Genomic DNA, 72,089 nt, shown 5'->3' on the forward strand with positions numbered 1-72,089 from the left:
ATAAGGATCCCAATTCTTCATTGCCCAAGTATTTCCTTTAACTCTGCCTATTAAGACTTCTTATCATATTTATGATTGAAATGTGGAAAAGTTCTTGTAATATTTCAGCTATTTTTTACAAGGAAACTTTTACCCCAAGTTCTTGTAATATTTCAGCTATTTTTTACAAGGAAACTTTTACCCCTATGAGTGACCTCATTGGAGGATTTTATTCAAAATCTATTATACTTTAATGTTTTATTTCCATACACCTATTATTATTGACTATGTGGTTGTCTAGAGACACTATTTATAATTCCAAAATCATTTTAAATCGCCACTTATGTCCTAGGATTATACCTCTATCAATCAATCTATTTCCATGTTTTCGGTTTATATTAGTACATATTTTGCCAAAATTTTGGTAGTATTTCCTTTGAATTTCGACTAAATTTTTAAAAACAAAAACCCATATACTTCTTTACAAAAATTATCTAACAGGAGGAATTTTCAATTTTAGCATTACTTGGTGCTTTTTAATCCCACTTTTACACAAAACTTATTGTGTTTGGGTATCAAGATCTTAGGCTTATGTTCTTGTTGTGTGTGTGTCTAGTGCATTTTGATACGTATGATCACCATGCATGTGTGTGTGTGTACGTTATGTATGCATATGTGTGCCTACCTTTTATGTGTAATTAGTGTGTATTGTTTGTGATCTGCTCAATATGTATTTCCTCATGCAAGTAAACAAAATCCCCTAGTGGCTGTGTATCACGTGTGATTGTATTGCAGAGTAAGCTATTTAAAAAAAAAAAAAAACCTCAACCACAATTTATCAATTGTGTAGGCATATGAGAGACACGATTCAAAAGCGGCGAAGACTTTTATGTACGCCCATGTGTGTATGTGTGTGTGTGAGAGAGAGAGAGAGAGAGAGAGAGAGAGAGAGAGACGTAGCACTAGCAAGAAGTGTTTGCAGACTTGCATTTGCTTTGGTCTTGCACTCACCCTGAGCTTTTTAACGCTCAAGCCAGCTATGTGTGCCTCAACCCATTTGCGTTGAATTAAATGCATTCGATGGTTCATTTCGCTGTATTATTTTGTCGTATATAGCCTATCAAGCGATTGCTTGCCAATTATAGACATATTTTTTGTTTGTGCTCACAGGATGCTTTGCACTGGTCGGTATGATGTGTATTACTTTCCCTCCAAAGTAATCCTTAAAAACAACCTTTAATAAAATGTATATGCATTCCTTCACCATTTATTCCATACAAAACCCCAGATACATGAGGTTTTGTTCAACCTTTTATATGAGAGTTTTTATTGATGAACAACCCGTTTTCCATTATTATTGACGAAGAAGCGACACCTCATATAAAATCTAACAAACCATGTTTCATTATTATACAAAATACATCGGTTATTGTATGGGACCAATATAGTTTTTGCTTAGACATCGAGTGAAAACTTGTAAAAATATGGCTACTCATAATTGCAAAACCATTACAAAAATCCTTGAAGTACAAATAAAACTATGACAAAAAATTCTTGGAGTACACTTAAAAGGTTTCTTTTATTTCAAAAACAAGACTGGGGGAGTTTCCATTGTCCACCATATTGAGGCTATAGCTTTTGTTCTGTCTGGTCTGTACCAATAGAAGTGGTTGTCTGCATTTGGCATAAAAAGTTGTCAGATATGTAAATATGTGGGTGCGTGTTTTGTTGTAAGTGGCATACCATGGTGTGTACATATGTGTGCTCTTTCCTACTTGTCTTACAATGTGGTATCTGTCCCAATTTATGGGCTATTGTCTGCAGCTTTAGTCATCTTCTACACCATTCGTATATATGGCTTGTGTGTGTGTGTGTGTGTGTGTGTGTGTGTAGCATCCTGTGAGAGCGAGGGGCATCCGGGCAACAATGAGAAGATAACGCTATGTGCATGTTTGTCTTGTATGTGGTGCACTCATCATCGGGGTGATTATGATTCAAGGAGTCTACTTCATGTGATAGGTTCAATCATCCTTCATATGTGTATCTGTGTGTGTGTACGGGCTTGCGTGTCCAAGAGTGTATGTGTGTCAGTGATGGATGTGCACAACAGAGAGACTTAAGAGTGAGCTACCTTTGTGTATGCATGTGTGTAGGTAGGGCTGGTAGGCAAGAGAAATTGGCACTGAAAGTGCATGTACAAGCAATAGAGGAAAAATATGCAAGAAGATATAGGTATGCTTTTTTCTTTTTTGGGGCCAAAGAGAGCCAACCTGATAAACCACATCAAGGTGAAGGGGATTAGCATAGGGTGCTTGAGACGGTATCTTTGAAGATGTGGGGCTACCACATGTGAATATATATAAAGCGTTCTCATTCAATTGCGGCTCACCAAGTGATGCCAAAAATGGAGAGGGAATAAGGAAGACCAAAATTTTTTTGGTCATCTCGTAAACATTCCTAAAAGTGTCAAGCTCAAGTGGATGTTGTCTTGATAACCATGTTTCCCTAGACCATATATTAGGTCCGACCGAGAAAAAGAAACAAGGAGCAAAAACGGGCATGACTTGGGATTCCTTGTTATATGTATATATATATATATATATATATATATATATATATATATATATATATATATATATATATATATATATATATATATATATATATATATATATATATAAGTCAATGATATTCATAATAGAAAGTTAAGAATGGGAGCAGGGAACAAAAGCCTAAAAATGGCCATTCTGTGTAACTATGGTGTTAAATCCAACTATACTTACGTCCCCATCAAGATAAAATGTGTCTTTTACCTTTGGTATGATAACTAGAGTGCTTCGTTAGCCTGCATGACTGCAAGTGGATAACAAACTGGTGTAACGGTTCAAGCCTTCATGGCGATTGCAATTAGAGAAGCACATGCCTCATAGTATTTTTGCCAGTTGTTGTACGATTGGCCCTCTTGTAGTTGTCAATGTCCTTTTGCAACAAGCTCATGTGTGTATTGTTAGCCAACATAAGTGCCTGCTTTAGTTGGTACATTATGAGCAGGTATGGCTTGTACAGGGTGTAAACAGAGAACAGAGTCAATGCACGAATCTTTACATATATACTAAAGTTGATTTTACCATCATACTGGCCTTTCCCAAAAGGGAACAGGAATGGAAACACTATTGTCTCTATTGTGATGTCGTTTGCAGAGCTTGATGGGGCAGGCATGCCGTTTGGCTTGAAAGCAACTGTTATCTCACGCAACTATTGACGGCCACGAAGCTGTAGAGAAGCAAATTTGTAAGTATCGCTAGTAGTGAATGCTCTTCTCCTGGCTGGTTCAACGATGTTTTCGATGATACCAAACATCAAACTTGTGTTAAGCTGCGCCATCAGTGCAAACGGCGCGTTGTCTTGTTGTTGTTGAATGATCTTTCTCACACTATCTTGACTTAGTATGCAGAGGCCAAGCTTCTTATTCGGTCATTCAGCCATCGAGATGTACTTCTGTAGTATGAAGTTGTTCTCGAGATTGAATGCAAGTATGTCTGCCACTTGTGATGTAGCTAGATCTTGCTCTGTGAAGGTTGTTCTATGATCTTTACTCCATGATAGCAGAGGGTTATCTAATATTGAACGTCTGTCTAGTGTATCTCGTGCAATTGTTGTCACTGTTGAGATGGCATGACAGATATTTCAATGACGCTCAATAGCTGTATGTGAAGCTTATTTCCGTTCAATATTCTTCTTGTGTAGTCTAGAAGTAAGAGCACACAATATCTGCGACGTGCACTTGAGTTCTCACAAGTGGAGCATTGCACCCATTGCGTTTATATTTGTGTAGCCTCTAAGCTGGATACCAATAGACTGCTAGCAAACATATTGCAATTGATGTCTCGTCTGGAGCTCGAGTACAATCAAAAGAGGCACTTCTTTGGATGAAAACTACACCACAAATAAAGCATATGCTTAAAGGTCTGAATATCACTGCAACGTCTGAACTCCATCGGTAGACTATATTGACGATATCAATCCATGATTGTGAGCATGGTAGAAATCTAGCCTTCTTCTTGATTGAAGTGCAATGTCTCGCATTCGATATGCTGAGGTGTATCCTGAAGGGGATCGGGGAGCACCATAGACGGAGAGTGAGAGAGAGAGAAGGAGACACACACGATGTGGGTGGGGAGACTCAAAGAGTGAGCAGCCCCCTATACACTTATGCTATGTATAAGGTATACAAGTCAGTGGGCGCCCAGACTCTGGGCGGTCGGGCAAGGCACAGACGCCTATACCCCAACAACCTCCCACTTAAAGGTGACCGTGCCTTTAAGCAAGGGAACCTAGTCTAAAGACTACAAAAGGTGAGAGAAAACCACTCTCAACTGATGCCCACTGGCTGGCTGTGATCGTGTGCATCCGGCTGTCCTGCTCCCGTGTAAGTCCATACACCACCAGACGTACCGCACACGTACTGCAAGTATGTATGCAATACCTGCATATCTCCCTCGTGCACTATGCCATCATCAGTCAACAAACGGCTGACAACCCCAACTGCAAATGCTCCCACTACAGCTGCGATATCCGGTCTCAAGATCAACATCTCATACATGAGACCACCGAATGCCGATGCAATGCTAGCGGGCCCTGCTAGCTCTATGGAGCATGCATCAACATATATATCCCTGGCAATAGGCATCTCTGACTGACAAGGCGTGTCAGCCACATGCATCTCCTGACTGTCCACAAAAGACGCATCAACCTGTCGTGCAACCTCAGAGCAAACCAGCTGCTCTAGATGTCTGCTGGAAGACATATCCTGCACAACTATATCCCCATGCTCACTGTCAAGCATAGAAAGGAATGACTGCATAATCGCTGACATCTCAGTCTCCTCTGCAATCATCCACTGCAAACATGACCACTCAATCTGCTAGGACTCACTAGAGCTCTCATGCTCTAACTCCGTATGCATAGACTCTTGCACAACGTCCTCCTGTCGTGACTCACTAGAGAAAGACCGCTCTACTTGTCTATCGTGCATAGAAGTATCTCGCACAACTGACTCTCTGCTTTGCTCAGTCACTAGCAAAGCATGCATTTCTGACTCTGTCACCTCTCTGTGTGACTGCTCAAGTCATGCCCTAACTGTGTGCACAACGAGCTCACTACTCTGCACTCCATGCAAAGCATCCTGCGACCCACAAGCAAAAGAGACTCGCCTGCTCTCTCGCTCTCTACCTGGCTGCGTGATCACAGAGACAATATCGTCTCTCGCATGATCCACATGCAATGGGTAACCTGTACCACTCCTGGCACCTCTCGCAATCACTAGCGAACCCAAATGCATCACAAAATATTGCTCTCGTAGCGAAATCTGACATCCACTATCCCGTAACTGTCTGACTGAGATCAAATCCCGTCTCAGATCTGGCACATAACGCACATGATGCATGGTAAATCTCATACCACTGGGCAAGGACAAACATACGTCTCCTGTACCCTCAATGGCATACACAGCACCATCAGCCATGTGCACACAACCAAGTCTCCCACTAGAAAACGTGCTAAACCACTCACGATGCGACGTGACATGGAAAGTAGCATCTGAATCTAGTAACCAATGTGAAGACAATGTGCAATCCGATATGCAATCCGTAGACATAAGATCGTCTGAAGACAAGCTAGATGTAAATGTGACATCACCGTCTCAAGCATACTCAGTAACCACCGTACTGATCTCACTAGCATCTGTCATGCCCAAATCTGCATCACGCATCTGTCGCCTCTGTTGTCTCAAACGCCTGAAACATCGATGCCTAATGTGCCCTCTATGTCCACAATGCCAACATGTCAAGTCTCTATGCCGTCGAGACTTGCGTGTGGGACCAATCTCTCCCATGGACATAGAAGTGGGACTAGACTCCCCTGTAGACATGGATGTCGCGTACATAACATGTAAACTCTGCCATAAAGCATGAGTTGTAGTCTCCCTCGAGACCTGCCAGTCAACAGACTCAACCAGATGCAAACGAATCGTAGACATTGCTAACTCATCAAGATCCTGCCAATCATCATCACGCATAGAATTGGGCTTCACCTATAAACCACACAAGGGTTTATCCTGCCCCAAATCCGTCAATGCAACAAGCATATGTTCCTTCCAAGCAACAAAATCTACACCATCAAACTGTGTCAGACCATAACGCTGGAAGTCAAATGAAAAATCAGCCATAATGCTTGCAAAAGAGCAACCAACAATGAGTAGCAAATGTCAACCAAATCAGCCCTAAACTGGCTCGAATCGCATCAACAAAAGTCTACAAATATGGCTGCAAATCAGCCCCAAAACAACCCCAAAATTCAGCTCTTAAACAGCTGCATAAACAAGTCACAAACGTGTCCCAGATCAGCCTACAAACTGAGCCATACATGGACACCTGCAAAGAGGAAACAATGGCTGAAAATTCAGCGCCCAAATAAGACCTCAAACCTGCCTGTAAACTTGTAAACCTGTAGCTGAAACCTGCTGAAAAACCTCAAGCCATTAGTGCTCGAATCCGGCTACCTAGCTCGTAGCCACACAAGCATACATCACAATACTCACTCCTGTGAGTGTGCCAAGATAACTGTACGCTTGTCAAACCCGTGAATCGCCAAGCCCACACTGTGCGGTATCGATGCATACACACGCACAAATCTCCCACCTGCAGAGAACACCGACACAAATGCTGAGTGCAACCCGCAATCTCTACCTAGATCGCATAAATGATGCGCATAAAACTCCTGGGAAAATTTCGCCAGAGTTTCGTCAGTAAAATGGCCACAAAACCAGTAACCAAATTGACTGCACGCTCAAAACCATGAGCAACCAAAGCGCATCAAACCGCACTCCAAATGCATGCACCAATCTCCACACTTTGCATACATCATTGCAAACACCTGCAAATCTAGTACACAAATATCTGCTCTACCTGTGACTGCCAAAAAACATGCTCGAGGCATACATTGCCAAGCTCAAAATGCAATAACATTAGTCTCCCTGAGCATCAAACCACATAAGGCATACATCGTATCCTCCCACCTGTGAGGAAACTTGCAGCAAATATCACTCTCACATCTGAGAGCAAACCATGTGTGGAATCCTCGACACACAATAAACAACTGCTGCTGCAGAAAATTCAGCGTTCCAAATTTTAAAATTTTAATATGACGAGCGCGTCCGGAGCGTGCCAAAACCCCAAGGTAGACTCCTGGATCACATGTATCTGAGTCCGGGTGTGAAAGCTATGCCAAAAACCTCCGTTTCGACCCAAAAACGCAGCATAAACTGACAAAAGAGGGCTGAAAGTTGCATCTCCTCAACCGTATCTTGAATGAGGTTTCTGATGGATCGAATGGCTTCGAAAGGGGGGTAAAACGCCAGGACACCCGGTGGAAACGCTCTCTAAAAGCTGAATTTGCCGATGCCGAAGTCGAAACCCTGTTTGCACTCTTGAAAGTGCGCGCACGCGCGGACGCGATTTCGGGAATGAAACTGGCTCTCGGCTGTCGTCGTGACTGTGCACACACGCGCTCCCTCCGCACCTATGCTTTGATACCAATTGAAGGGGATCGGGGAGCACCACAGACGGAGAGTGAGAGAGAGAGAAGGAGACACACACGATGTGGGTGGGGAGACTCAAAGAGTGAGCAGCCCCCTATACACTTATGCTATGTATAAAGTATACAAGTTAGTGGGCGCCCAGACTCTGGGCGGCCGAGCAAGGCATAGACGCCTATACCCCAACATATCCTACTCTTTCGGTGATGGTCCATTCAAGGCTGAAGTTAGACTCAATCTGAATGATTCAATGCGATGAAAACCTTGTGATATCATACTTACTAGTCACGTCTAAGCAATGAACAATGCAAGCGTTTGAAACAAACATGTACCTGGTGCTAGATTGTGCTGCTATGGACTTTCGGTCTGGGAAGAGGCAAGCGATAACTGATTTCCCGAATGTCCCTTGCAAAGAATAAGTATGAAGCGTTAGAAAAGTAATAGCACAATGTTGAAGGTTCTGAGAGTAATCTCATTATTTGTATGTGTTCTTTCATTCTTATGTTATAGAAAAAAAAAGAAAACATGCTGGTGTCCTTGCACGGGAGAGTTTGCACAGTCCTCCCCAATTTTTAATAATATGAGGGAACGTGCCATTCCCACGGCAACATGCAATTTTCGATGTGTTCTTTTTACTGTGTTCTCAGTGTTCAAGACTAGAATGTGACACTTCTTACTCACTGCACGCTGGAATATGTCGCCGTTGGGAAAGTAGAGGAGATGTGTCCAAGGTTCTCTTGATCTATTTGCAATGAAACACGGTAGAGTTAGACCATAACTAGTTGCACTTGCAAAAATGACATGAGTAAGGTAGTTGAAGCTGGACATACTATTCAACTAGCCACTGGGTCTTGTTACACACAAAGCTACTATGATTGCTACGCGGGGAAGGCGAAGAGGCTTTATTGCAAAAGAAGGTCGATTCCAATATGCCGATGAGGCAAACAGTGACATTGTCGACCTTCTACTGCTGGAATGAATAGGGAGGAGCTTGGCATACAGAATCTATGATATTGAAGAATGCTCTCGCCATGTCGACAAGGCAGTCTTTTCTTCATGGCTCTTTGCTTTCATATGAACAGGTATAAGGTGTTAGTACAACAACTAGCTGGGCGTTGCCACTTCCAACAGCATAGATGGGTGTTGCCACTCCCAACACCATAGATCAGAGAATGAGTGGAAGGCAGAAAGGTGCGATGGTTCCATTAAAGCTCTGCGCGAACAAGTACTTCTAATTTTTGTCTCCATTGCTTTCTCTTATATGACTTCATATGTGAGTTGAAACTGCTAATTAATCTCCTAATAAGTTGCTTAAGCGTAGGGTAAATACGAGCTATTTTGGAGCACATAAGAAAAGCATGGAAAGAGAAGGGTAATCTGTAGACCCACATGCAACAATGCTTGTTTGCTTCCTGTAGTACTAGCTACAAAGAAGTCACAGTCTCGTGTAGCAATTACTACTATGAGTATGTGTGTGCGGAAATTTTAACGTGCTGCGGTGATGTCTTTGGTTGAAAGGAGGAGCGTCAAAAGATGATACTGTGTGTGCAAAAATTTTAACGTGTTGCGATGATGGCTTTGGTTGAAAGGAGGAGCGTCAAAAGATGCTACTAGCTTCATAGCCTTCTCTCTCTCTCTCTCTCTCTCTCTCTCTCTCTCTCTCTCTCTCTCTCTCTCTCTCTCATACAGTGGCCAGAGACAAACTTGTAGACAAAACTCGAAGCTGATTACTCCTGGAACCTGCGAACTGCTTCTGGAGAAGATTGAATTGCTCCTGCAAACTGCTTATTTCTGGAAACTGCGAACTGCTTATGGAGAAGATCGAATTGCTATTGGGAGCAACGAAGTAAAGATTGCTTACTTCTGGGAAAGTGCAAACTGCTTGTGGAGAAGATTGAATTGCTCGTGAGAGAAACCTCAGCATGCCGTTATTCACTTGGTAGCTTCTGACAGCGTAGTTTTTTGTAGAGATTTTCTGCGGTGACGGCGCTGTTTTTTTTGAGCTTTTGAGCGCTGCGTTGGGCTTATGACGGGAGCGTTTTTTCAGAGCTTTTGAGTGCTGCGCTGGGCTTATGACGATGCCATTTTTTAAAGAGATTTTGAGCGCTACGCTGGGCTTTTGAGCGCTGTTTTTTTTAGAGCTTTTGGAGCCATGTGGGCTGTTGACGGGCCAAGGACTGGGAAATGCCCACTACGCTAACGAAGTAACTGTTGGAATTAGGGTTGCAGAGAAACGCACACAGCTTGGAGAAGACAAAGGAAGCTCAAGGCAGACAATAGAGAGTGTGTTACTTAGTGTGCAATGGAAAGATAGATAGCCCTAGAGTGATGGGCGTATATCCAATGCACGGGGGAAAAAACCTCCTAAAGAGGGAAAAAATGCCCCGGCGGTCCTAGTGTGTTCACCCACATCACTACCACATGTATATGGTAACAAATCCCCCCTGGAGTGATGCGGTGAATGAGAGCTGGCACATGAGTAAAGGGAAGTGCCATGCCCTGAGGATAGAATCAGTCCACAAAGGGGAGTAAGCCCAAAGCTTTGCGGAAAGCTTCAAGCTTCTCATGAAACAATGCCTTTGTGAAAAGATCTGCAAGGTTGTCCTGTGTTGGCACATAAGCCAAACTGATCTCTCCTGCTGAGAGCCTCTCCCTAACATAGTGGTAATGCACCTCAATGTGCTTTGTGAGAGCATGAAAAACTGGGTTTCTCGCAACTACCAATGATAGTGTTGGCAGTGTCCTGTCCAACACCCAAATCAGCCGTAAGGCGTCTAAGCCATACACACTCAATCGTAGCTGTGAAGACTACCTTGTACTCAGCCTCACAACTCGAAGTGGCCACAGTAGGTTTCTTCTTGCTCAACCATGATATACATGAACTACCAAGCATGAAACAAAAACCACTTGTGGACACTCGCGTGTCAAAACAACCAGCCCAATCTGACCGAAAAATCATGTAAGTCTGGCGGCAATGATCCCCCCTTCGGATAAAACAAGCCAAGATGTAAAGTGCCACTAAGGTAGCGGAAAATCCTCTTGACAGCCTGCCAATGCTTAGACCCTAGGCTATGCATAAATCTGCTGACCTGTGAGACTGCAAACTGAATATCCGGCCTCGTGTTGCATACATAAATGAGGCAGCCAACATCAGTTTGGTAAAGAGTGACATCAGAGGGATCGCCAACATCATGTAGACTCAACTTCAAACCTGTTTCCATGGGAGTGGCAATAAGTTTGCAATCCTCAAGTCCAAACTTACATAGCAATGTCTCTATGTAACTTTTCTGACACAAGGCAATACCACCATCACACTGCTTAAAGGGTGAAAGCATGTTAACCTGTCGCGCTTTTTGTGCTAGTTAGTAGTTTCAAGTTAGCACATCTTCGAAAAGTTGGGCGTCCGGTAAATTTTTTACAAATAATATCAACATTTAACGGAGGTTGTACATTTGGATTCCTTGTTTCAAGTGCTTTCTATTGATATATCATATGTCATATATCTTGGAGATGTAGCTCAAGTTATTGTACTAGTTAGCATATGTCAAAATTGTGCTAGTTAGCATTGTCCGGGACATGAAAAAGCATGACAGGCTAACATGATTTCACCCTAAACTGTATACCCAAGTAATGATGCAACAGCCCCAAATCTTTCAACTTGAAAGTAGCATTCAAATCAGCCTTAAATTCAACAATATGTCTCTCATTTGGTCCAGTGATCAACAAATCATCAACATAAAGAACCACAATGAGAAGTACATCACCCTCACGCTTTACATACAATGTGCTTTATGTTGGACTGTTACGAAAGCCTTGTTTGACCAAATGAGTGTCAGCTTTCTCATACCAAGCACGAGGAGATTGCTTCAACCCATACAAAGCCTTCTTACATCTGCACACTTTGTCCTCTTGTCCTTTTATGACAAAACTGCGAGGTTGCGTTACATAAACTTCCTCAAATATGTCACCATTCAAGAAAGCAGTAACAATGTCTGATTGATGTACATCCCAACCAAAATGAGCTGCCAATGCACATAGAAAACGCACAGTAGTCATACGACAAGTGGGAGCAAAAGTCTCTTCATAATCAATGCCTTTTTTCTGTGCATAACCCTTTGCAACAAGTCGAGCCTTATGGCGATCGATCTCACCATCCGGCTTGCGTTTTAACTTGTAAACCCACTTCGTACCAATGGCCTTTTTGCCAGGAGGCAAATCGCATAAATTCCATGTGTCATTTTCTATAAGTGCATCATATTCTGATTGCATGGCAGCCATCCAATTTTCTGAATTTTGTGCTTCATCAAAAGACAGAGGCTCCTCAACATCATGTAAGCTAGACACAGCCAAAGCATAACAATCTGATGCATAAGATCCATGGCGAGAGCCTGAACGAGTACGGCTAGACAAAGGTGCATCCAATTTACTATCACGCAAAGTGTGCACCAGCCATTTTGGCATACCTCTAGCCTGCTCATTTTCAGCCCTTTCCTCATCAAGTACATCATGTACATCTGCATCAGTAATAGGCTGATCTAAAACATTTTCAAAAACCCCCATAGGCTGTACATTTGCCTCATTGGAACTTACATTTGTATTTCCACCACTGAAAAGAGGCAACAAAGTGTTGTAAATGTCCTGTGAGCTTACATTACTGTCTCTAGTACATGACAGCAAGGGCTGAACAGAATCTTCCACAAACACTACATCCCGAGAAACCAGAATACGTTTTTTTTGAGGATGATACAACCTGTAACCTTTGCTTTCAGCACTATAACCAACAAAAATACATTTGACTGCCTTATCATCCAATTTTCTGCGCTGCACTTGTGGCACCAAAGCATATGCCAAACAGCCAAAAACACGCATGTGCTCAATAGAAGGTTTTCTATCATGCCATGCTTCATATGGAGTAATAGACTGCAAAGCTTTCGTAGGACACCTGTTAAGTACATAAGTGGCACACATAATGGCCTCAAGCCAAAAAGAATGCGGAAAAGCTTGACTTTTGACCATACATCGTGCCATTTCCGTCAGTGACCTGTTTTTCCTCTCAAAAACACCATTTTGCTGAGGTGTATAAGGCACTGTACATTGGTGTTTAATCCCACGACTAGCCAGAAATGCATTAAATTCATGAGACATATACTCCCCCCCTCGATCGGAACGGAGGGTGCCCATAGTACATTTCGAGACATTTTCAGCCATAGCCAGAAATTGTTTGAAGCACATAAAAACTTTGGACTTCGCTTTAAGCGGAAATACCCATGCATGCCTGGAGTAATCATCAATGAAAGTCACGAAGTACAGGTAATTGCCCAAGGACGGAGTTTGCATGGGCCCACAAACATCACTATGCACAAGCTGCGACTTGCATGTGGCCCAAACTGAACCATCCTTTGGAAATTTAGAACGCTGTATCTTACCCAAAATACAGCCTTCACAAACATGTTTGACAGGTGCTTCAAGAGGCGGCAAAGAAGCAACCATATCAGATTTTTGCAAACGCAGCAAACTGGAAAATTTCAGATGACCAAAACGTGCATGCCAAAGTTTTGCATCTGAAATAGCCCTTGAATCTGCAATAGCATTTGCAAAATTTTGTCCACACTTGTCATACAAAGTGAGCTTATACAGCCCACGGCACAAAAGGCCAGATGCAATAATTTCATCACCAAAACTGAGATCATGAACTGTACATCCGTCATCCACAAATTTGACTACGAGTCCAAGTCTAGCAAGTGCGGATACAGACAAGAGATTCTTCTTGATCCCAGGTACATAAAGTGCATCAACAAGTGTGAAGGAACTGCCATTAGCAGCAGTGAGCACAATTTTTCCAACTCCCTGAACTGGATAAGAGGCGTTGTTGGCACAAGTGACTGAATTCCCATGAGGGACAGACTCAAGAGAGGCAAACAATTCATGATGTGAGGTAATGTGCTTTGTAGCACCACTGTCAAAATACCACACATGTGAATCTGCAGCAACTGACAATCTTGCATCATGGATAATAGGATTGTAAGTGCACTTTGCGCTAAAAGCCCATTTTGCATCAACATCAGCATCACAATCTCCTTTCACAGAAGACTCGACAATGGCTGCATTTGTAGTGGAACCAGCATTTGCAGTGGAACCACCCTCTTTCTTCTTAGCCTCTTTGGCCTTCAACTTAGGAAACGACTTGATCAAGTGATCATTAGCTTTACAATAATGGCAATGCATCTTCTTTTTGCCCTTATCACCAGAATTTCAAGACGAATTGCTGCCAGCAGAAGCATTAGGAACAGAATTTTTCCCACTCGGAGCAGAACCATAAGAAGTGGCTGCATTACTGTTACCACCCTTTCTTTGAGAAGCAATAAAATCCTGTTCAAGTGCACGCTGCCTAGTCCTATTTTTTCTAGAAAGTGACTCTTGCAACAGCAATGTGCATAATGCATCAAACTTGACAACTTCAGGATTTCCTTGGGTCATGAGTCTCCAAGTACTAGCAAAAGTCTGGTAGGAATCTGGTAAGGCATCAAGAACAGTCTGCACAAGGGAACTGTCCGAAATGACTTCACCTACAGAAATGAGTTGCTCATTGATATCCTTGACACTAGCAAGGAAAGTGTCCATATCATCTTCCTCATGCATAATCTTCGACTCTAGCTCTTTACGCAGCAAAGCAATTTTAGCCTCATTGCGGCTTGCATAAAGACCTGCTAGAATATCCCAAGCCTGTTTTGCAGATTTTGCTGAACGGATGTGAGGAATAATGGTGCGCTTCACAGACAACGCAATCAATGCATGAGCCTGCGCATCCTTAACATCCCAATGAGATTGTTATTTCGTAGGCAAAACAACTCTAACAGCTGCAATCCTTGCAGCAAGACCTGCAACATCCTCAACATCGCCTACATCCTCAGAACCAGGATGTACATCAATGCCCTGCACAATGTTCCAGACACCCTTTGACACAAGAAAATGTCGCATCATATAAGCCCACATAGGGTAGTTGTCCCCATCCAACCTGTCCTCAACAGCAAACATCTTGAACACATCTGTGTTGTTGTTGTCAGCCATGGTAAATGCTGCACCTGATGTAAAAACTGCCCGAAAATAGGACAAACGGAGCGGGAACAACTTGTGCTATATAGCACAAACCGTAGAAGACTATAAGGCACATGTTATGCAGAAAACGGCACTGATAGAAATGCTACACAAAATGACGAAATAGCCTGTGCAGTACTGCTTGTAGTGGAAACGGAGGCCGAAATGAGCCCAAATCAAAATTCTGAGCAGATCAACCTCTTCGAGATCCCCCAAAATTTTTGTCGACCTGCAAACGCTCGCCAAAGCTCACTGAAATCGGAGAAAGTGAGCAGGCGTGTGCTAGAGCAGCTGGCGACTAAGCCCGAGAGGGCGTGACCTGCTCTGATACCAATTGTTGGAATTAGGGTTGCAGAGAAACGCACACAGCTTGGAGAAGATGAAGGAAGCTCAAGGCACACAATAGAGAGTGTGTTACTTAGTGTGCAATGGAAAGATAGATAGCCCTAGAGTGATGGGCGTATATACAATGCACGGGGGGAAAAAACTCCTAAAGAGGGGAAAAATGCCCCGACGGTCCTAGTGTGTTCACACACATCACTACCACATGTATATGGTAACAATAACTAGTGTCATTTATCGCATAACTGATCCATCAATAGCCTTAAGTAATTTGTGTCAAGGTGGGGTGGAGATATTAGAGTAAGAATAAAATCTCTTGAGAAATATCAAAATTGTGTGAGAACTGGGAAAATGGTGACGGCGAGGGTTTCACGCTGCAAAGGCGGTGAGGGATAGGAGAGCTTGTCTAGTCCTTCAGCTCAGCCTTGGGCTCATTGGTTTTAGGTTCTGTTGTGGGTCGCTACACTGGTGGATATTCCCTCGCAGCTACCGTGTTGTACCCATTGGGCCCCCGTCAGCGACCGTCTCACTGGCTCTCCTGTACCTTCCTTCCCCCGCCCCACTTGTGATTTTTGTGTGGCTTGCTAGTGGTGCTTCTTCTCTCCTCACTGCGACGCATTATATTAAGAGATTATTGTCTTGCCAAAATCGTGATTATTATATGTTAATAATCGCTTTGCTATCTAGAGTTAGTCTGCATTGCTATAACCGAGATAATACTCACTTTTTGAAAGCGATTATTCTCCACTAGGTGAATTTATCTCCTCGCTTTTTGAAAGGGATTATTCTCCAGTAGGTGAATATACTTTTGTGACTTGGTGTCGGTGAGGCCTTTCACCATGCCATTGTCAGCTCCTCTAAGCCGTCCTACACCGAAGCAGTGGCAGGCAAACAGAAGTCGGTGATCGAGCAGCCCGACGCTCTGAAGGCAGTCCATTTGACATGCGACTTTGCGAAACCGGGCGTCGATGATAGCGGTCAAAGCTCCCTTACTAATATGAGTAAGGAGGAACTGAAACAACAAAAGACGCAGGTGGAAAAAGACCTAGTGACAATAATTTGTGCACTATCATTGAGAAAAATCTCGCGCGAAGATTTGGCGACGCAGGAGGACGCTGTTGAAGTGGCCAAAGGGGACAGAGCTTTCCAAGCACTCAAGAAGGCGCTCCCGCAACATGTCGAGGTGGAAGATGTCATTACGGTGGTTGTTCCCCCTGCCATTGTGAAAAGAAAACTTGCGGAGGTTGCAAATTCCACTCTGGTCTTCAGGTTTATGGGGAGAGTTCCCAATAGAATTGAGCTCAGTAACTAGCTCTGCAGTCAACTGATTCTAATCAGCATGGCTTGGTAATGTTCACCCAATATATAGCGAAAGGATTCGTGTCAGTTCAGTTCAATGACAGTGTAATGGTTGAGAGGGTTTTGGCGAAAAGCCCACTGTTCTTCAATCGCGCGCCGGGGTGTGTGCTCCCTTGGGACCTTTTGTTTGAATCTAATGTGGCATTCAAGGATCTTTGCCCAGTATGGGTGGAGTTTGTCAACCTCCCCGTATGGCTTAGCAAGAACTTGAAGGACCTCACAAATTTTCTTGGTGATCCACTTTTTGTCCCATATGCTAGAGCCTCGGGTGTAGCAGCAAACTAGGTCTGTATCTGGTGGGATCTGCGGAAGCCACAACCAAAGAACTTGGTGGTGAATGTTGGGGCAGGACTAAAGATCATTCCTCTAAACTTTAACACCTTCTTCGGGGCCTGCTTCAAATGCAACAAATCTGGGCATTATGTGAGGGTGTGTCCCGCTAGGTGTTGAAGCCTACATACCAGATGATGGAGGGAAGCAAATTACAGGCTACCCCACAGGGTGGCAGGAATGCAGTAGATCCAACAAAGAAGCCTAATGAAAATCTTGCCAAGGCAGAGGGTGGTCAAAATAAAGTCAACTCGGATAAAGATGTGGAGAAACAAGATCATGGCAACCGGGGCAAGGGCAAGACCACCCAAAGCTATCGCTTTTCATCCACCGCTCAGCAAAGAACAACCACCCCAGTAATGCAGAAGATCGTGATGTATCTAACTCTTAGGTCAAAAGATGAGGGCTGGCAACAAGTATCTCATATATCATTTAAACGGTTCAAAGCGCAGGCTAGGGCCTTGGGACAAATGAAAGGTCTCCCGCTGGATTTCCCAAAGCCTCCTTTCTTATATGACAATTTATTCGAAGTTTTGGGGAAGACAAATCAAGAGGACCTTTTCACTTCCAGGTTGGATACCATGTAGGTTCCAGATGAAAAGGAGCCAATGGAAGAGGACAACCTGAAGGGGAACTCTGTTGAAGAGTTCCTGGAGGCGGAAGAATTGTCCCCCTTTCTCAATGATGGATACTCTCTCTATTTGATCTTGGAACGTGAAGGGATTAAAACCCAGAAGAAGGGCACTCTCTTCTGGGAAGAAGTGAAGAAAGAGAAGGCAGTCAAGTGCTGGGCCATCCAAGAGCACCATTTGGATGCTCGTAGCAAGATAAAACAAGTTGTAGGGAAAAAACTTATCTATTATGGGGAAGGAAGTGACGGTTTCAGTGGTGTCTTGCTTACTGATTACATAGATTTGGAGCCAAAGATGGTTCTAAACCACCCCTCTGCAAGAGTCCTTGTTGTTAGAATTAGATGGGACGATCAACCTATCATCATAGTAAATGTTTACGGCCCTTGCAACGCAAAGGCTAGAGCTAAACTGTGGATACAGCTCAGGGATACTTCGATCGAAGGGGAGTGGTTGATGGTTTGAGATTTCAATATGGTCGAGAAAAGCAAGGAAATAACAGCTCCACCAGTATATTGGCTGGCTCAAAAAAGTCTAAACGGCTGAGCTTATGTGAGAAGTGGGCTATGATTGACTTGTGGGAAGTGGGCCCATGGAACAACATGCCTGGATTCACCTACACAAGCCCTCAGTATGCCCGCATTGCCTCTAGGCTGGACAAATGCTACTGCTCTCATCAAGCTGACTAGATCTCATCAACGTTAGAGATGAAGGTATTCTCAACAAAAAGCCTCTTTGATATGCCATTAAACTTACAACTCAAGAAAGATGAAGGGGGGGGGGGGGCAGAGAGGGGAGAAAAATCTTCTGGTTACAGGGACACACCTGTTCAAAGACCCTCTCTTCAGAAGCATCACCAAGAAAGCATTGGGAAAGCTCAAGAAAGATGTCGGGATGAATAAACCTAGTGCTTGGAATCTATTTGTTCGGAGTGTACAAAAAGCTATCAAAACTTCAGGTCCTCGGGTTAAAAAAGCCAATGAGGCATATATCAAACATCTCACAAAGGAGGTTGTGCAATTAGCCTCTAGGAAGGCTGCCAGACTAGCTACCGAGGATGAGCACAAGCGATGGCTTGAAGCTAAATCTCACCTGGCCAACGAACAGCTGGAGGAAATCAAGAAGGCGAGATTGCTCTCTAGGGAAAATTTCCTTCAACAAGAGCCTTCTAACCAAGCACATTTTTTTAGGGCTCTAAAAGTGAGAAAGAGTTGAGGCTGCGTGCAAGTGCTCAATGATGAGAAAGGGAATACAATTCATAACCAAGATGAGATGGTTGGACTTATGCTCAATTATCTCAGCCAGATTATCGGTCAGCCAGAGACCTAGTCAGAGACCCAATCTTAGGAAGTGGAAGAAGCCCGAGCGTCTTTACTTAGGAGTGTTGAAAAGAAGGTTCCCTAGGAGGAAGCCAACCGCATGGAAATGGCCTTCTCTAAGGAGGAATGCTCAGCGGCACTAAAAGATCTTGGAAATGAAAAGTCCCCTGGTTGGGATGGACTGACGGCTGAATTCTTCAAGGAATTTTGGGATGATCTCAAGGGTCCAGTCACACGGATGGCCAATCAAGCTGTTTCCAAAGAGTCGTTGGATGCAAGTGTTAAGAGAGGGCTTATCAAGCCCATCCCCAAACATATCTGTTGCTCTCAACTTAAACATTGGTGTCCCATTACGATGATGTCAGTAGAATACAAAATTATTTTGAAGGCGATAGCTCTCAAACTTGCCCCCCTCCTGAGTCGGATCATTTCTCCCCATCAACACGGGTTCATTAAAGGGAGATCTATATATGACAATATCTTGGCAGCAATGGTAGGAATAGAGTATGCATCCTTCTCCAAGCAAGAATGCATCTTGCTGCAGTTGGACCTCGACAAAGCCTATGATAGAATAGAATGGTCCTATGAAGAAAAAGTCATGGGAGCTCTAGGCTTTGGGCCTTGCCTTTGTCGCCTCATACGCAGACTAGGCGTTGGTAGCCAATCAGAGCTCCTGTTTAATGACAGAATTGTGGGCTCTTTTGAGGTTAAAAGGTCTACTAAGCAAGGATGTCCCCTGGCCCCCTTGATTTTCGCCATCGGGTCGCATCCTCTCATTAGGATGTTTAAAGCCAGTGCTACGTGGGGAGAGATTCAAGGTCTGGCATTACCGAGCAACGACCAGCTACTGGCCAAAATGTTCGCAGATGATTTGATCCTATTCTTGAAGGCGTGTCCTCAAGTTGTCAGGAGAGCTCTGGAGATTGTGCAAACATTTTTCGTGGCCTCAGGATCCAAGTGCAATATAGAGAAGTCATGACTTATCTCCCTGTCGGAGAACGACTCTTTTGACCCTACAGTCTGTACAGGAGAGATTATCTCAAAAGGGAGTGTATTCAGACACCTGGGAGCCCCCGTAGGGGTGGATGTAACCCCAGGCAAAGATTTCAATGGGTCCTTGAAAAAATAATGAGAAGACGGGAGTTTGTTGTCCTCCCCTTCCAAAGCCAGATTAGAGTGATTAATGGTTTTATGATCTCGTATATTGCTTTCCTCAGCCCCGTGCTCAAGATGGCTAAGTGTAACTGGAAAGGATTCTTAAAACCAATGAAAGGGTTTAAGAACAACACAAAAACCTCCCGGCCATGGCAGTGGGCTAGATGGGAGGTAGTTGCTCGCCTGGTAGACCAAGGAGGGCTCGACATTCTTAACCCTGTGACCCATGCTGAGGCCCTTTGTGCCAAATTTATGGTCTTATTGGCTAAACAGGACCAAGCTTGGGCTTTCATGCAAGGAAATGCTTGATATAGTAAAACTGGGATCGAAAGGGGGAAAGTGGAAGGGGATTGTGATGCACGACAAACTTCTTGCCCCAAAGTGGTCTTATCTTAGATCCTGTGGACTCTCAGGGTAACTGATGAGGAATTCCAAAAGAGTAGCTGAGGTTTTGGAATGGCGGGAAGCAACCAGATACTTTAAGAACTCCATTTTGCATTGGTCTCCTTGGCTCTCTAAAATATTGGGGCCGCTGCAAAGCCCCTATTAGATAGAAATGGCCAGGAATGTGAATAAGAAGGGGCTTGTTCGACTAGAGCAATTCTGGGATGGCAACAATAAGTGTTGGAAACTGCTGACTCTTTAGCCATCCAATTTCAACTGAATGGCTTTGAGATCTTATTAGTCTACAGGGTGATGAAAGAGCTTGATAAGGTGGTGATGCCAATTTGTGAATCCAACTTTGAATAGGACACTTGGAGATGGCCCGGGAGTAGCCTCTTTTGGAAACCACATTCTAAAGGCATTTACCATGCATTAATGCACAAGGCTAATTGGTGTAGCCCCCTCAACAAAGTATGGAAGAGGCACTGGACGGAAAAACAGTGGGAGGGAGTCATGGAGAACATATGGAAGCCAAGGTGGCCTCAATATATGAAGATATTTATGTGGAAAGTGATGTGGGGTGATCTATCGACATGTGTAAATATACAAGAAAGAGGAATCGGGTTGGATCATTGCTCGGGGTGCAGAATAGCTAGCGAAGACCTAGCTCACCTTTTCATGGGATGCCAGGCAATCAGTGGCATGGCTGGGAAAATATGCAAGTGGATTCAAAGAACATGGCAAATTAAGTTTTTTAAGACTAATCCGTTCTTTGGTACTAACAGATTGGGAAGTCCTGCTCTTCTTGTCTGCAGTCAAATAATCAGGTACTACTTCTTTCACCATATTTGGCAAGCAAGGAACCTCCACGTGTTTGAGGGGGATCTCGCTGTGGTAAGCTTTTGTGAAATCATACAAGAGAGCAGAGTGACGATCCACATGATCCGAGGAAAACAAGCCTCAGAGGACTGGTCTAGAACAATACATGCCATGATGACATCTTTGAATAAGTAAAGCCTAGGAGTAGTTGTGGTTTCTCTGTGAAGTAGAAAACCTATAATCCTGTGACCCTCAAGGCTCGTTCTGAGCTCGAGTTTGGTGTATATTTATGATGTTCTTAATACTATCCACTCACAATTGTGAGTTTTGCAAAAAAAAAAAGAATAAAATCTCTTGTCTAGATAAGGGTGCGTGTATGTGTGTGTGTGTGTGTGTGTGTGTGTGTGTGTGTGTGTGAGAGAGAGAGAGAGAGAGAGAGAGAGAGAGAGAGAGAGAGAGAGAGAGAGAGAGAGAGAGAGAGAGAGAGAGAGAGAGATGTTCACCCCGTGCAAGATTTGCGTCGTTAGGGAATGCACTCCAAAGAAAGACGGCTTCAAGATCTTCTCCGGCCCGGAGGCATTATCACTAGATTCATTCACTATTTTCTTGCCCTTAGCTGCAAATACGAAATCCATCCCACCGAGCTTCCTTCTACCATGAAGAATCGCCCTGCATAAGCTGTATCAAGCTGCTAGAGTAACTGATGGCTATATAACAACATGTGCACCCCCACTAACACGGTAAGGACTTAAACTTAAAGCCTTTTGTACCTCATACCCAATGGATCATGATCCATAATCCTTGATGGGCACCACCTCCGACTTCAACTTGCGGCAACCAGAACCCCCACCCAGCTTGCACCTCCCTCGGCTAGTACTACGACCCACATACTTATGAAACTAAGGCAAGGGTTCGCGATCCGATGGGACAGATCTCGACCTGTGAGCTCACCACTGCGCTCAACACCGTTCGCAGCTGAACCCAGAAACCAAAGGGACTCCCAATCTCCGCTGCACAGTAACCACCCTAGAGCCTAGTGCAAGCATAAACCACGCGAGCTTGGCAACTTAGGCAGCTCGAAAAAATTAACGAGGCCAACCTAGGCACAAACCCACAGAACGTGAAGCGGAGGCTCTCCAAGAGTTTTCGAGCCCCTATCACACGCTCACACACTCGAGCTTGCCCAGACCTGCCACTTCCAAATTTGCGTACCGTGCCATTGTTGAAAACCTCACTCCCATATAATAAGATAAGGTTATGTTTAATCTCGGGGGGTTCACTATTCACTACCCCCTATATAACGTGCGTTCATGGGGTTGAAAAAAACCCCTCTTTTAACATGTTTGAATGAATAAAATGACCCCTTATTTTAGAAATTTTTTTCAAAATTGAATATTCAAACCCCTTATTTTAATGTATCTTTGTTAAATTGCCTAAAATTTTTGTATTTTAAAACCCTTCCTTTCTAATTCACGTTATACATTAACATGATTACATAGTACACCCTCGAGTGTTTAATATTCTTAGAACATGCAACCTCCATGTAAATGATAACATAGCTTTATCTTTGTGAATAGTCATTGTGGTGCTATTTTCAATTCATGCAGGTGCATGTATATGCTCATAAAGGTTTATCTTTGTATAGCTCATTTTATGTTATATATCAATATGCAATATGCCTAATGTACGTAGTTATGCGTGATAATCATATTTGTCGATGACTCTCATTAATCATTATCATTTTCCATGACAATTTTGCTTAAGGTTTGAAATTGGTAGAGTTAGGGTTGGTTGGGTGAGTACTTACCTAACTCCGCCATGACTTGGATCATGGGATCAAGTTCAGCCAAGCAACCCTAGTAGTGCTCACGAATGATCTATGACACCTCGCACAAGAAAGTACGATTTGGTAAAAAGAAACAAAGTTTTGAAATGGGTAAAGTTTCTTTAGATAAGAAAGTTTTCTACTTTGATTATGGACCTTCATGTTGCAAGTGACCATTGTTTTTTCATTGTTAGCATGTCTCATATGACAATGTCATGATTATTGGGTGGGAAAGAGCAAAGATGTTCTAGGGTGGAAACACAAGCGAAGATGTGATGGCCAAGGAGATAACAACTTCAAAAGGGATGTGAACATGATTATTGGGTGGGAGAGAATAAAGATGGTCTACGGTGGAGGTGAGGTCTAATATGCTATAATGGATGAGATGTCAAAAAGCAATAGTTGCTATTGATATTGATAAAAAAATTCAAGGCAAATAATAAGAATACAAGGCATGGGCTGTTATGGCTGTGGCCATGATGGACAATGCCAATATGTGCTCGCTAGGTGGGTAGTGGAAAGGGCTTGAGATACATGACAAGTTGCTTGCCCCTTGGTGGTCCAACTTGAAACTTGGGGGTACAATGGGCAAGTTAGTTCAAAAATGCAATAGACTAATAGAGGCCTTTGAATGGGGGAGATAACAAGCTACTTTCACAACTCTATATCTCATTGGTTCCCGTGGCTTTCTAAGGCAGGAAGTGTCCTTTTGAATCTATTCTAAAGGGAGGTAGCCAAAAAGATCTATAATAAAGGACTGCATCGGGCTGGGTAGTTTTGGGATAGTAGCAATGAGAACTGGAAAGGAACATACCAACTAGCCTTCCAGTTCCACCTTAATGGGAGTGAATGACTACTAACTAGTAGAGCTTTGGAACGGCTAGATAGATGTTGGCTCCCTAATGCAAGTCTAGGTTTGAGTGGAAGGCATGGCGATGGCCCATAAACGTGCATTTCTCTAATCCGCAAACCAAGGACATGTACAACTCCCTTATGGTCTCAAAGGACTGGTTTTACCCTACGGGGGTGCATCTTTAAGAAACTATTCATGTAACATACGTTCAAAGGGTATTAAAAAACCCATGCTTAAGTTAATAAAATGACCCTTTTTTCTTCAAAAATTATTGGTTTTTCTCTAAAATCAATTAAAAAAACCCTTTTAATAAAGTCCTATTAAAATGTTAAAATTTTGGCAATTAAAAAACCCATTCATTTGAACTCACGTGGTAACTTACATGTCTAAGAGGTGAACCCCTTGATGTTTTTTCCTCTGAACAAAAAATGGGGCAAGCAATGGCCGCGGAAGCGAGGTGGGCAACAATCACGAAGAATATCTGGAGCCCACAGTGGTCGCTTGAGATGAAGGTCTTTCTTTGGAAGGTTATGTGGGGAGCCCTACCTACTAGAGTAAAGGCCCTTGCCAAAGGGATTGAGTCTGATAGATGCCCGCAATGTAGAAAGAGTGCCCTCCTTGTCGATCTCTGGCCTAGCAAAGAAGATTTGCAAGTGGGTCCAAAAGACTTGGAAAATAGGTTTCTTTAAAAATGACCTCTTCTTGGGTGGGAAGGTAGTTAAGAGCCAAGTGCTTCTTATCAACACACAAATTGTCAGATTATGTTACTTTAAACACATTTGGAAGGCCAGGAACTATCGGGTCTTCAAGAATGCCTTGAAAACAGTTAGGTTCACGGAGATTATATAAGACAGTAGGGAAATAATTGTCACCTTTGGGAAGTGGATCAAGGAAATTGATGCTCTTTTGTCTAGTTAGCACAACAATGTTTAGCCAAGTTCCTACTTGGGGTCCTCCTCAGTGATGCGGGGTGGCTCCCCTGCTAGCTGATGTATCTTGTGTTATCGAGAGACGTCAGCATGACTAGAATTTCTTGTTACTATGATTTACTCACCATTGTGAGTTTGGCAAAAAAAAGACAAGGCAAATAATTATTTAGCACATGCTCAAAGGTAAATGCATGTTTAGGGATGGATGTACCTTTTAAATTTTTGTTGCACGCCTACCTTTTTTTTGCAAAACTCACAATGGTGAGTAGTTATATTAATAAAAGCATAAAATTACAGATATAAACCATGCTTGGAGTAAGACATGACATCATCACAAAAAACCAAAAAGAAATACAACATGATCCATGGCTAATCGAGGAGCCACCCCAAGACTACCATAATTACATCAGACCAGATAAAACAACAAACAAATAAGGGAACCACTTGACAACATAAAGTTCAATCACATACTCGTAGCAGCCGCATACAGGGGGAGCATGCAAGCTCCATTACCTTGCAATAGAAAAACCAAACCAAAGACCCAAACCACAAGCTTTCATGGGGAGAGAGTATCAAGTCCTCAAGGAGAACCAGCACCCGCCATGGATCAACATGCCATATGGGGGAGCCAATCCCCAACCCATGAGACAATTTACTACCACCATGGAGAAGCATCTGCCACACACCATCTCCATGCCAAAACACTACACAGACAACAGAACACCACCCTAAAACACATCTATGGAAAGCCTACGTATTTGAAGCTATGGCCCATTTATGGGAAATTCTATGTGGTGATTTGCTAGTAAAATTTACATTTTGATGAATATTTTGGAAGTGTCTTTGTAATCCAAAGGAAAATTTGAGTGTGTTTATGGAGTGCTCACTATGTAACTCTTCTACTTTGATATTTTGGGCACCTAATACCCTAGATAGAAAACAACACAAAGGCAGAAGTGATTTTCTATTTTACTAGAATCAGACTCATTTTGAATTAATACAATAAGGTCAAGCTCTTCTCTCAAGGTGGCCCATGGAAGGAGCTAGGGATTCACAACAAACTGTTGGCACCTCAGTGGGTGAACCTGAGCTTAGGTGGCATCATAGGAGAGCTGGTCCATAAGTGTAATAGAGCTATAGAGACCCTTGGATGGGGGGAGGCCACCACGTATTTTCAAAATTTCATAACACACTAGTCCTCGTGGCTTTCTAAGGTGGATAAAGATTTATTGAATCCATTTTGTAGAGAGATTGCTAGGAAGATCAATGACCAAGGGCCTCATCATGTAGCTCAATTTTGGGACGGGATCAATACAAGGTGGAATGAAGAAAACCAATTAACCACCTAGTTTTATCTCAATGAAACCAAAATTCTAACAATCAATAGAGCTATCAAAGATCTAGATAATGTTTTGATTCCTATTTTCAAGCTTGAATTTAAGTAGAAAGCCCAAGAGTGGCCAATGGCCATTGAGCAGAAATTTATGTAAATAGAAAACCAAGAAAATCTATTGCACCTTGATGCTTAAAACAAATTGGTTCTCCCCTCTCAATAAACAATGGCATAATGAATGGCCAAATGTAGGTGAGTAACGATGACCAATAACATGTGGAACCCCTAGTGACCCCTTGCAATGAATATTTTTCTATAAAAGGTGTTATGGGGGGATATTTGAACTGACTAAGATTCTCACCAGAGGAATTGGATCAAATAGGTGATTAGGTTGCAAAGCAACAAGTGAAGATTTTTCCTACATGCATACAAAATCTACAAATGGATATAGAAGACATGGAGGCTTACGTCTCACAAGAACGATCGAATCTTGGTAGGAAATATTATAAACCGAGATCTACTAATGCGCACCCAAATTGTTTGCCTTTTCTACCTTAAACAAGTCTGGAAGCTAGGAATCAACACATATTTGAAAATGCCTTCTCAACTATTGGATTTAATGAGGTTATCCAAGAAAGTGGGGAAGTGATAACATAAATTGGGAAAAAGGAGGAGCTCTGATGAGTGGAAAAAAGTAGTACAAGCCATCATTCTTAATTCTAGATAACACCACAAAAGATACTGCAATGTTAAGCTACATCCCCAAACCTGATCGTGGCTACACCCAAATTGCCTGCTACTGCTACTTTAGGCAACTGTGGAAGACCAAGATTGAAGCTTGGAAAAAGACCTCTCAATAGCTAGCTACACAAAGATTGTGCAAGAAAGCAGGGAAGTGCTATTCTCCATTGAAAAACATATGAGCTATAAAGTGTGGAGGCTATCTAAACTAGCTCAAGTTCACTACCCTCTGACCTCCAATGTAACTATTTGAGCAACTCTCTTATTCTTTGTAGTGAGTAGCCCCTTTGTGGGAAGGTTGTCCTCTAAAAGCACAAGTTGTGATTAAGGATTATACATTTTGTGCAAAGTTAATATAACATCTCCACTCATAATTGTGACTATGATTTTTTTTTTTTTGTCAATGTTTCTTATTTTTCCCACATAAAGTGCAGTATTAGCTTTGAGCTAAAGTAAGGACTTCCACAAACACCTAGTTTAAGGAAGGTTTTTTGTAAAATATTGCTAGCAAGTGCACCCTTCCTTTGAAATTATGTTTTATTTGGGAAAGGATGAGAAAGCTTAAGAGTTTAAATCTCCTTAGATTATAGAAAATCTAAGACCAAATTGGTACATGCTTCTAGGGTTTTGGGAGCGCTCCCAGGGGGGTGTCTGTAGGTTGCAAGGCACAGAGGAGTAGGGAGGCTCAAGATGGACATCTTATCTGGAGCTACTAGTGGTTCTTCGCCCCTTGGTGGCCACACATCTATAGAGATGGGTGTCCCTCAGGGGAGGCCCTTGCATCTCCTACCAAGGTTTTGTGGATCACCCTCTCCCTTCCCTTCTTTTTGGATATGAAGGAGGCCGCCCTCCTCACTCCTCCTTGGGGGAAAATGGAGGTTGGTGCTCTTCGTGGTCTTTGGCACTCAGCAAAGGCGGGTTTTATGGCAGGGCTCCTTCCTTTGGTGGCTACATCCATCTCGAGCTTGGATCTCTTGGATGGTTCATGGCTCGCCTTGCTCTAGCTTTCCATGGTGGTATCCTTTGGTTTGGATCTGGCACCATTGCGTGTGTAGTTTGTGGTCTCGTCCTATTGGATGTTGCAATCTCTTTTTTGTGGTTTGGAGCTCTCTCGAGGCATATGTTTGCAGGTGGCAGTGGCAGAGATATGGTGGATCCTCGAGGCTGGTTTTGGTGATGGGGCCTTTGGCCCTGCCACCTTTGGCATTTACAATCATGGGTCTCTTGTTATATGTCTGAATCCCTTGGGAATTATGGAGGATGGTAACAGAACTCTCTAGGGTGGTGGAAACCAAGGTCTAGCTTCTTATTGATTGTATGATTAGCTATGGTTGTCTTTATGTGGATTTGGGGGTCGCTGTAAAACCCCGTGGATGTTTGTTGTGGAAACATATTTGGTTGTGCTTGTAATTCTTTTTGCATCCCTGGATCGTATTGAGCGGAAAGTTTAGATGTATTTGGTTCTAGTTATATAATTTATCTTAAATCTCTTTTTTCGAGAGAAGAATGTTAGAAAAAACGACACAATTGGTAACACGAGTAAGAAAACGATTGGAGACACAAATGCAAACACAAGCACATGAATTTGAGTTTCCTCGATTTATCTTAACTCTTTTTTTTTGAGAGAACAATGTTAGAAAAAAGGACACAAATGGTAACACAAGTAGATAAACTATCATAGGGTTGGGACAAGAAGATATAAGCCACCCTATTAAATCACGAAGCTCTCCACAAATAATTAACATATTAAATCAATATCTAACATGTACTAACCAAAACATGTTAGATGTATTTGCATTTCAATCTAACATGTACATCGGAAAAAATTATGCTTCAAACATAGGGGTAAGACTAGAAGATACATCCCACCAATGTGACTGAAGTTAGCAACTTCCCTTTCCAAGAAGTTTCATTCACCGTCCGCTCATTGCATTGATCAAGCAAGAGCTATTTTTGCAAACGAGATGTCCACCACATTTACTTCTCTTGATTAAAGTTGGATACCTCATTCTAGAATAAACAGGCTTAACCCAACAATGGCCATCATACTTTTGATCCATCCTCAACATTTTGGGGACACCATTCGGCACATATTAATCCAGATCATAAACACAATCTCCATTGTACATCTAGAAACTTTTTCTTAATCAAACACCTAGATATCATTCCGCTCAACTTGGGGTACTTGTGGCTATTTAGCATAATGTACTCCAATGTACTCTGTGTTGTTTATGCTTGGTTGGAACCCGAAGATATTTTGTTGTCTTTCTTTTCTTCTTCTATCCAAACATTTTGGTTGATTCCTAGCGCACAAAAAATGTTTCCTGAAGTTTCTTGGTTGAGTTTCCAGTCACAAAACCTTATTTTTCATTAGTGGAACTGTCAGATAACTCCACCATTGACACATTTCATCTTGAGGACATACCACACCCATATTTGTGGCCAGCATAAACTTTGTGGACAAAGTTGAATCCAATGCAAATTGAAATTGAACACCTAATGTCACACCATCTTTCACCTAAGTTTGAATATTTCCATCTGGAGCAGAAATGATGGCAAACATCTCACTCTTACTACTACCCCCATAATCTCTAGGATTGAAGAGAGAGAGAGAGAGAGAGAGAGAGAGAGAGAGAGAGAGAGAGAGAAGAGAGAGAGATTAAGACTTAATGAAAGTAGCAAATCATAACTAATGTGCAAGTTTATACAAAGTGAATTAAAGTGATGGTAATAAATGGGGATGCAAAGTGGAGATGAGGTTGGATACAAAGTGTAGCTTAGGCTTCTTGTATCAACTTAAGAGAGGGCATTTGATGACCTAATCAATGATGTCAATGTGTAGGCTTCCAAACTAGAGAGGGTTCTCACTGGTGCAAATGTGTCATACACCCCAACAAGACCCCCGTGTGTGTCATAGTAGCACCCAAAAGTACAAAGGTATCCTCCCCATAGAATTTTCAATTGGGTGTAGGACCAAAGTCAAAACATCCTCTCCAAAGAATTATCAAATGGGAGTAGGATCAAAAGTATGCATGTCCCTTGAGAATTTGATAGAAGGGTATAGGCCAAATAGACCCCCCTATGGTAGGCACCAGGTGTTAGGTCAAATCAAAATACAAATGGGACTTTATCAAAGGTGGAGTCCTACTTCAAATTGTCAAAGTATGTCATTATTGCCAATGTTGGCTGCAAATTATCAGTGTCGTTGATGCTCTTCCCCTCCAAATATGTCTTCAAAATGCTTAAAGTGAATGCCAATGTTGGCATGACATGTGTACCAAATATTGTGCAAAAGTGTGTGAGGATGGTTTTACTCAATGCTGGGCAGTGCCTGATCCTTGTACAATAATTGTCATCTTTGTGAAGCCAAAAATGATCGCACTTTGTATCAAATGCAAAGGTGAATGTAAAATGCATATAAAAACTGCAAAATGCAAAAGCAAATTTGTGCATGGCTTGGTGCTTTGTGAAGATTTGATAATCTGATAATTGGTTGACATCTCACGGGGTGTACTTTGTAATCATGTTAATGTATAACGTGAGTTTGAAAGGAGGGTTTTTAGAATGAAAAAAAATTAGGTAATTTAACAGAGACATTAAAATAAGGGTGTTTTATATTCAATTTTGGAAAAAAATCTTAAAATAAGGGGTAATTTTATTCATTCAGACATGTTAAAAGAGGGGTTTTTTTAATACCCCACGAACGCACGTTATATAGGGGGGCATCCATTGGTGAACCCCCCGAGGTTCACATATACATATAATTGAGCTTGTCGTAGAAATGACTTCAACAATGAATTTTCTCCATACAAGAATTTTCCTTGAAATTTGGAGATCCTTTAAGAGGCTTCTCAATGCTTGATCTTCTTTAAAAAAGCATTATATTCAATGTTGGCCTTTTATGTTGCTCTTTGACTCTCTGCAAGTGTGGGAATTCCTACTCGGCAGGGCTCAAGGTTCCGTTGTGGGAAGCTCCTCCAAATGGGGAGGGAGCTCAAAGCTCAAGGGACTCCAACTTTGTAGGTTGTGCCATGGGAAAGACCTCCAATAGGGGGTGTGGCAGACCCAAAAGATATCATTGTATATAAGTGGAAAAATCTTTGAGACTTCCTACTTTAGAATGCAAATAATTGAGGTCAAAGAATAAAAAGAGGATGGGTTTTTTACCAGAAACATTATAGCTGCAACATTTTAGGATATGATCCACAAGCCAGCTAAAGAATTAACCCGCCTCTTCCACCACCATTTCCATTTCTCTTCAAAGAGACCACCCTACTCTACAAGCCCCAATCATGTAATAGCATTGGCATTATTTATGGCTTTGAAGACAAAAATGCCAATGCATATAGATCATGCCACATATGTGTTGAACACCCTAAAGAGAATAAAGAAGTCCAGTGGTATCAGCTCTTTGGGAGCCCCAAAAGTGCTGAAGTGAATAGCCTATCATGTAGTGGGGATAGAAGACAACTTACCATGACCTCTTAACCAAAATGCATGGTTAATAGCCAACATCATATATGAAGAGAGAGAAGAGAAGGAGTAGGATGTAGCACCTCTCATCACAAGAAGATCATAGAGAAAACTGGTTCAACCACTTTCAGACGAAGATGATGAGAGTGACGAAGGCCCATTGAAGGATCCTGACCAACCCTTTGGTGAGAGTACCTCTTATATGGATATAGAGAGAAAGAAATCCACTAAAAGAAAGCAAAAGGTAGGAGAAAGAAGCTCAGACTGAAAATTGCACCACTTCTTATCATTGAGGAACCTGCACAAAGAGCAGTTTGACTTTAATGAGAGAAAGAAGATTTTGAGAGAGAAAGAGGACTTTGAAATGATACAATGGTATCCAAACCCTCAAAAAGTATGCACTAAAAATTTTATGTACAGAGAGAGTGAAGATCCATTGGCTGACCTGGAACATATTTATGGACAAGAGGAGAAACAAAGAACAAAAAGTGGGGATGCCACCGTGGATACAAACACACCTAAGATGGGCACTTCCACAACTATCAAAGCTTAGAAAACCTCCACTAAACCCCTCTCTCCTACCCAAGAAAAAACACAAGAGCAGATGTAAGAAGAGGCCTCTCAATCGCCCAAACCACTGAGATTGTACCAGAGTCCATATACGAAGAACTCGAAACTACAAAGTAAGACCAAGCACCTACCAGACTACTAAAGAAATGGACATGGATGGAAAGAAGATCAAAGAAGTTCTTCCAGAGCAAGAAAAATTGCAAGAAGGAAAACAAATAGAAACAAGAGATGCAAGCACATCTCTACCAGGGGACATGAAGGAGGTAGAGTAATATGCACAATTTTCCCATCATATCATTGAAAAATGAAGACAAAAATATACACTTAAAAGAGCATATTCAAAAAGGTATAAGTAGCTAACCTACACCTCTTTGCTAGAATGGAAGTAGCAAATGCATTTGTGGAGGAATTCAAAAAACTGCAAGCTGTGATCAATAGCTTAGAAGAAACAAACACAAAGAAATTGGTAAAATTGAGAGAGACGATGACACTTGTGAAAAAGATGACCTATGCAAGTGAGAGCTGTAACATTTAACGGTCTAGTAACTTGTGTGTAGCGGAAAATAGCATGAACATAGTGAGCATGTCATTTGAATAGCTTCCTAATGAGAATAACAAGAGTGCTTGGGTGGAGAGACCAACAAAAAGCATAACACCTAGTTAGATAGCATGAACAATACTTCAAAAGTGAGAGAAATTAAGCAATTGATAACAGTTGAGGACCGGATTTGCATGGAGCCGGTCCCCCCTCCAAAAGTCTTTGTATTATGGTTTCTCCCATCAAGAGAGACATTTTACAATACAATTTCTTGTGTTCCTTCAATACTAGCTAGTACAATGAAGATGGAAACTTCATGCACTATGCAAAACACTTATCAAACACAACATCAATTCCCTCACGGTCTCAGACCCAAGACCTCACACACCTTCGAAGATGGTGAGAGCTAGCGGGGTATGAGAGTAGATTGAGAGGAAGAAGGAGTATTCTTACGAAAAAGATGTACATCTCCTCACATAATCACTCATATTAGCATAGCTTAGCTTAGTAATTAGCATGGTAGAGGAGATGAGCATGCATTGAAGCTTGGATCTTGGTTGGATTTGCATCACAAAGCCAAGAGTTGTTGGTGTAGGCCTTCCTTCTCACAAGCTTGGAGAAGGTGATAAGCATTCCATTAAAGCTTGAGAAGGAGAGAGAGTCTTCTTTACTTCACACATGAGCTAGTCTGAGTGTGTAGGTGATAATGCCTTTGAAAAATCAGTACCCTCTCTCTCTTGGTCGACCCCTCTTGCTATTTGCTCTTGCTAGCATCCTATTGGACCTCCCCAGGCTTAGCCAATGGTAATTAAGAAGCATAAGTGACAGCCTTCTCACATGTGTCCCCCTTTCCCCTTTTGTGAGAGGTTTAGGTAATTATTTAATTCAACTAAACTCTCATTGGACCCCTTTGCCTCCTGGCCAATAGGAATCAGGCAAGCCATTGGGCTACTGAATGCTCATTGGTCCCCTTGGGAGAGTACTATCCAATAGTCTTCTAGAGAGCTTAATTCTTATTGGTTCTTTTAGTAAGTGTTTTTAAATTAATTTAACTAGATTTACTCTAGCCTATTCCTCATTGGTCCACCTCCAAGGCAATCCAATAGGAATTGGGTACACCTTGTGGGCATCTGGGCTAGGGATCTGACATGTGTCCCTCATTCCCTTTGTGTAAAGGGAGCTTGTGTGTGTGTGTGTGTGTTTTTTTTTTTTTCTCTCTCATCCCCTACTTGCAAGGCTCGCCCCCTCCTATGTAGGGATTGCTAAAGACTTTTGGGACACACACAAAGCATCCAATTCCCCCAATGTTTGACCTTTGGACACAACCTTTGAATTTTGGAACCTAAGCATTTTGGAAGTCTTAATGGGCTGAACCTTAGGGTCTTTTAAGCCCATTGTTACACATGGCTCTTTTATAGATGGCCCCCCCTTTGGATCCCTATTTTCCCTCCTTTGGATCCCTACTGTGATCGGTCTGCTAGCTTAACCAATATTCTAGCTTTTTCTCCCCTGGCACTTCCCCATATTAAATGATCAGTTTAACATGAGAAAATCATGGCTTTAAGTTTTCTAGTTTAAAGTTATCAATTGAGTCTGAGGATGCATTTAGAGGATGTAAGGAACAGAGCGATGTGTAAGGAACAGAGAGTGGCGTATGAGTGACGTTGTTCTTCTCCGGAGGGCTTGTTTGCTGTGCAGAAGTGATCGCAAGTGGTGGTGAGCCTATGTAAGTATTCCAAGGGTGGCCGTAGGCTTGAAGTCGACAGCCTCGTGTGCCTTTTGGGATTTGGTTAGTGCAGAAGGGAGGAGTTTGAGCATTTAATATTGCTCTCAGTCTATTACCAAGGTCTCCCTCACCTGCCACTGGCTCTCATCGTTGGAGTCTTCAACGCGCGCCTGCTGACTGCAGTGCAGTTTGCCCTTCATCCTTCTCCTAGCATCTCTTGGTTCCATTGAGCAGTTAATAATTGCTTTTCCAGTAAATAATTGCTTCTAGTAAATAATTGCTTCTAGTAAATAATCGTTTGGATGCTAGTGCCCTTATCAAGTAAATAATCGTTTGATCACCCTTGCTTCCATTTTATCTACTTTTTGGCAAAGCAAAGGTGCTGCTTGTGTGAGAAACCTACTTTTTGGTAATTTGGGTTAAGCTTGGAATAGAGGGGGGGTGTTGGTGAGGTCGTTCACCGCGCCACTCGGTAATGGAACCCGACACGTTAGTAATAGGCGAAGAAATTGTAGAAATTTCACAGATGTTAGCGGTGGGCAAATTATCTGAAATGGAGTTTGCAATGCCGATGGATGAAGGCGACGGCTCGGTTTTGAAACCGTAACATGATGCGGAAATGTCAAGCCTCGATTTGCCAAAGGATTTAACCATGAAAGTGGACAAAATTGTACCGATTGGGAAAGTGCCTTCTTAAGAACCAAGAGAGAAAATGGGCTCAGCTCAAGGGTTCAAATTCGAGGTTAAAACCCTCAAAGAGGGGGCTCCTCAGGGTCCCATCTGTATGAACATAAATATGGTGTCTAGTGCATCTGCAGTTCGCACGCCAGGCATCTCTATTGCTAGCATACTCAAGGGGCCTAACTCTAAGGATTGTGGAAAAGGCTCAGCAGAAGGGTTGTCGAGTGAAGGAGATTTTGAAAAAATGCAGAATATAAGAGCTAGACTTCAGCAAGAGCTTAAGGAAGTCAACAAAATGATTGAATCCGGCCCTAACAACAACAAAAGAACTAGCTCCCTAGCAGATTGCCTTGGGCTAGTGGAAGACGGGTTGGCAGATTGGGTCTTTTCCGCGTTAAAAAAGTCTTTGCCCCAGTAGGTGGAGGTTGTCGAGGCTATTACTGTAGCGATACCACCAGTAATTATCAAAAAACAGTTAGCTAGGCAAGCTCAGCTAGCGCTTGTATTTGTGTTCAGTGGAAGAATCCCAAATAGGTTTAAGATGATTCAATGGCTTCAGATTCTTGGCCATGGAGGAGCAGTTGAAAGTACTTTCTACCTAGCTAAAGGATTCTATTCAGTGAGATTCAAAGAGGCCTCATACGTGGAAAAGATCCTTGACAAAGGGCCCCTAGTTTTTAATAGGACTACGGTTTGTGTGGTGCCTTGGCAGCCAGTGTTCGACTCAGCTGAATCTTTACAAGGGTTTCATCCAATCTGGGTTGAGCTTATGGGTGTGCGTAGCTGGCTGTGGGAAAATCTCGGGATGCTTGCTAGCCAATTGGGCACTCCCTTATTTATACCTAGCAAGAGAGGGTTTGACAGGACCTCAAACAAGGTTTGTATAGACTGGGATGTGTCTAAAACACCACCTAAGAGAATGGTTATCAATGTCGGAGCAGGGCTAGTTACTATTCCGCTAAACTTTGGAACATACTTTGGGGGATGTTTTGAATGCAACCACTTTGGACACTTCACCAAGGACTACCCCTTGAAGTCTAATGATACCGCAGCTCTGGCAGCACAGGCCCTTAGTAAAATGGATTCCCTGGTGGAAGGGCCGAAGAAGCAAGGAGGCAGTAACGAAGGGGTAAATGCAGAGAAGGATAAAGCAGGTATGGTTTATGACAAAATGGATATCAAGATACAAGACAAGATTGTGGAGGAATTGATTCCCATACAGAGAATTTTTGAAGGTGCAGGAAGTAATAATAGGAGCAGTACTTCCGCTGCTGCCCCCAAATTTATGAGAGTGACAACGGTGACGGTTGTCCAAGTCCCTGGTCTCAAAAGAGCACGAAGAGTGAAAGTAGTGACAAGAGATTCTCCAGAGTGCTTCAAGTTGTGAGAACACTTGAGGTGAAAGGATCTAATTCATCCTCCACCCCATCGAAAGGAGGGGGGTTCACTGTCCCATTGCACAATCCATTTGCAGCACTGCAAGAAAAGAAATCCTATGACTTGGAACCCCCAGATTTTCCTATGACCAAGGAGAGGGGGGGAGGAATGATTCGGATGATGAAGAATTTGTTACTCTATCCCAATAATGATGGAGTCTCTCACTATCCAATCTTGGAACATAAAGGGGTTGAAAACCCTTAAGAAGAGTACCCTTTTCTGGGAGGAAGTAAAAAAGGAGAAGACAGTCAATTGCTGGACCATCCAAGAACACCACTTAGATGCCCATACCAAGCAAAAATAGGAGCTAGGAAAGAAACTGGTATTCTATGGAGAAGTAAGTAACGATTTCAGTGGCGTCCTCAGCATTGCGGATAAAGAATTGGAGCCGAAGGTGGTTCTTAACCACCCATCCGGCAAAGTCTTGGGGATTAGAATCGGATGGGAAGGGCATCCCTTCACAGTTGTGAATGTGTACGGCCCTTGCAATGCAAAAGAAAGAGCTAAATTGTGGATGCATCTTAGAGATACTCCTATTGAAGGCAAGTGGTTGTTGGTTGGCGACTTCAATATGGTAGAAAAGAGCAGGAATAGAATAGGATCCTCCAGTATGTTGGCTGGCTCGGAAAGGTCTAAATGGAAAATTTTGTGGAAAAAGTGGGCGATGATCGACTTATGGGAAGTCGGCCCATGGAACAACAATCCTGGTTTCACCTACACAAGCCTCCAGTATGCCCGCACTGCCTCAAGGCTGGACAGATGCTATTGCTCACACCAAGCTGACTAGATACCGTCGTTGATGGAGATGAAGGTAGTCCCAACAAAAATTCTTTGGGATCACATTCCTCTGCACATACATTTTAATAAGAATAAAGGGGAGGAGGAGACCCCAAGAGGTGGAAAAAACTGCTAGTAACAGGGGCACACCTATTCAAAGACCCTCTCTTCAGGAATCTAACCAAGAAAGCACTAGGTAAGCTCAAAAAAGATGTCAACCTCAACAAACACAATGCATTGGACCTCTTTGCTCGGAGCATCCATAAAGCAATCAAAACCTCGGGCCCCCGGTTCAAGAAAGCTAGGGAGGTACACCTTCTGCATCTTACAACGGAGGAGCACAAACAATGGCTCGAAGCCAAATCTAACCTTGCTAACGAGCAGTTAGAAGATATCAGAAAGGCAAGGATTGTCTCGAGGGAGACTGTCCTTCAACCTGAAGCTTCCAATCAAACTCAATTTTATAGGGCTTTAAAAATCAAGAAGAGCCGGGGCCACTTCCACTCGCTCTATGATGAGAAAGGGACATTAGTTCATAACCAGGATGAAATGGCTATCTTAGTCAAATCATTGGACGGCCAAAGATCCAGTCCCAAGAAGTGGAAGACACTAGAGGGACCTTACTATAGAGTGTCAAGAAGGAAATTCCCCACTTAGAAGCTAATTGCTTGGAACGGGCATTCTCCGAAGGCGAATGTTCACTAGCATTGCAAGCCCTTGGCAAGGAAAAGTCCTCTGGTTGGGATGGGATGACGGTGGAATTCTATAGAGAGTTTTGGGATGATCTCAAGGCCCCAATCACAAGATTGGCCAATAAAGCCATGGTCGAAGGGTCGTTGGAGGTAAGTGTAAAGAGAGGGCTTATCAAACCCATCCCAAAACAGATCTGTTGTTCTCAACTGAAACATTGGTGCCCTATAACAATGATGTCGGTGGCCTACAAAATTATAGCTAAAGCAGTGGCCCTCAGACTAGCCCCCTTACTAACCAAGATCATCTCTCCCTATCAACATGGGTTCATAAAAGGAAGGTCCATTTATGATAACGTCTTGGTAGCAATGCTGGGCATTGAATATGCAATTGTCACAAAGTAGGAGTGCATTCTGTTGCAGTTGGACCTGGACAAGGCTTATGACAGAATAACATGGAAATATATAGAAGTCGTCATGGAAGCTCTGCGCTTTGGGCCTCACCTATGTCGGTTGGTACGCGTACTGGGGGCTGGAAGCCAGTCAGAGATCCTATTCAAGGATAGAATTGTGGGATCATTTGAGGTCAAAAGTTCTATCAAGCAGGGATGCCTTTTGGCCCCCCTACTTTTCGCCATAGGATCACACCCTTTTAATCACGACGCTCGAAGCTAGTGCGGAACGAGGGGAGTTGCAAGGCCTCGCTTTGCCAAGAAATATCCAACTCCTACCAAAACCTTTTGCAGATGATTCTCTCCTCTTCTTGAAGGTGTGCCCCCAGGTCATCAAAAGAGCTCTAGAGATTGTGCAAATATTCTCAAAAGCTTCGGGTTCCCAGTGTAATATAGAGAAGTCAGGGCTGATCTCCCTATCGAAAAATGACTCATTTGACCCTTCTCTCTCGTTGGGGGAGATTGTCACAAAAGGGAATATATTCAGGCATCTGGGAGCCCCCTTGGGGGTGGACTGACTCACAAGCAAAGATTTGAGTGGGTGCTTGAGAAAATAAAAACCAAAATGAGTAGGTGGGAGTATGCGCTTCTCCCTTTCCCAAGTCGGATAAAAGTGATAAATGCCTTTATGATTCGTTACATTGCCTTCACTAGCCCGCTTCTCAAGATGGCTAAGCGTCACTGGAAAGAGTTCTTAAAACTAGTAAAAAGGTTTTTATGAAAAAACAACACGACATCCTCCAGGCCATGGCAATGGGCCCGGTGGGAATTAGTTGCTCGACTGGTGAATCAAGGAGTCCATTGAATTCTCAACCCTGTGGCCCATGCAGAAGCTTGTTGCACCAAGTTTGTTGTCTCCTTGGCTAAACAGGATCAAGTTTGGGTTGTCATGGTCAGAGATATGATAGAAACATCTAAACTTGGCTCGGATGGTGGAAAGTGGAGAGAGGTGGAGGTTCATGACAAACTGTTAGCCCCAGAGTGGTCTACCTTAAGAATGGAGGCAGCTCAGGATAATTGGTAAGAGCAGCAGGAGTCTTAAAGTGGGGAGAAGAAGTCAGATACTTCAAGAACTCCATTTTGCATTGGTCCCCTGGCTATTCAAAGTTGTAGATCTGCCACAAACTCCCTATTGGATTGAGACAGCCAGGAAACTGAATAATAAGGGTCTGAAGCGGCTTGGACACTTCTGGGACAGTGGCAACAAGAGTTGGAAAACCATTGACCTTCTGGTTACCCAGTACCAACTCGATAGCTTGGAGATATTGCTGGTCCACAAAGTGATGAAGGAGCTTGACAATTTAGTGATGCCGATCTGTGACTCGATGTTTGACTGGAATGCCTAGAAATGGCATTCCAACTCAATAGCTTGGAGGTCTTGCTGGTCCACAAAGTGATGAAGGAGCTTGACAATTTAGTGATGCCGATCTGTGACTCGATGTTTGACTGGAATGCCTAGAAATGGCCCGAAAGCAGTCTCTTAGGGAAACCCCATCCTAAAAGCATTTATCAGACAATGATGCATAAGAAGAATTGGTCTAGCTCCCTAAACAAGCTATGGAAAAGGAAATGGCTGGAGGAAAGGTGGGAGCAAGTATTGGAGTACATATGGAAGCCAAAGGTTCCGCAGCACATGAAGATCTTTCTATGGAAGGTAATTTGGGGTGCTCTACCGATGGGGATGAAGATTCAGGAGAGAGGGATTGGGTCATATCGATTCTTGGGGTGCAGGATGGGCTAGAGAAGATCTGGCCCCTATTCATGGACAACCCAACTATTAAAGGCCTCAAAGGGAAAATATGCAAGTGGGTCCAAAGAACATGGAAAATTAGGTTCTTCGAGACTAACCTATTCCTTGGAGGCAAGAATTCAGGAAGTCCTGCCCTCCTTCTCAGCACTCAAATCCTTAGATATTTCTTTTTACATAATGTATGGTAGATAAGGAACCGCCGTGTGTTTGAAGGAGGTTCTAAGGTGTCAAGCTTCGTAGAAATCACTCAAGAAAGCAAAGTGCTAATATGGACGCTCGGGTGCAAGCATCACTTAGAGGATTGGTCTAGGACTACTTGTGCATTGTTGTCAGCAGATGGAATGCCTAGGATGGCGTAAAGATCTCAAAAGGACAATTTTTTGGACCATGTGTATCGGTGGGGGTGGCTTACCTGATGTAATTACTGTCTCTGGATGATTTCATGGCTCAACAAGAGCATGACCTTGTAATTTTTTTGGCTTGCTCAATATAATTTACTCACAATTGTGAGTTTTGCAAAAAAAAAAAACATGAGAAAATCATTTAGGAGAATTAGATATTGATTATTATGACATTACCTCTCTCTTGAAATCATAGTCGTCCTCGACTATGGGGTAGAGAAGATAAAGCATATTCATTAGTCCTTTTCTTAGCTGGTAGAGGATCCCTATGTTAACCTACGACATCATTCCACAATGGATGACTACTCCATTTGGTGCTTGAGAGCCTGAGGCTGCCGCAAGCATGTCTACACATTAGTCCTATCATCTTCCATAGTAGAGTGACAAGATCTACTTGGTGTTCGGGAGACGTCTCCGCAAACTTGATTTAAGCATGCATACTACTTCATTTTTGTGCACAATAAAGAAAAAGAGAGTCTTATAAGACAAAAATTTTGTTCATTTTTAACATTTGTACATTTGCTTACTCTTGGGAAGCATTGTAAGCATTGACAAGGTTTAGGTTATCCTTTAATTGTATGCCTTGCATCCATCTAGCATCTTCAAAAGGATAATTCTTAAACTTAATAAGATATCGTCGGATAGTCTTATCGCCTCTTAGTACCTTGTCTTCATGTAGGAGAATGGACTCGGGCTGCAGCACCTCTTCTTGGTCCTCGGTCTCCGGTGGGTCTTCAATAGTTGGTTCTTGAGGTGGCTCTCCTTTGTAAGCCTTTAGTAGGCTCACATGGAAAGCATTGTGTATGAGCCAATGACTGGGCAACTTGAGTTGATAGGCCATCTCATTGATTGGCCTAAGAATCTGGAAAGGACCATAGTACCTTTTTGCTAACTTAGCATAGTACTTTTGGTGTCCCGTAGGATTCTTGCCCGTCGTGTGCCTTAATCGAGCCTTGTGAAATTTTAATAAGACCCAATCATGTTCTTAAAAGGATTGGGCTCTTCTGTGCTTGTCAGCAGCAGCCTTTTGCCTTTGCTGTGAGATAGAGATAGCATCCTTAATCTTTTGGAAAGATTCTTGTAGGTCTCGGCTATACTCATCTGCAGCGAAGATCTTCCCGTGTACCTTAAGTAGCAAGGGACTTTTTGATCTTCCCTCAATTACCTCAAAAGGTGCTTTTCCCATGGAAGTATGTACAGTGTTATTGTAGGCATACTCCACTAAGGGTAAGTACTTCTCCCATTGGGATCTTTGATCTACTTCCATTACATAGGCTTTTAGTAGATCGAGAATTGTTAGGTTAGCTATTTCACTTTGGCCATCCGTTTGCGGGTGATAGGCCGAAGAGAAGTTTAGCCTTGTTCCTAAATTCTCAAAGAGACCCTTCCATAAATTACTGGTCATTCTAGGATCTCTATCCGACACTATGGATATTGGCAAGCCATGGTACTTGAAGATTTGTGAAATGAAGAGGGTTGCCATTTGATGGGCTTTGATAGTCTTTTTGACAGGTATACAACGAGTTTGTTTACTAAACCTGTCGATTATCGTCCATATTCCCACATTCCCATGGATAGACTTAGGCAATCCAAAGATAAAACCATGGATATGCTCTCCCATGGTGAATTAGGGCTTGGCAAAGGTTGAAGCAATCCAAGTTTCTTCCCTCTATCAAACTTCGTCTTTTGTCATACCACACATTTAGAAACATACTCTTGTATGTTTGATTTCATGGTAGGCCAATAGAAATATGTTTCAATCCCCTTTAGGGTAGACTGAATCCCTCTATGCCCTACATAAGGAGGATCATGAGATTCATACATTACTTTCTCACGTAGTGAGCTAGTAACGCATAGTCTATTGCCATAGAGAAGATAACCATCTTGTAAAGTAAATGGTTCCTCTTTCTTCCCTAGTGCAAGGGCTGAAATCACATCTCTAAAATCGAGATCAATGGCATACTAATCTATCATAGAAGATAGATCATTGTGAGTTGCTATGGAAACCACATTCACTCTCGGCCGTCTTGAGAGTGCATCGGCTACTTGATTATTCTTGCCAGCAATGTGAGCAATATGAAAATGAAATTGCGAAAGAAAGTTTGCCCACCTCATTTGTTTGTCAGAGAGCTTGGTCTGGATCATGAAGTACTTAAGACTTTGGTGATCCGTTCACAGAATGAAAGGAGTACCCAATAAATAGTGCTTCCATGAGTCTAAGGCATGTAGAACTACAAGGAGTTCCTTTTTATATATGCCTAGATATTTCTCAGCACGGTCGAACCTTCGACTTTCATAGCCTATGGCGTGCCCTTCTTGAAGCAAAACAACTCCAAGGCAATCACCACAAGCATCACATTGGACCTCAAATGGCTTTGAGAGATCCGGTAGTGTAAGCACAGGTTGAGAGATAAGCTTTTCTTTAAGATTTTTGAAAGCATTGTTCTCCTTGGCAGACCATGCGTACTTAACATTTTTCTTTGTTAGGTCATGTAATGGTCCTGCTATTAGTGATAACTTTTCTATGAAGCACCTATAGTATGCGCACATACCTATAAATCTTCTTAATTCATGAAGATTTCTTGGTTTAGGCCATCCTTTTATTACCTCTAACTTTGATGGATCCATTTGGATGCCATCTTGAGAGATAATGTGACATAAATACTGAATCTCTTGTAAGAAAAATTCACTTTTCTTTCGATTAACATAAAGTTTATTCTCTCTTAGAACTTGAAATATTACTTGGAGGTGTCGCTTGTGTTCGTCTAATGAATTAGAGTAGATGATGATATCATCAAAGAACACTCCAGCAAAGGTTTGGTGAGGCCTGAATAGCTCCTCCATCAAGCGGTTGAATGTGGCTGGTGCATTGGTCAAGCCAAAAGGCATGACAATGTATTCATAAAGACCAAACGTAGTGCGAAATGCAGTCTTTACAATGTCTTGATCAACTATCCTTATTTGATGATAGCCACTTTTTAGGTCAATCCTAATGAAGTAGGTGGAGCCTTGTAGCTTATCAACTAGGTCTTCTACCCGTGGAACGGGAAACCTATTTTTGATAGTGATCCTATTTAGTGCTCTATAGTCGACACACATACGATATGTGCCGTCTTTCTTTTGCACTAGTAGCATAAGAGAACAAAATGGAGATGAGCTAGGCCTAACCATGCGCTTCTCAACTAACTCATGCACTGGCCGCATAATCTCCTCTTGTTGAGCTTGAGAAACTCTATAAGGAGGTTTGTTAGGCGATGAACTTCCTGGAAGAAATTCAATTGCATGGTCATCATTGCCTCGTTTAGGAGGTAGTTCACAAGGGATGTCGTCAATAAAGACATCTGGAAACCCCTTGAGACAATTGGATAACTCTAATTCCTTTTGATTGTGTAAAGTTTCTTGTGCTAAAACATTAGGTTCATTTTGAGAATCTTTAACAAAAATCATGTGCATGGAAATAGAGCTCTTTATTGACTTGTTGAAAGCTTGCATATGTACAATGGGTATAGTGTTACCCATTTCCTTAGCATCTATATACAGATATTTTTCCCTGAATTTAAAGGAGATTCTCCTTTCAGGGATTTAACATTGGTAGCCATGCAATCAAACCATGGTGCCCCTAAGAATACATCCTCATGCTTGAGAGGAGGGATAAAGAATTCTTCTTTGTCCACATAGCTTTGGACATGGAGCCTCAATTTTCCGATTAAGGGAGTGATTGAAGCTTCTTGCCCCTTGAAAGCACCGTCTGTGGGTAGGAAATCTCCCATCTTGTAGGTTTGTATGCCTATCTTGGTGGCCAAATCTATAGATATAAAATTATGAGTAGAACCGGGGTCAAAGAGAATAAAAGCATCATGTTCTCTTACCTTTCCCCAAGCATGGCATAGAGGAGATCCTTTGTGGTGAGTTTCCTCCTCTTGGATTTCGACCAAGGTAACTCTAGGAGGATCATGGCAGTTGTTCTTTTGGGGACAAGTGCGGTACGCATGCCCTTGTTCGCCACACTTGAAACATCGGTTATCCTTGCGATAACGCTCAAGCTCTTGAGGAGAGAGTTTATTTTTTCCTTTGTAAACGCCCTTCTCCTTAGCTTTGCTGGAATTTCCCTTAGGAGACTTTTGGACATTGTCCTTCCCCTTAGGCTCATTGAAACCCTTGTTTTTAGGGGGCTTAGAATTCCTCTTAGCCCCTGTTTGGAAATTGATTTGAGAGGCCACCATAGTATGATGCATTAGCCGATATGGTGCGTGGCCTTTGGGAGTTGACATACTCTACCATTTCTTTAGTTAAGCCCGCGCAAAATTGCTGCTTTTGCTCTCCAAAATCCAACTTTTTGAAGACAGTGGCCTTGAGTTGTAGGTCCCAAAACTTGTCTACATATTTGTGGATGGATTCATAGGGAGAGAGCTTCAAGATTCTCCATTCGGTGAGTACTTTGTCTTTGGCATCGGTGGCCAAAAACTGCTTCATACTGGAAGCTCTTAAAGCTTTCCATGTTTGTGGAGCTTCACCATTGGCCCGTAGGCTAGACCACCATTGTCTTGCAGACTATTGAAAGTGCATAGCTACATGGCGTAGCTTAGAGGACTCCGTGAAGCCCTTATCTCCAAACGCCGCATCAAATTGTTGGATAAAGGCCAAGACTTTGTCCGTAGCTCCAAAAGTGCCATCGTAGGTAAGGAAAGAGATTCTCTTCCCTCCCTCTTTGAACTTCTTAAGCTTGGATGACCTCTTCCACGCGGCATAGGATTTCCTATGGCCTCTTCTTTTTGATGGTTCAAAGGTTGCACCATCACTTTCTTCAAAAAATGAAGAATTTGAGGAAGATGGAGAAGAGGGTGACCTCTTTCTCGCCTTTTTCTTGCCTTGATCATTGTTGTCTTGACCATCACTTTCATAAGAGGAAGACGATGAAGAAGATGGAGAAGAGGGTGTCCTCTTTCTTGCATTTTTCTTCTCTTGCTTTTTATCATCCCTCTTTTAAGTATGGTGTGGAGAAGTATGCGATGGTCTTCTCCGTTTTGGAGGTGATGGAGAGTGTTTAGCCCACCGTCTTCGTGGAGCCATCTCCGCCGAGGTGGCGGGAGACTCACTTATTTCTTGTTCCTTCGGTGGAGGCTCTTGAATTCTCCTTTGAGAAGGAGATGCGTCATCAAGAAGAAAATTTATGAGCCCTTCATAGGGATTCTCTTCTTCTTCCCGAATCGGAGAGAGACCTCTTTTGGAAGTCTGACAAGGAGGCTTCCTAGTGTTCTCTCGTCATGGTAAGGAGCTTGGAGAATCCCATGAGTACGAAGCTGCCGTTACACTTCACTTTGGAGAATGGATTGCCCATGGCTTGTTGAAGCCTAGAAACAAGATAGTTAACAAGCATCGGGGCATCATTAGTAGCTTGCTCATTAGCAAAATCAAAGTTATGAACATTAATTTCACTCTCTTTACTATTGTGAACCATTCTAATAACTTTTAGGTGTAAACTTTTTAGGCGTACTTTGGCCCTTCAAAACCTAGTTGCTACTCCTCTTTACCCCTTTAGAAAAAGCACTCAAGCTACTGTACCTGTGGCTCGAATACCATTTATTGCAAGGAATAGAAGAGAGGGTTGTTCAACACCAAAACAACACTGTCTCTTGTCAAGCTTCTAATAGCTCAATAGTGGTTAAGCTATAGGCAAGCCCCGTAGGACTCCACTATTAAGACCATAGCTCTCGACGCTGATGCCCCGTTAACTGCACAAAGGCAAGCACACTGCAAGGCTGAAAAATCCCTATTCTACTTACTCACATGCAATTAATAGTACCAACCATTTATAGCTAGCTTGAGGACCTCCCTTCTTGAGCAAGAAAATAGAAACCTTGTGCTGTGATACCAATGTAACATTTAATGGTCTAGTAACTTGTGTGTAGCGGAAAATAGCATGAACATAGTGAGAATTTCATTAGAATAGCTTCCTAATGAGAATAACAAGAGTGCTTGAGTGGAGATAGCAACAAAAAGCATAACACCTAGTTAGATAGCATGAACAATACTTCAAAAGAGAGAGAAATTAAGCTATTGAAAACAGTTGAGGACCAGATTTGCATGGAGCCGGTTCCCCCTCCAAAAGGCTTTGTATTATGGTTTGTACCATCAAGAGAGACATTTTACAATACAATTTCTTGTGTTCCTTCAATACTAGCTAGTGCAATGAAGATGGAAACTTCATGCACTATTCAAAACACTTATCAAACACAACATCAATTCCCTCACGGTCTCAGACCCAAGACCTCACACACCTTCAAAGATGGTGAGAGCTAGCGGGGTATGAGAGTAGATTGAGAGGAAGAAGGAGTATTCTTACGAGAAATATGTACATCTCCTCACATAATCACTCATATTAGCATAGCTTAGCTTAGTAATTAGCATGGTAGAGGAGATGAGCATGCATTGAATCTTGGATCTTGGTTGGATTCGCGTCACAAATCCAAGAGTTGTTGGTGTAGGCCTTCCTTCTCATAAGCTTGGAGTAGGTGATAAGCTTTCCATTGAATCTTGAGAAGGAGAGAGAGTCTTCTTTACTTCACACATGAGCTAGTGTGAGTGTGCAGGTGATAATGCCTTTGAAAAATCAGCCCCCTGTCTCTCTTGGTCGACTCCTCTTGCTATTTGCTCTTGCTAGCATCCTATTGGACCTCCCCAGGCTTAGCCAATGGTAATTAAGCAACATAAGTGGTAGCCTTCAGACATGTGTCCCCCTTTCCCCTTGAGTGAGAGCTTTAGGTAATTATTTAATTCAACTAAACTCTCATTGGACCCCTTTGCCTCCTGGCCAATAGGAATCAACAAGCCATTGGGCTACTGAATGCTCATTGGTCCCCTTGGGAGACTGTCCAATAGTCTTCTAGAGAGCTTAATTCTTATTGGTTATTTTATTAAGTGTTTTTAAATTAATTATACTAGATTTACTCTAGCCTAATTCTCATTGGTCAACCTCCAAGGACATCCAATAGGAATTGGGTACACCTTGTGGGCATCTGGGCTAGGGAGCTGACATGTGTCCCTCATTTCCTTTGTGTAAAGGGATCTTGTGTGTGTGTCTGTGTGTGTGTGAGTTTTTCTCTCTCATACCCTACTTGCAAGGCTCGCCCCCTCCTATGTAGGGATTGCTAAAGACTTTTGGGACACACACAAAGCATCCAATTCCCCCAATGTTTGACCTTTGGACACAACCTTTGAATTTTGGAACCTTAGCACTTTGGTCTTAATGGGCTGAACCTTAGGGTCTTTTAAGCCCATTGTTGCACATAGATCTTTTAAAGATGGACCCCCCTTTTTATCCCTATTTTCCCTCCTTTGGATCCCTACTCTATGGCCGGTCTACTAGCTTAACCAATATTCTAGCTTTTTCTCCCCTGGCACTTCCCCATATTAAATGATCAGTTTAACATGAGAAAATCATTAGGAGAATTAGTTATTTATTCTTATGACAAGAGCCACAAGAAAAGAATACAAGATATAAATACCACATAGCTTGGCATGAATTCCCATGCTCAGTGGCATCAAGCACAGCTTGAAGTAGCCAACTCCAAGTAGCACAAGCATAGGCTAGTCTCAAGTAGCAAAGAGAGTTGCTAGAAAATCTAAAGGCCAACCCAATCTTTTTAACTCTCCATGGATCAAACCTCTCCTATCAGACCATGGAGAAGCGGAGCAATGATTTATAGGTGGAACTTACGTTGGAACAAATGCAAAGAAGTGAACACTTCCTTACATTCATGAACAAAGAAGATGACTATCAGAAACAAACTGCAAAACTATAAAAAGGCCTCAAGTCGGCCCAAGATAAACTAAAAGGCAAGCAAAATATTACTAAAGACAAAGCTTATTTATGTTTACTGAAGGAAGCAAAAGCTTTGCAATTTAAGCAATATGTAGAAGAGACTAAAGTCATAGCCTCGCTTCATTAGTTAGCTCCACTTGATCTTGAGGTAGAGCAAGGATCCATTGGCAAATTCACTACAAAAGCCAAAAAAGAATTGAAGGTGAATATAGAACAAGAGATAGAGAATATTTGGAAGCAGGCAATAGCCTAAGAGCACCGGATCTTATATTCTTCCAATGTTGCACAGTTGACGTCTCAGCAAATTATAGATATATGCCATCACTAACAACTTCCATATCCTCTTGTCAAATACAAAGTCCTCAAAGTCAAGGAAAGGCTACTTAAAGATCAATCTATAGAAAATGCAGAATTGCACCTTGCATGGAGAAAGTTTTGGTTGAATAGGCATCTGAGATACATGCTTTTGTTCATCCAAGCTCCTCCAGAGATCATAAAGGGTCCTGCAATCTTCCCAGTACCGAGAGTGAGGAGTTGGTTCTGCCACCAACGAGAAAACCCAAATACAGAGCACATTTCTCGAGCAATAGAAAAACCGAGCAAGTAAGGTAGCCAAAAATCATAGAAGAATTGATTTGTGCTTCAATGAATTAAGAAAGCTAAGAGTCAAACTCAAAAATCACTCAAAAGAGTTCCATGGTGACTCTAGAAAACCTTATAATATCTTCAAGATTTATTGACCTACGAAGCAAAATGGTAATTTCAATAGCACTGTCAAGAATCAATTGGTTGAAAATCCTACATCTTTGTAGATAGAGACTATTTACGTTCACAATAACATTAAAAGAAAATAGAGAAGACCTAAATCATGTTCAAATGAATTAAGATACTTGAGGAGTTAGACAAAACACAACAATATCATTGTCAAATATCAATTAGGTATAGATTCCCACATCTTTGCAAACCAGATCTGCTATCTACTCAATGTCAAAATTCAAATTATCTAAAGAGACAACAAAAAGACTTGAATTACTTTCAAGTCAATGAAGGAAGTAGAAAAACACAATAAGAACTCAAGACTGAGTCACATAAACATTATGATACTAATATTACTTCTCAAGGTTGCAATGGTTTCTTAGCTAAATTAAGAACTAGAGAACACACAATAACAATGGCATCAAAAATTCATTCAAGTCTAGACATAAAGCTCTGTAAGATTAAACCAAGACTCAAGTCTAAGATTAAGATGAAAAAAAATTTAAAACCAATAGAGGTTCTCGGAAGCGCGTGAAGGGGCAATACTTAAACTATGCAGCTGCAACTTGTCTTACACCACCCAAAGCCTAAAATAATTCTACCTTTGTGAGAGCATCTTGGTGTATGAATACATGTGCATGGCAATTGAGACCCAGAACCTACAAAAAGATGAAGTACATATGCTTACAAGGAGTATAAGTAAGCCTTTTTGCCTCTCTCTTCTGGAAATATGAAATTGTCATAGAGTATGTGACCCCTTTAAAAGTTGAACCCTTGATGCTGACATAAAAAACATGTGTCTCATTGCACACCACAACCATTTCTTTAACCAATTGTGCTTCCATGCTTCTACCCAACTTCATTCTGATTTGAGAATCTTTTGTCAAGTTTCCTCTCCACTTCACAACCTTACCATCTCTATATCTTGGACAAAATGTGCTTGGAACTCTGTGTGAATTATGGGACCCCTCCATACCTTGTGTAGGATGTACTTTCTCTTCAAAAACAAATCCATTCTCTTGCAGTTGCTTAACTTCATGCTGCAACAAGTTTGTGCCTTCATCAACTACCCGCATCCCAGGCTGGACCAGGTGGACAAACAATCATGTCGTGGATTTTCCACGTGTACATTGTGCTTGTGCTAAAAAACCACACAGATCCTTTAGTAAGTCCTGTAGGGTTATCATTATATGATGGATACTTTCAAAGCCCCCAAAAGCATGGATCTGGGACTCTCATTCTAGTTTTTTATGATCCATCATTGATATACCTACCACACCTTTGTCCTTCATCCAACCAACACAAAGCATGTCACTTTTTATTGCGGTGCAGTCCTCCATATTGCCCAAGTTTTTTTGGAACGGGAGACACTGGCCATATCTGTCCACCTTGTAGAGTTGAAGATGTTGGTAAGCTAGTGCCAATATCAAGTTCGGTGATAGTAACAAATTCAGGTCTATGGTTGTCATCATCAAGTATCACTTCAATATCAACAAGCAATGAACGCTTTTTTTTAACACTTTTCTCTCTTACAGTTTCTTTGTTCATCTCGAGGTTGTCTAATCCCATTTCATGCATTGAAGATTTACTTAAGTCAAGCAACTTTTTTGAAGCAGAAGGAGTTGATCGTTGATTGAGAAACCTTTGTTCTAAATATTTTAGTCCTAGGCCATGTGACATATGCACCCCTTTCAAATAATCATTTTATCTCACACTTTTCAGAATAGCCATTGTCATGTCTACATTAGATGCTTTGTACAAACTAATATGGTCTTTGTAACCAATTGATTCACACATGTGAGCATTTTTCATCTCTAAGAGATTTGTTGTAGGAATAAACATTTCCATCTCATCATGTGTCACAAACCTTCCTTCCCAATGTGAGACTCTTATATGCAACCATGCCACCATGCCAGCCATGTTTCCAAGCAAGAAACCTCTCCTACTATAGCATGGTCAGCTGTCCAAAATTGATGTAGCTCTCCTTTGCAAATAATGGTAGAATTCTCTACTGGTGCATCCCTCCACTTCCTATAGAGTATTTTATGCTCTTCCTGAGAAGAGGGACGAATGAATTTAATTGTATGTCAGACCATTGATTGCTCACAATGAAAGCCACAATATCTCTCTATGTCTTTCATCACCTTTTTAGCACCTCCAATTAAACCATTCTAATGTCTAGCCAAATATCATTGGCCTCACCTTGAACTCGGGCTTGTCAAATCCTTGACCTCCACCACTACATTCAATGTTTTCCAAAATTCAATCTGTGCGTGTTTGTTTTCTACTATAAACTCGTAGGGTTCTATTGTCATGAGTTCTCTCAAAGAAGGATCATACACATGGGTAGACATTGTAGGCCATCTTGAACTCTAAGTATGTGATTGAAGTGAATCCATATATTTTCTAGGTTTCCACTTGGATGCATTTTGTTCACCAAGTCAACTCCACTATCGGGACTCATAATTGGCATTTTAAATATGTGTGGTTGTTGTTGACTCCGTAAATGACCAAGAGATAACACGCTATGAATAAATGGATATCTAGATTTCATTTTAAGAGCCTCCAAACCTTTTGAGGTCATGTTTTTAGATTTTTTAGAAAGCTCAAGGCTCCTTTCAATCCTTCATTTATTTGATAGAGCAGTTATTTTCTCGAAGAACTCTGCAAGGTCTTTGTCATTAATCATGTTTTCTTCATTGTTTTGTTTTGCCATGAGCTCTTTCATAATGAAGTCTTGAGCTATCATTTGCTCAAGTTGCTTTGGTGTAGTGAATGGATCAAAAGAAGATCTACTTGGTAGAGTAGTATCTACTCTTTCATCTACTTGTCTACTTTTTCCAGCTACACACGGATGCTTGTGCTCACACCTTGTGCACGTATACTTTTCTCTAGGCAAGTAGTAGTAGATAACAGCAGGACATGAAGCCACACAAATAGGCATTTGAGAGTAATGCACACATGACAACGTTCCGTAGTCTGGTCCAATGAATCCCTTTGGACAACACTTTGAAAGACGACCATTTGATTGGGTCTCATTATGTGTATTGGTTTGTAAGAAAAAAGAGCTAAATCACTAAAGATGGCCTGAACACCTGCTAAATCGTGACAGCCCCCTAAAAACAATCACTACTACATGTAACATACTCTGTCCACACATGGTTGTCATATTTTTGCTCCATTATCATCCTCTTTGGGTGATATGAAGGTGGTAGTTCAAAGTCAATATAGCCATTCTAGTGTATAGAATCTCCACAACTTTCAAGATGTTTATTGCTTGTCAAAGAGCTATGTACAACTTTCTTTGAGCATATTTTTTATCATGTCAATGACACTAAGGTGGTTTTCTTCTCCATCTTCTAAAGTTAGTGGATTTACTTTGCTTCCTCGTTGGTCTGCAGGAGCAATGTCAACACATTCACGCACCTTGTAAAATTGAAACATATTGTGATCTAGAACATATATATCATCTCCATCAGCACCTTGGACAGGTTCCATCTTAACCTCTTCCATTGACAAGGATAATGGATGAAGGGTGATTGCAGGAGAATTAATGCCGAAGTGCAACTTCAATGTTGAATTTTTCACTTCTATGGTTCTGCTCTCAAACATCAGAAGTAACTTGTTACCAAGCTTAGGGCCATATATAGTAATATGTCTTCCCATATTAGTGGAGAAGAATAGAGAAGTATCAGGAATGGTGCTTCAGCATAGCAGGAATGTGTAGTAGGAGAGCAGCAACCTTGAAGACGATATATATAAACATTTAAAAGATATCAAAAATAGTTTAAAAATTTTATTTTAAAACACCTAAAAAATATTCTATTTGATTGATAGTCCAAGGCCAATCATCCTAAATCATCATTCTAAATCTTAAAAATAAGTGTTTTTTAATTTTCAAGGAGTTTTAAATAGAGAGAGAAACTGTGAGGATATTATTATCATAGTGAGATAGACTGATATGACATTGACAGGGCCTTAAATCACCCACCATTAACTAGATCACGCATCATTAGAGCTTGCGCATTGAGATCATGCATCATTAATGAGATGAGATTAATGCTCTTGAACTTAGATTTTTAATTATATATAAAAGGGATATTTTTTTAGAGTAGTGGAACTGGTTGAATTAACAAAGGAGGAAAAGAAAAATATTGAGCTCGGGCCAAGACTTAGAGCTCTAAATCTAATGAGTTTGACTTCTCTGAAAGAAAAAAGAGAGAATAGCACAGAGTAAACAAGAAAGCCAAAGGCATGGCGAGAAGAGGTGAAACAAAAAGTAGAACGACGTCTTCCTCTGGGGCAAACCAACGTGGGCGACCTCCTTCTAGGTACTACTCGTCCCTCCAACTACTCCCTCTAGCTATGCACGACGACGAGCACATGTTGCTTGAATGTGCTAGTGAGCAATGAAAGCATCCCAACTTTGGTCGTGTGCTTATGTGATGTCCGCGAGCAAAGGGGTTGCAGATGAGCTCACTGGAAGATGAACTCAATTTGGCTCATGACACTGCAAGTTTGTGACAGCTTGCTCATGGGCTCATTGGACTAGAGGTTCGTATGCAATACACAAAGAACTACCCGACATAATTGGGTATGGTCGGACAGCCAATAGAAGAAGTCATTTGAGGTGGTTTTGTTGATGCACAATAGGTGCACATTGGTGAGCAGCACTTTGGAGCAGTTTTCATAAGATATCAAGATGTTCCAGGATATTGTAGCTCTTATTCTTGTTATGCCTGCTTCAGTTTGTGACTATGTACATGATCACTTTTTGTATGAGCCACACACCAAGATGGTTACTAGTGGTGCAAACGAACGTGCTCCACTTCAGGCATAGGTTGGGTAAGATGTACCCAATTGAAGAGGTTGGCAGTTTAGGCAGAGGCTCGATATATTGACGTCTAAACCCAAATAGCCTTTACAAATGAATCTCGCCAACTTAAGCACTAGTTTGGGAAAAAAATTGAGAAATTTGATAAGGAATTTTTTATATTCATTTTTATACATACGTCGGTTGTGAAATGTTCACAACTAGTGCTCGTCGACAAGCACCAATAAGAGATTATTACTAGTGTGTATAGGTGAGAGATTTACATAGAACAAACATGAGCCCAATAGCAGCGCATAGAAGCTCTTCTCACTTGCAATGGAGGGTGTCCTCACTAGAACTTTGAGGCTTGTGTCACATCTACTAGTTTGTGAAATGTCTCATAACCGGTGCTCATTGCCAAGCACTTTTTGTAATAGTGAATATTCTCTTAGTAAAATATCATGTTGCATAGTCCATTGATGCATGTGTGATGTGTAGCATGGGCAATGTGGCAGTTTGGTCACTGCACTGGCTCGTGGGGCAACCTTGAATGTAGGACTGCATCAAAGTTTTGTTTTTGCACAATGGCTCTGCTTTTTTTGGGGATAATGATGAGTCTAGTTCAATGATAACGTCATTGTGAAGCAACCCTCATCATCATCTCTCTCTCTCTCTCTCTCTCTCTCTCTCTCTCTCTCTATATATATATATATATATATATATATATATATATATATATATATGTATGTATAACCCTTAATGGGGGTTGTAGCTGAACGGCGTGTAGAGGCACTGTAACTCCTTGTGGAATGTGCTCTGCACGCTGTTCGGGTACGACCCCCTTAAAGGGATTTATATATATATAAAGAACATATATATACATATAGATACATAGATATGTACACACACACACACACATATTCTACTCCTCCCCACCTCTACTCCTGCTTGTCAGCAAGCACTTGTTTACACATTTGAGGAATAGTAGAAGACTTTGTCTTTGAAATTTCTAATGCCACATATTCTGTAGGTTTGAGCACCACTAAAGGGCATTGTTTTCTTGGTCTTTAATCACCATTTGTTCAAATGTGGAAGTTCTCCTGTGAAGCCTCATTTGTGAATAAGTTTTTTTGTCTACTTGTGGAGAACTACAGTTGGTGCTCATCGGCAAGCACTAGTTTGTGTAAGTCAATTTGGATCATCTCCTAACCTTAATGTCCATCTTTGAAGCACCACAATGGGTGCTCGTTGGCAAGCACCGGTTTATGTAAGTCAATTGGAATAAGTTGTTGACTCTGATGTCAAGGCAAAACTTCAAATGATGCAGTTTGTGGGGGACTTGGGCTCGTCGATGGGTACTAGTTTGTATAGTAATATTAGCATGAATGAGTGCAACAAATGAGTTGGTAAAGTGATGATGATGATCTTTTTTAAGGGTTTCTTTAAAATTTAAGCTTGTTGTCACCTTGATCTGAGAATGAAGTGAAGTAGGTGTTGTCACCTTGTTTGTTACAAATGAATGTTGTCACCTTGTTTGTTGCAATTAAATGTTGTTCATTAGATTGTGGTGATTTCAAGTAGAGTTATAATCCCTTTAATGATTCCATTAATCAGATAAGCCATAACCCTATAATGATGTTCTCTAATTTAACTTTTTGTTATGACTTTCAATCCATCCCTACGTGGTAGAGGAAAAAAAATGCATGAATCTTCAGAACCAATTGAACACAATGATCAAGTGAGCATAGTGTTAGACACTAGGTTGATCAATGAAAAGGATATACTTGACCAAGAGGAAAACACAGAGATCATGGAAGAGGCTACAATCATTGATGAGCCTTGTTATGATATTGTTTCTTATGTTGTGCGAGAGGAAGCTGTTCAAGATCCAAGCCTTGATGAAGAGCACAAGATGTTCATGAATAGAGGAGAGAATATTTTGGAAAGCACTCGAATGTTTACATGTTTTGATTGTCCATTTGTGCCTTTATGTTTCTTGATTCCATATGCCAGGGTAAGAGGTCTACATGATGACATTAGTGGTTTGAAATCTGCTTTCAACATCAACATCAAATATGATGTTTTCACTAAGCATTAGTGGTCAACATCAAATATGATGCTTTCACTAAGCAAGAGTGTATCCTGTTGCAATAATTGGATCTTGATAAGGACCATGATAGGATCACATGGTTGTTCATTAAAGATGTCACGAAGTCACTAGGCTTTTGGCCATGGATGTGCTGGCTATGCAACACCCTTAATGCTAGTAGCCAATCATTAGGAAGAGAATGGACTCTAGGAAGGCCTCTTTATTTGCTATGAGATTATGGAAGTAATTAACATTTTGACAAATAGGTGCATGCCATGTGTGCAAGAATGGTGGGTGTGTAAGAGAGGTGTAAGAGTGGTCAAAGGATGCACTTTTCCCCCAAAAAAGGGGATGGATATATAACTTTACGATTTTTGGCCTTCCATAACTCTTACATACAATCTTTGATGTGAGCGGAGATTATAGATTTGTGATCTACACGTCGAGATCTTTTTGTAGATCTGTTACATGATATGGTTTTGTTTGCTAGATTTTAAATTTCATTTTTGCGGGGGGGGGGGGGGGGGGGGGGGGGGGGAATTTAAATTCAAATAAACTAGATATTTTGCCTGTTTGTAATCAAAATCTGTCCTTTGATTGCTTTCTTAATACTAGAGGTTTGACTCCCTTAAACTGCCAAATAAAGAGGCCCTCCTAGACCCCATTCTCTTCCTTATGTGGATCTCCTTTTCAATGAGAAAATTGTGGGTGCATTTGAGGTCCAAAGATCAATAAAATAGAGATACTCTCTTGCCCCTTTAATGTTTGCCATTGGATCCCATCATGTGCTTTTGATAGCTACTCTCAAACAATATAGAGATGTGTTTGCTTGGTCATATAAGGGTCTTAAGGGAGTGGATCCAAGTGTATGTCAGCATATAATACCCCTTAAGAGTGATGCTAATCCACGTAGACAATGTCCTTATACTTATAATGAGACATTTACAAAGAAAATCAAGGAGGAGATAGATAAGCTTAAAGAGGCAAAGTTTATCTATGAGATCGAACACACAAATTGGGTGTTGCCAATCATGGTAGTGCCCAAAAAGAATGGCAAATTATGAGTGTGTGCAAACCTCAAACAGGTAAATACTGCCACCATAAGAGACAACGATCATGTGAGAGAGAGAGTTGCGGACAAGGAAGCTTACATCTTTCTTGATGGCTTTTTGGGCTATAATCAACTCACTATAAAGCTAGAGGATCAACACAAAATGGTCTTTGCAAGGCTTAGATTGTAATTGATCTATCATCATAATCAATCAAGCATTTCTATTTTCATCGAGTACACTCTCTCAAGCTCATTTCAATATAAATGCTTTGCTTGTTTATCCACCATAGCCTTTCAAACATGGTAGTGGCCTACGAATAGTCATTTCCTAAAACCACAAATTAAGGAAGTGTACTTCATACTTATGGTTTCAAGGGATTGGTTCTCCCCACTTAACAAGTAGTGGGGTAAGCACTGGACAGTGTCAAGATGGAACACAATCATGAAGAACATATGGCGCCTGCAATGGCCGCATGGGATGAAGGTATTCTTATGGAAGTTTTTATGGGGAGCCTTGCCAAGTAAAATGAAGGTTCTCACTAGGGGAATTGTTTCGGATAGATGCTCGCAATCCAGACGGGCTAATGAATACCTCCCTCACCTTTTCAAGGAGTGCCCAATGATATGTGGCCTAGCAGGGGGGATTTGCAAATGGAGTCAAAAGACATAGAAAATAGGATTCTTCAAGAACGATCTCTTCTTGGGAGAAAAGGTGCTCAAGAGCCAAGTGCTGCTCATTGCAATGCAAATCATGAGATTTTACTACTTCAGCATGTTTGGAAGGCAAGGAACTATCAAATGCTCCAAAACACCATGGAAACAGCTAAGTTCACGAAGATAATCCAAGAAAGCAAGGGGGCGATCATCTTCATATAGAAACAAATAAACTTTGATGAGTGGAATGGGGCTATGGGTGCTACAAATACTAACTTGTATGGATAAAGGTGTGGGATCATTCATTATCATGGGGTGGCTTCCGTGTCAGTCGATGTATCTATGACCCTTTGAAGCTATCATGTCTCATCACAAGCATGGCATGAATTTGTAAATTTTTGGTTATGATAATATAATTTGCTCCCATTGTGATTTTTTGGAAAAAAAAAAGATCCACAAGACCAAGAAGAAAATCAACCAGGCTATGAACTTCTAGCACTATTGCGTCCAACAATGAAGAAGACATCTTCAACACTAATGTGTATGTTTTCTATTTCAAGGTGTGAAAGGGACATGTATGTGGCTAGCTAGGGCACAATGCAATAGATACATTCACCAAGAAACCTTGTTGTGAGCTCATTGATTTCCAAGCCTCGCTATCTTATTGTAGGGATAGTGAGAACCACATACATAAATGTCATACCGTGGGACAAAGTTGACTTGACTAGTGCATAGTGTCTACAAGAGGTTTTCAGGCTCTTGGAAAAAACACTCAATCCTTATCTACCCAAAGTTACACTCAATTGCAAGCAACCAAAACTAATCAAGACATACACAAGACAATATCATCGATTCACTAAGAAAATGAAGTCTAAATGTGACGAAGCTTGTAGGACGGATAGGTAATGACTAAAGACACATACCTATGGCCTCAAATCCCCCTTTGGAGCACTTGCCAAAATCATGCTTATTATCTACAAGGCAAATTTGACCTAACTATTTTTTATCCTAAATGCAATGTAGAGCTTAGCAATGCTGTTCTAATTCTCCTCTTATTCAAAAAAATGTGATTTGGATATGTAAAACTTGAGCTATGAGAGCAAATTTAGAAGAGGATTAGCCACAAAAAAATCACAAATTTATCACAAGAAACTTAAAATGTTGCCTAGAGCTTTCACCTACAAACCAAATGGAACAGACGATGCTCCAAATGAACCATTTGTGAGAGAGTTACGAGCTTGATAAAGAACAAGGAGAGTACATAGTGCTCTGTAATCATTTTGTGCACTTATTATGCAAATATAACTTACCAATGTTCTACAGAAATTGGCTTTTATACCTTAGCAATGGAATGTAAACCTGCCTCAATTTTGGGTAAGTAGGGACTAGAGATAGCCTATAAATAAGTACATTGTGCAAGCCCTAGGCCCCGACTACCCACTTTACATTCTCAAAATAATAATCAAGAATACATCTTTGGACATGATAGGATTTCTCTATTAAAAATGATAGGAAGTACAAAAGTGGGCTAAAAAATGTTCAAAATTGTGTTGCGGAGTTAGCCTGCTGCTAACATTCTCCCTCTCCTAGCCTAGGTTGTCTGCGACATATCTTTAGATAAATAGATAGATAGTAAGATAGATAGATAGATAGATAGATAGATAGATAGAGAGAGAGAGAGAGAGAGAGAGAGAGAGAGAGAGAGAGAGAGAGAGAGAGAGAGAGAGAGAGAGAGAGAGAGAGAGAGAGAGAGAGAGAGAGAGAGAGAGAAGGGCATAGGCACTTTTAGTACTAAATTGATGCACATTATAAAGAAACTTTCTTTTCTCATCAAAACAATATAACCAAGGGCATGACTCAATTACATCCATAAAAAGGATAAGTCCATAAGGTTCATCAATAAAAAACAATGAGTAATGCAACTATGCAGTGTCACATTCGTCATCGATGAAATCTGTTGGGTGTCTCCTTGGTCCGTCATGCAATCCGTAATTATATTGAGTGTCTGTCACCATGGAACTCACCACAACTGCCTCAATGTAAACTAGAAATACACTTAACAAGAATGCGTGTCAAAATGACTTTTTTTTTGTTAAAAAAAAAAACATGAACTATGAATAGCAATGCAACTAATATCCAAATACATAAAATGTCTATGTAATATAATCGTCACACAAAAGTGAAGGCAAAACCCAAGCCAAAGAAAGAGTGGGAGTCTCACTAGTCATCATAGGGATTCAATCCCATGTCAATATCAACATCCTCCTGCACATCCCAGGATGTGCTAGCTTCATCTGTGGCATGCTTGTGATATTGACATGAGATTCAATCCCATGTCAATATCAACATCCTCCTGCACATCCCAAGATGTGCTAGCTTCATCTGTGGTGTGCTTGTGAAACTAAAGCAAAGGTTGCACAAAAGTAGATACTAGCTGCTCATCAAGATCAATAGATGCACATGTGTGCCTAATAGCCAAACATGCATGTAGTAGTGGTACAATGCCATCACCAGAATACATATTCCACCATCACAACAAAAATAGATGCACATGTGTGCCTAATAGCCAAACATGCATGTAGCAGTGGTACAATGCCATCACCAGAATACATATTCCACCATCACAACAAAAATACTCCACAAAGCAAGCCATAAAACTATGGCTCCTCTGTAATGGTCCCCTCCATTCATCACCCATGATAAATGTAGAAAAATGATCCTCTAGAATGTAATGCGTCATGAAGAAGTTTGTAGAGTGCATTCCCAAGCTCTCAAATTGACTTTGACTAAAGGTGGGAGGTGGGACACGTCCTTTGTGCACCATGAGCAACATAGAGGAGTTGCAATGTACACAAAAACACTATGATTAAAACACCAAAGTACACAAAAAGAAGATTCACAATGAAAGATAGAAATGAGCATGGCTTATTACCTTTATACATCCACCATGAATCTCCACATAGACATAACTCTCATGGTGGAGAACATAGATACGACGAGCAATGGCCATGTTCAACAATCTACAATATCTCTCAACCCATCCTATCACATCACCTTAATTGCAAAAGAATGCACATGTCATAGACATTGAATGTAGTAATATACATATAATGCGTCATATTAAACATAAAGAGAAAATACCAGATAGAGACGCCATAACAAGAAGCCATCCAGAGTTTGCAAGTGTGGTAGCTTCCATCTAGAAGCCACTACAAACATGACCGTCTGCCAAGGTGTCCCATCTAGGCCTAGCCACAATTCCTAGGTGCAATCCTCCAAATAGAAGATCTAGGAATATAAAATCCGTTGGCCAACCAACAGATCTTCCTACTCGTGTGTAATGTACTAAGTCGGGCCTAGCTTTAAACACGTGGTCATGCACGGAAGACCAAGTTGGATTCTTCCTTTTTTCTTGAAAGTTTGCTGCTATGGTAATATAATCACCCACAAGAGCGATGCAACGTACATCGAAAGAAGAAGCAAGCGTAGGTAATAGGGGCTCATTGGTGTACACAAAAGAGAAACTTTTCTTGGTGATACTCTTGCCAAAAATCCCTGAAACCAAGCTAAAGTAACCAACATTAAGTAAAATAGACTTTTAATTAAGCCACACTACAAGAGAAAGCAATCCCCACATAAAAACTTGTCTACCTAAATCACACAACAAATGTTGCTCATCAACACTCTCCTTGATGAATTCCTTTCCTTTATTGAGAGAAAGCTCATTTGAACCATATAAAGGTACTTCATGACAATGCGATAAAAGTAAATGTAATATATTTTAAGTACTAACCATACCTACCCTAGTCTCCTTTGTAGCATGCATAGATGGTGGCTCCTGATCTATTGAACCCTCGTTCTTCATGGCCTCATGAAGCTCCTTATCTTGTGTTCAAGAATATGCCCTCTAGCCATATCAATCCACCATGGGCAATTCTCCATCTCCCAAGCAGCTAATTTATGTAAAGAAAATGAGTACATGCAGCCATCCTTTGATGAGAGAAGGGCCCATTGCTTTAGAAAAAATGGTAGAGCTAGTAGATGAACTTTAGACACTAAATACAACAAAAAGCTACAAAGCAAACCATCACATTCAAAGATCCTACTTAACTTTGCAACAACCAAGAGTTATAGCACACAAAAAAACTTGTGAGCCAAGCATTGAGTCGCCATGCGTAAACTCTCAACTTTTTTCAATGCTTTTTTTTCCACATCTTTTGTCATTGCTTCAAGAGATACTTCAAGGGGAAAGAGATGCAACCTTGCTTCATACTTTATCTCATCAAAATAGTACAAATTCGTACACTCATAAGGCAACACAATACCTCTTTTGACATTGACCACATCTTCCACAAGTGTTTTGGCACTCTCCAAAACACGTATAAGAAGCCCTTCTTTACGAATCCAGCTTTTTGAAAAAAACACAAACAATAGAACTCTCATAATAATAGACTGATATTACATAACATAGAGTTGTGTGAAAAGGTTATACTTTAAAAAACTCACTTGCAAAAAATGTGATCTTCGTTTTGAAGTCCATAAGCCAACCTTGTGATCTTATCAGCTTCAAGCAAAGACAACCAAAGAATCTTGATTTCAACAGATTCGTCATATGTTGCAATCAAGTTTAGCATCTCCAAAGTAGCCCAACTATGTTCTCCTCATTTCAAGGACAACACTTTTTCAATCCAATCAGAACCCAAATTAGGATCCATAATGTTAAGCAACTACATGCCAAAATAAAATGCAAAATTACTTTTATACCAAAGGAACCCTCATCAATAAAAAATATATATTTAAAAAACCCTCTTACATTCCCAATGCGTTTAGAAAATTTGTGGATTACATCATTCATGATCTTCACTTCTTATTTTTTAAGATCAAGCCCATGCCTTTTTTTATCAAGCCTTGAAGCAATCTCCTTACTTATTTGGACCTTCATATTAAAAACTTTTTAAGACAAAACTATGAAAACATTTGATGCATCAAATAGAATGCCTTCAACAACAAACTTACATTGTACGTGAGTTTGGCTAGGTAACGTCTTGTCAAAGGATACCAAGGAGATTCTCCTTTTGAGTACTTAGCCCGCATAGAAATAATAAACTTTTGATCTTTCTCATGTAACCCTTTGAGATACATATCATGATCTGCAAAACATATATGTGAAACATTGACAAGCTTATCTCAAAGACCAGTTGCAACCAAGGAGTGTGTATTCATTCTTTAAAAGTGAGACAACTGTCTATATATAAAAAAAAAGAACATGTTGCAATGAAGGAGCAAAGTCACACTTACAAATTCATTCTTTGCAATCCACTCAAAAGGGCAATCTCTAAGACCTTTGTATGGTCAATAATCGTGCAAAAAATTGTGCAATGATTTTCTCTCACCTTTGAAAATCTCTCTTTGATTGATGCTATCCATGCAATTGTTCAATGATTACCTTCCCATACATACATCATGTTAGACAATGATAGATAATACATAATAGATTATGTTAGACAATGATTACCTTCCCATACATAATACATCATGTTAGATAATGATTTCAAAGCATTATTCCTTGCAAGCTCCAACTCATATTCTCTGTTGATATCTTGCCAAATTGGATCCCACGTTTGCATGATATCATCTCCATATATAAGAAATTGTTTAAAAAAACACAAGAGAGAGAGTGGCTACCTTGATAGTAAATATATGATCTCACCTGTGACCATAGTTTGTTCTCTGTGACAAGTCCACAAAGAAACAATGAAGGGTTATGGGGTGCTAATACTTCAAATGGGAACACCAGACTTGCTTGGGGATCGGCTTAATGAGGCCTCTTTTAATGCTTTAGTCCATAACTCCATCAACCAGGGCTTGATTAGCCACTCCCATGATTGGGGACTTAAGGTCCTTTCAAAATTCTTTGAATAATTCCATAGTTTATCCATCCTAACCAGGGGACCTCTCTTTGCCTAAATCTTGTAGCACAAGAGAGCATTCATCCTTAGTTAATTCCTTCTCTAGTAGTTTGGGTTCATAGAGGGATATCGTTCTTTTGATGCTCCCAAGAAGAGTAGATTTTCCATCGTCCATCTCAGAGGAGCAATTCTTGGGCTAGCGTATAATCTATCATAGGTGGTTAAACATTAATTGAGCCATTTCATCCAGATTTTGAATATCATTTCCATCCCCATCTATGAGACAGTGGATGAGGCCCCAGTTTCTTTTGAATTTGAGGGCCCTAAAGAAGTGTGCATGACTGGCCTCCTCTAGCTAGAGAAATGTTTCTTTGGACAATATTTTGGCCCACCTTACCTCCTATAGTTGATGGTTTGGTTAAGTCCACTTTAGCTTCTAGCCATCTTTTGTGCTCAGCCTTTGAGGCAAACCCTTCTTGTTTTCTGGTGGTTAGAAGGTCAACTTCGTCAGTGAGCTACTTAAGACATCCCTCCTGGTATTTCTTCCTTCTAGGGCCTATAGTTTTAATTATGTTTTGCATATTCTTAGAAAAATATCCCATGCCCTAGGGCTTCCCAAATCCACATATTTTTGGAGCTTGCTCAAAGCTTTGAGGCTCAGGCTTTTGATGAGCGTGTCTTTAAGGAGGTGAGCCCCTGATGAAAGTAACTTCTTAGACCCTTGGAAGAAGTGATCTTCTCCTTTGGTTTTTAAAAATTTATTCTTAATGGCAGGTGATCAGACTGACACTATGAAGTTTCCACCTTCAGCTCAAGCCATGGGGTAGCCAATCGTCTTGATGAGAGTAGTAGCAGCAGTGGTCCAGCCAAGATGCCATACCATCATATTTTAGGCTGGTGTTTGTGAACCCAGGCATGTTGCTCCACGGGCCTACCTCCCACATGTCCATCAATGTCCGTTTCTCACAAAGGCTTAGCCATTTGGATCTTCCAAATCCAGCTAACATGTTTGATACACCGATCATGTCCCTTCTCTTATCTACTATAGTAAAATCTCCCATCAAGACCCATTCCCCTTAAACATGGTTGCCCTTTAGCTGCTCCCAAATATTTCCTTTTTCCTTCATTGAGTAAGGTCCATTTATGGTTGATGGTGATATGTTGATCTATCCACTTTATCTTAACTCCTACAGCTCTCCCGAAGGTATGATTGAACACCACTTCTGGGCTCCACATCTCTTTTCACAACCAAAAGGATGCCATTGTACCCATTAGCATCTTCTCTGTAGAAGACCAATTTTGTCCACATAGCTTGCCATCTTTTGCTAGGAGCATCCAAATGATGTTCCTAGATAGCCCAGTAGTTTAATACCCTTGTCTTATTTTACTTCCATCCAAAAAAGGAAGCTCTTTTTTTGGGTGTTAAGCCCCTTCACATTCCATGAATGGAGTACGAGCTCTTCCATTATTGAGAGGAGGCTACAAACTTCTTCACATTTGGGAACTCTTCTTTGTGCCCTCTTTCTTGATGCTCTCCTCCATTAGATCAATCCCATTCCCCTCAGTAACCTTAAAGTTTTCAAGGTTAGCATCTCAAAAAACCTCAAATATATTATCATAAAGGAATGGGGTTTTGTGAATATTTGGCGGATCTTCTTTCAGTCACGTGCCTAGGATTTGAAATTCTTACAAGATATGTTAGATACTTGGTGCCATCCTTGTTTTTTCTTTCTAAACATGGGAGATAGAACAATATTCTAAACCATAGGGGATGAAATTTTTTCTCGATAGTGGACATAAAACAATATTCAGGGGTGGCCTTACCATTGCTAGGATGGGCTTTTGCAGGTTTCTCCATATTCCCTAGGGTTACCTTGTCTGAATTAGGTTGCCCCTCTTCATGTGCCTTCTCAATAACCTTATGTGAAGTCTCCTCTTCAATATCCATTTGGCTTGTTGCAGGCATGGATTTCTCACTAGATAATGGGCCTGGTCTTGTTACTAAATCAGTTGAACATGATCTATCAAAATGCCCAAATTTGTTTCATTTTAAGCATGCCTCAATGAAGGTGTCAAAGTTCAATGGAATGACCTTGAGATTAGCCACCACTTTTACTACAAGATTCCTGGATTGGGACTTTCTGAGATGCCACTAGATACACACCTTATTGGTAATAGTGTCTATTGCTCTATTTGATGGTACAAATAGAGGGGTACCTAGGGATACTACCAATTCTTTTAAGTTACTTCTTAGTCACATCAGGAGGTTGATGAGTTTCACCCTTATTGGACACATGTCATGGAATGCATCAAGGGATTCAAAGGAGGGATCCCAAGGGAGCACGCATATTGGTGATTGGTTTAGAGACAACGGGCTTTTGCCTAAGACTTTGGCCACGGACTCCTCATCATTGAATTGCATAGAGAAGAAGCATTTTTCTAGGTATTGAGCAATAGAGACACATCCACCATAATTTAGCACATTGGGACTATGGATCCAATTGATAAGCTCAGATCTAGCAAGCACCCTACCGATAAAACCCTATCGTTTGCCCCCCCCCCCAAATGTTGTGACAAGGTACCACCTCCCACGCCCTGGGCGCCCCCGATTGTTTACGGGCCTTTCTCTTTCCTGTTAAGTGAGGAGACTTTCATCTCCCCTTGGGTTACCACCACTATGTCTACATAAGTTGGCTTGTTCACATTTTCAATGTCCATTTACCGACCAGCGCAACTAGGCCCTAAGTCTAGACACCCAATGAGTTTAATGAGGATGCTTCAACCACTCGGTGATCAGTAGCTCACAAAAAATATTGAAGGTGATTGATTGTGATCCAAGATGAGGAAACCTACCAACTTTAAGCTTATGAGGTCAACTTGCCCACTCTCGCAAGGAAACTTGGTGCTCAGCAAGTTGTTGTAGTTTTGAATTAGATTATACTTCGTTGATCATGATCTGTGGGAAGGATTGTGGTCCATGAGTTGAGTAGGACTCGAGTAGGACTCCAAGATTACAAGGTTGACCCTACGACAATTCAAGGAGGGGACAAGGATGAGGGAAACCAAGGGGAGAATTGTGGGAATGAGGCACACCCATCCCATCTCCTCAGTCATCCCACTCAAGCAAGCTCCTCTGCAACCCTTCCTGTGCACGCCATACCACAATGCATAGACCTAGACCTGCACAACCCCAAATGGCCTTCCATCTAGTCATCTTGCACAGCCCTGAGCTCCTTGCCTTGCACAACCCTCACAGTTCTCGATCCATCTCGCACCTCATATTTTCTCTTGTGGATCTTATTCTTGTTTTTGGGGACCTTTTCTCTTCTAGCTACAAAATCTTAATGGCATACTCAAGTTGTGGAATGGTCATATTCTACTCAAAGGAGAGTGACTATTTGGAGAAAGTGATTGTTGTCTTGAAGAGGTTTGAATAACATTGCAACCTTGTCATCTTCTTCAATAATGCATCCCAAATAGATTGATTTGGTGCAAATAGGGAGCATTCTATTGATGAGGCCTGACACGTCTCTTCTCCTTCTTGCAACATCAAGAAAAAGAAACAAGTTTCCAAACAAAACTTAGATCATGTGTTTCTCCCCCAAACCCCTCTCCATCTTTTTCCAACCAACCCTAATTTGGATGGTCTCGCCTATCATCCCATGAGGTAGCCTCTTGTCAGGACCTGCCAAACATGAAATTCAAAGCCTTTGAACTTTTAAATACCTTCCTTATTCTCAATGTGAGTGATGAGGGGCTTGAGGGGTGTACTATGTAATCATGTTAATGTATCATGTGAGCTCATCAGGAGGAGATACAAATATGCTAACAAAACGGGTTTTTATATTCCATTCTAACAAAAATTCCTAAAACAAGGGGTCATTTATTCATTCAAATATGTTAAAAAAGGTTTTTTTTTATTACCCCTCGGATGCATGTTATATAGATGGTTTTAAAAGTACAACCTACAAGGAAGAGGGCAATATCTAACTATTTGACAAGATAATCAATGCAAAATTTTCACCATAAATATGAATAAATGCATACATATAAAAAAGGAAGGGTTGAACTAGCTTCCATATTAGAGGGGTCAAAAACAAGCAAATAATGGCCCCTATTACACTTGAATCCCCCACCCCCTCTTTTGTTGAGTGTCGACCCTTGCCACATAATTAACTCATTGAAGATCAAATGTTAGCAGGTCACCTCAATGGGAAATGCAGTCTAAAATGTTAGCAGGTCACCTCAAAGAGCAATGCAGTCTAGCTATCTACACAGTAACATAGGTCAACATCACTACACAAGGAGTCAACACGGTTGAGCAAGAAGACTATGTCACTTGTCAAGCATGATGGAATGGCTTATCTACAATTATTAACGAGATAAAAAACAAACAAAAAACATGACTAATGAGTAGACAATCTTGGTCCTATGCCTACAAATGAGATTGAGTGTTTCAATGAGCAAAAAAATCTTGGTCCTATGCCTACAAATGAGATTGAGTGTTTCAATGAGCAAAAAATCTTGGAAGGTAACAAAAAGAAAGAGGGAGTCTTATACTTGAATCTTAGACCACCTATTAGACTTGATCACACATCAATAAGAGCATGCTCAAAATTGAAACGTATCATTTCTAGGGTGCTCAAAATCAACACAAAAGGTCGCTAGCACCTTATTAATGCCTTTCTAGCTCTTTATCTAATTAAAATTACTAGAAAATACTTCAATTAGACCACTCAAATAGCATATTCAAACCATAGATAGCCTATAAATTGCACGATGAAATCAATGAAATCAAAGAGAAAAAGTATAAGACTTTCATGTATAATCGCATTTTCACTTTGATACAATGGATTCAAGATATCTTGATTACCATCCTTAATAGAGGCTCATTAGCTAAAGAGTGTTTCTCAATTTAAATACTCAAATAAGTCAAAATTCCCTTTTGTACTTAGGGCTCTAAAAAGTTAAATTCATAAGGCACCTAAGGCTTAAAATCAACTCATTTAATCACAAGCTACGCACCTAGGCTATTCATCTATGAATTCACTACAAGGGGGGACTCTTATTGAGATCGAGTAGTTTTATACAATCCCAACTTGTGGAAAACAAAATGAGATTTACCATTGAATGGGAACTTTAATGCTTTCTTTCATTCTCACCTTGGTAATCTTCATTACTCCATCCTCTAGCCATCTTTGTAGAAAAAAGAAATGCAACTTCAAAGGGTATTTGTATTTTTTAGAAAATAAGATTTTAAACACACATCATGTCAAAGGTTGTGGAATATTGTGTCAAAGTGCATGAGAGTCAAGCAACAAAGTGGACCGATGGAGATTCCAACAAAATGAGGATCCACAACTTCAAGGAAAAAGGATAATCAAAGTTGAAGTAGATCTTGTCAAGGTTGATGGACAACGGCTTCATTAAGTGGTTACAATACAAGGAAGGATTTTTTTAGGTCTTATGAACAACCATGGAGATGATAAGGTTGTAATCAACATAAGGTGTAGATGACTATAATAGGTAGAACTCTATTGAAGAAGAGCATGGCTGTGCTTATCAATCATACTCAGATGCCAAAAGAAGTCTATCTAGGACAAGACAATAAGTACTATTGGATGATCTTTACTTTGCAAGAGCAACGCTCCTTCCCTTCCACTACCAAACCTTGTGTCTCCTCTTGGTGGTTCATTGCTTCCTTCTAGTATGACCTATCACATGCCTATGTCTCTTCTTCCTTGTCTCTAGATGTCCAAGCCTTTGCAACCTCCCACCTCACAAGGAAGGAGTATGTTCGCTTGATACATCATGGGTACAACCTGGTGGCTCACAAGGACAACAGCTCGAGGATGGGGTAGTGGTGCTCGAGTGGGAGAATAGAAGCAATGAGGGCAGGATAGGAGCTATAGGCTAGAAAGTGGATGGTTTGTACAACAGAGAGAGGGTGAAGAAGGGAACATGGGGGCAGTGGGTGGGCTTGCTTGACATGTAGGCGGTTATAGCACAAGTCCAAGGTGCTAATGGCAGAGAAGAAGCCGCACAATCAAGGGGACGAGTGGTATGACTAGAGTTAAAGCTGGATAGGTCAGCACACGTTAAATTGAGGCTGGTTCGAAGCTATAGGGGCGGCTCAAGGTATATAGCTTTAGCAAGGAGCTCTAGCCTCCATTCATTGCATTAAAGCTTTATTCATAATCAATAAAACAACTTTGAACATTCAACTTGGGTGCCTTGGACAACGGGGACTTTTAACTCCAAGAAGGTGTTAGGACCGAGTTTGGGCGTTGACCATGCCTCAAAGCTCTGCAACTCTACAAGCTTAGTAGGGTTATGAAAAACAATTTAATTAGCTACTTCATCCAATAGTCCACCAAATTTGCAATCACAAAATTGTACCAACGAGAGTGGGCATTACTACCAATCACTCGTGTAATGTCCACGGAAGGTATGTATATCATGGATTTTGTTAGTGCTTTAGACAATTCGTGACAATTATACAACAAAGCAAGAATCTCATAATATCAACTTTTTCTGCTTCACGTAGAGAGAGAGAGAGAGAGAGAGAGAGAGAGAGAGAGAGAGAGAGAGATGATGAAATGAAATGTTATATTAACGTCTTCAAAAGGCACGGTAAATCTGATACAATGTTCGAGTACCAAAAATTTTAAAAAAGGAACTCAGAGAGAGAGAGAGAGAGAGAGAGAGAGAGAGAGAGAGAGTAGTCTTATGTGTTATTATATCATGTTTTCATTTCTTTTGTCATATGTTATTTGAGGCATGCCTTGTGATTTTATCACTTGAAATGGTGGTACCTTCCATTGCTCCCCTCAAGAGCAGGCCTCGGGATTTTATCGCTTGTTTTGCTTTGAGGTAGGGGGTCTCGTTCAAAGAAATCAATTCTTGTGAATATTGGGCAAGGGGTAAAGGGCCCAAGGGGTACCATGCCAAAGTAGAGTTCTCTCTATTTTATTTTATTTTTTGTAAGGTATAAAGTGAAGCCAAAGCTTCACAAAGACCTGCTATAATTACATTCTACTCCTTGAGAAGCGTAAAGATGTTGATAGTTTTATCATTTACTGTAATAGAAATTGATAAATATTTATTTATTGCAACTGACAGGTGGCGAAAGCATAAGTGAATTATGAGCTATGCAAAAGGATAGTGAATTTATGGATATTCCATTATTAAAGTACTCTCTTTGACTCATAAAGAGCACTTTAATGAAATATCCATAAACTTGCTATCCTTTCGCATAGTCCATAATTCGCTTATGTTTTTGTCACCTCTCACTATAATAAATAAATATTTATCAAATATTATTACATTTACTATTATGATGGAAAGCCTTCAAAATTTAAAATCTAGAGAATTTAGTGTGAAATCACTCTAATGTTATGTTACAATTTTCCATAGAAAGGTTTTCCAAGGTAGTATTAAGTACTTTATATGGAATCTAAGTTTATAGAACGTTGCAAGGGTGGATTTTAAATCTTCCAGATTAGGACGGGAAACAATATATGCTAAAAAAGAATAGAATTTTAAAAATCTTTAGGTAGCCCTAACAAATTTGGCTGAAATTATGTAGGGTGACGTATGCCATATGATTTTGGAGAAATTACTTTCTCAACTTTGAATGAGAACAATATCCCTCTCAAATTATATATATATGTATATATATTTATTTATTTATGGTGCAATGAAGATGGAAACTTCATGCACCAAATTATGCTTGAAAAACACACCTAGTGTCCCTAACCTCGGTCCCAAGACTTCACACACCTTTAAAAATGGTGAGAGCTAGCAGGGAATGACGATAGATTGAGAGGAAGAAGATGTATCTAACGAGAAAGAAGTATTCTCCTCACATAATCACTCTAACAACATAGCTTAGCTTAGTAATTAGCATGGTAGAGGAGATCAGCATGCCATTGAAGCTTGGCTCTTGGTTGGATTTGCGTTCCATAGCCAAGAGTTGTGTCTGTAGGTCTCTACTTTTCAAGGCTTGGATAAGGAGATGGAGTTCTTCTTGCACACATGAGTTGTGTGTGTGTGTGTGTGTGTGTGTGTGTGTGTGTGTGTATGTAGCATTGTGTTAGACTAAAATGCAAGCCTCTCTCTCATCCTGGTCGACCCCTCTTGCTATTTACTCATGCTAGCCTCCCAGTGGCTCCTGTAATGCTTAGCCAATCACAACTTAGAAGCATAATTGATAGCCTTTTGACAAGTGTCTCCCTTTCCCCTTTTGTGAGAGCTTTAGGTAATCAAATAATGCAATTAAACTCTCATTGAACCTCTTATTCTTTTGGCCAATAGGGAATCAGGCAAGCCATTGGGCCGCTGAATGCTCGTTGAACCCCTTAGTAGACTGTCCATTAGTCTTCTAGGGAGCTTAATTGCTATTGGTTCTTTTATCAAGCATTTTTAAATTGATTAGACTAACTTTACTCTAGCCTAATTCTCATTGGTCCACCTTTATGGTCATCTAATAGGATTTGAGGGGAGCTTGGGGCAATTGACCTAGGAGCCTGACATGTGTCCAGTATTCCCTTTGTGTAAAGGGGGAGCTTTGGAGTGAGTGTGAGTGTGTGTGTGTGTTTCTCTCTCATCCCCTACTAAAAGGGCTCGCCCCCTCCTTCCTAGGGATGTGGGAAGACTTTTTAGTCTTCCCATGACCATCTAATTTTCCCTTGCTTTGGCCATTGGATAATTGAGTTAATTTTTGGAACTTTAGCCTATGGAGGTCTTAATGGAGCTGAAACTTAGGTCTTTTAAGCCCCATTGAAGCACATTGCTCTTTTGCAGACTGTCCCCT

Source organism: Adiantum capillus-veneris, chromosome 13 (assembly GCF_014529385.1).
Source record: "Adiantum capillus-veneris isolate H3 chromosome 13, ASM1452938v2, whole genome shotgun sequence".
Classification (NCBI taxonomy): domain Eukaryota; kingdom Viridiplantae; phylum Streptophyta; class Polypodiopsida; order Polypodiales; family Pteridaceae; genus Adiantum; species Adiantum capillus-veneris.